We start from the raw sequence: 72,089 nt of genomic DNA on the forward strand, positions 1-72,089 counted from the left end.
TACCAGAAACACACTGTAACACTGAACACCACATTATACTCACCAAACACTGTACCAGAAACACACTGTAACACTGAACACCACATTATACTCACCAAACACTGTACCAGAAACACACTGTAACACTGAACACCACATTATCCTCACTACTGGGGTCTGATAAAACACCCTCCGTGGCCTCTACTCTGTAATCCTTATTCTCCTACTGCTCACAGGATGAATAACGGGTGTACAATAAACTAGCTGGTGTCTGAGGCATAATTTAAAATACAAAATATTAATACATAAACCACACATACATATACATGCAGAAATACACATGCATACGTAGCACAATACAACGTGGGAGTATAATAATAATAATAATAATAATAATAATAATAATAATAATAATAATAATAATAATAATAATGAAGACGACGACGACGACGAAAAACGACGACGACGACGACGACGACAACAACAACAACAACAACAACAACAACAACAATAACAACAACAACAACAGCAACAACAACAATAATAATAATAATAAGTATGTTGCTCTGAGTGACTGTGTGTGTAGTTTCATCAATAAAATTTATCCACCAATTTTCGCCATATACAGTAAATCAATATAGTAAAAACGTTAAGGGTCTTTGCCAGTTAATAAAAAATATATATTAATTATGAAAATACTGTAGAACTTATATATATAAACCTCATTCTAGGGCTATTTTTTTTTAGTACTGTACATAGGCAGGAAGTACAGTACTGTACAGTATACATCTCAATATCATCTTTAATTCATATCTTAGCAACAGGAAGGATATTATTGTTGGTAATATGCCGTGTCATCACCTACACCAATAGCCTAAGGAGTTCCACAAGGGATTATCATAGGAGCTTTACTTTCTTCCTGTGTTATGTGAACTTTTGCTGTATGTCGATGATATAGCTCACGAGTTATCATGCAAACAGTGGCTCATAGTTCTTATAATATCCGAGCAGGATAAGACTCGGAGCAACGGATTAAAGTTGGATAAGTTTAGGTTTAGGAGGGAGATAGGAAGGAACTGGTTCACAAATAGGGTGGTGGACGAGTGGAACAAGCTTAGCAACTTTGTAGTAAGTGCTGGAATGCTGGAAAGTTTCAAAAGGAGGCTAGATAGATTCATGGATGATAGAGAGTGGTAGTAACTCTCGACAGGAGCTGCCATACACGGGCCAACCAGCCTATTGCAGACTCCTTATTTTCTTATGTTCTTATAAATGATTCATTGTATTATGTGGGAATGACCCGTCTCTCGTTTGTCCAGTGAATTAATCGTCATAAAAAGTAATGCCATAATAAAATTTCTCTATATAAATGCTAACTGCCTCTCAGCTGATGCCCATAGGAACCTGCTTGTCATTCACACAATCTCTCTTGGACTATTCCTGTTCATCACGGTACTCTGGCCTAACACTGAAGCTAATATCCAAGCTCAAAACTGTTCAAAAGAAGGCAGTGAATTTCATTTTTGAGATGAAAGCAAGAAATAACATTGGTCAAGAAGTTACAAATAGTGCAGTAACTGAGTCTTAATCACACTTACAGGATTTTCAATGGACTGTATGGGACTGTAGCCCAGATTATCTAACAAGAAACTTTAACAAGAATTAAGCATATACAAAACCAGCAGAGCACTAGAGGCAGTGAACATAAATTGATGGTACGGTCTCTGCTTACAGTCAAGCTACTCGACCACATCAAAACCTTCAATAGTATCAAAAAACTCAAAGCTAAAACAAAATAAATACATAATAGATGAAACTACAGCAAGAGAAGAGACTGAGTTTCTATATTATTAAACCAGAGAATATTGTACCAGCCTCCGATAGTCCACCACAATGACCAGGTTAGGTTAGGTTAGTTGGTAACTTGACCTGACCTAATTTAACCTAACCTGTCATAACCTTACCTAACTTTCTAACTGAAATACTGTAACATCATAACTAAGCATTTACCTCCCCCACCCCCCCAAAAAAAAACACCTGACCTAGCCTAGCCTAACCTAACCTGCCCTAACCTAACTGAACCAAATTTATCCTAACCTTACCTAACTTTATAATTGAAATAACACCCAATCAAAGCATTTACCCCCCAAAAACACCATATAATAAATTTCTTTCGTTTTAAATATGAAATACGAAAAAATAAAATACAAATTATTAAATCATGGGCGGTCATAAAACGAATATTAACCATTTATTTCAAACTTAATGAAATAATGTATTAACTAGAATAAAATAAATACTATAAATTCGATTCCTTAATACTAATACACCTCCCTGGCTGATTAAATTCAATGGTTAATGATTCCAAGAAGGCATAGACCCTAATCAGAGCAAACTTGACCAACACTAAAGCAGGTACAGATGCATTCAGGAACCAGTACATGCCTAGTACTTGCCAACAGTGCATAACAGAGACGAGACCAACTACCCAATTAACAAACAGACCAATCAGTAACCAAGAGGATAAAATACAGTAACATTAAGCCATTGGTGGATGTGTAACAAGCTATCACGTGAACAACCCTCACCCTTCCTCCCTTATCATATCTAACATTTATACTCAATTGATCTACGTTACTTACTCTGTCACGTGGAGATTATCGGTTCTATCATCAGGTTATATGGAGTAGTAGTCCGGGAGTAGCACACAGAAGAGATAATTTACGGATATTCACAGATATTCCTACAATGAATCATCTTTTGTTTACCTTTATCCGAGATGGTGTCCGGATCCTTCCTCTTGATTGAGACTTCATCTTAAATTAACCATCATTTAACCTTATTACTCTTATATTAATCATATTCTTTTATCCATAATATATCATATATAATCATATTTATTTTATATATTATTTTATAACTTAATAGTGTTGATATATAGTTAAATTAATTATATTAAGTAAATAGTAAACTCCTACTTAAACCGAACACATTATTTCTCGCACGTCATAACAGAAAACTTTATTATGGTAAACTATAATAAAACTTAAAATAAACTAATTTATGTAGAGAACTAGTACAAATATCATCTATTTTCATAATCAGAATTTCTAAGTACTGGTTCTGTTACGGGGAGATATGATAGAAGTATTTAAGTGGGTGAAAGGAATCAATAAAGAGGATATAGATTAAGTTCTTATAATATCCGAGCAGGATAGGACTCGAAGCAACGGATTTAAGTTGGATAAGTTTAGGTTTAGGAGGGAGATAGGAAGAAACTGGTTCACAAATAGGGTGGTGGACGAGTGGAACAAGCTTAGCAACTTTGTAGTAAGTGCGGGAACGCTGGAAAGTTATAAAAGGAGGCTAGATAGATTCATGGATGATAGAGAGTGGTAGTAACTCTCGACAGGAGCTGCCATGCACAGGCCAACCAGCCTATTGCAGACTCCTTATTTTCTTATGTTGGCAAGTACTGGCTCTATGTTACACTGTTGGCAAGTACTGGCTCTGTTACACTGTTGACAAGTACTGGCTCTGTTACACTGTTGACAAGTACTGGCTCTGTTACACACTGTTGGCAAGTACTGGCTCTATGTTACACTGTTGGCAAGTACTGGCTCTGTTACACACTGTTGACAAGTACTGGCTCTGTTACACACTGTTGGCAAGTACTGGCTCTGTTACACACTGTTGGCAAGTACTGGCTCTATGTTACACTGTTGGCAAGTACTGGCTCTGCTACACACTGTTGGCAAGTACTGGCTCTGTTACACACTGTTGACAAGTACTGGCTCTGTTACACACTGTTGACAAGTACTGGCTCTGCTACACACTGTTGGCAAGTACTGGCTCTGCTAGACACTGTTGGCAAGTACTGGCTCTGTTACACACTGTTGGCAAGAAGTACTGGGTCTGTTACACACTGTTGGCAGAGTACTGGGTCTGCACTACACTGTTGACAAGTACTGGCTCTGTTACACACTGTTGACAAGTACTGGCTCTGTTACACACTGTTGGCAAGTACTGGCTCTGTTACACACTGTTGGCAAGTACTGGCTCTGCTACACACTGTTGGCAAGTACTGGCTCTGTTACACACTGTTGGCAAGTACTGGCTCTGTTACACACTGTTGACAAGTACTGGCTCTGTTACACACTGTTGACAAGTACTGGCTCTGTTACACACTGTTGGCAAGTACTGGCTCTGTTACACACTGTTGGCAAGTACTGGCTCTGCTACACACTGTTGGCAAGTACTGGCTCTGTTACACACTGTTGGCAAGTACTGGGTCTATATTACACTGTTGACAAGTACTGATCTCTTACACACTGTTGGCAAGTACTGGCTCTATGTTACACTGTTGGCAAGTACTGGCTCTATATTTACCTGTTATACTGGCTCTATGTTACCTGTTGGCAAGTACTGGCTCTGTTACACACTGTTAGTACTGGCTCTATTTTACACTGTTGTCATACTGGCTCTGTTACACTGTTGGCAAGTACTGGCTCTATATTTACACTGTTGACAAGTACTGGCTCTGTACACACTGTTGGCAAGTCAACTCTATATTATACTGTTTGACAAGTACTGGCTCTTTACACACTGTTGCATACTGCTCTTATTTACTGTGACTATTTACACTATTGGCAATTACTGGCTCTGTACACGACAAGTACTGCTCCGTTACACATTATTGACAAGTACTGGCTCTCTATTTCACTGTTGGCATCTGGCTCTGTTACACTGTTGGCAAGTACTGGCTCTCTGACACACTGTTGACAAGTACGGCTCTGTTACCACTGTTGACAAGTACTGGCTCTTTTACACTGTTTGACAAGTACTTACTGCTCTTACACCACAATTACTGGCTATACTCTTACTACTAAACCAGTACTGGCTCTATTTACAACAAGTACTGACTCTCTGTTTTATACACTGTTGACAAGTACTGGCTCTGTTACACACTGTTGACAAGTATGGCTCTGTTACACTGTTGGCAAGTACTGGCTCTCTGTTACACACTGTTGACAAGTACTGGCTCTGTTACACACTGTTGACAAGTACTGGCTCTGTTACACACTATTATGGCATGTTACCTGTTGGCAAGTACTGGCTCTGTTACCTGTTGACAAGTACTGGCTCTCTGTTACACACTGTTGACAAGTACTGCTCTGTTACACACTGTTGACAAGTACTGGCTCTGTTACATAATTATGGTACTCTCTATTTTACTGTTCTTGAAATACTGGCTCTCTTTACACACTGTTGAAAGTACTGTCTTACATATTGACAAGTACTGGCTCTGTTCTGTTGGCAAGTACTGGCTCTATTACACCTGTTACTGAAAACTGGCTCTGTTACACAATGTTGGCAATACTGGCTCTGTATACACTGTTGACAAGTACTGGCTCTATTACCTGTTGACAATACTCTCTATTTACCTTTAAAAGTCACTAGCTCTGTTCACTGTTGGCAAGTACTGGCTCTGTTACACAAAATGCAAACATACCTGTTGCAAGACCGGCTCTCTGTTACACACTGTTGACAAGTACTGGCTCTGTTACACTGTTGGCAAGTACTGGCTCTATGTTACACTGTTGGCAAGTACTGGCTCTGTTACACACATTGGTACTGGCTCTTTTACCTTTGCGCAAGTACTGGCTTCCCTGTTACCTGTTGACAAGTACTGACTCTGTACACTATTGGCAAGTACTGGCTCTCTGTTACACACTGTTGACAGTACTGGCTCTGTTACACACTGTTGAAAAGTACTGGCTCTCACACTGTTGGCAAGTACTGCCTGTTACACACTGTTGCAAGTACTGGCTCTTTTACACACTGTTGACATACTGGCTCTGTTGCACTATTACGACAAGCACGCCTCTGTTACACACTGTTGACAAGTACTGGCTCTCTGTTACACACTGTTGACATACTGGCTCTCTGTTACACACTGTTGACAAGTACTGTGTACGTTGATAAGCTCTGTTTCCTGTTGACAAAGTACTGGCTCTCGTTACCACTGTTGACAAATGCCTGGCTCTTGTTACACACCATTGAAATGGCTCCTGTAACCTTAGCATCACACTCACCAACACATAAAAATTAAACAGATATGTCATGAAAATAAAACAAACTCAGTATTCACACTTTATTATAAAAATTGTACAGTTACGAGATACTAACATCAGTATCCCCATAAAAACTAATTCTCGGGTATTATTAGGTCAAGATGCTGTTGACATATTCGGCATAAGCTCGATAATTTGTGATGTTTGTTTACGTTTTTCAAGATGATACAAAGTTAAAAGAAATATTTGAAGAATAGAAAGTGAGAGAGTATGTATGTGTGTCCTCTTGAAAACATCACATTGAACTTCTTCCCGGGTTGACTGAAGTGTAGGTAGCCATCGCCTAAAACGAGACGAACAGAGACTTACGCAGCTAGTAAGGTCTTCCACCAGGAGGGCCTAAAATAGAAGAGAGACATGAAGATTAGTCACCCCAGCTTATTTCTCCATACATTTTTGACCAAAGATTCCAAGTAGAATGTAATATCTGTACAATTTATAATTTCATTGCTAAAATATACAATACATTTATTCTGTTTGGCATCTTTCCAGTATAAGCTTATTGAAAGGACTTATTTATGTTTAATTTACTTTTCTAAATTAAATTTGGTCATTGGAGGTTTATATAGTTCACATCAAGGGACATAGCACATCCTAGTCTGATACTCACATATATTTCAACTATTTTACTCTCTGTGCTGCCCTGCCCACCCTATACACTTGTAATAGCCCTCCCACACCTTTCTCTTCACCTTATTATACACCTTTACAAAATCAACTATAAACCATTAAAACCTTCTGTAAGTAATAAAAAAACAGCATAAAACTTATTAAAACATAACAAAGAAGGAAAAAAGATAAAACAGATTTATTTTGGGGGGGTTTAAATCAGCCAACATTGCCAAGAGGTGCACGAGTTTATAGAATGTCTCTCCCTGTAACTCAGTGTCTCAAGAAACAGGGAGAGAGAGAGGGACATTTTCCTGGGACAGCCTATATATGTGGAGGGGAGGAGAGTCAAGGGGTAAGAACATAGGGAAAAGATTATAAGAAATAACATTATTCACCTGAGGAGACAGAGCAGCCATCAGGTAACTGGTTAACTTGAGGAAGTGTGCCAACTGGCTGTAAAACACTTGATGGTGATGTACTCGTCATCTATACTGTGAAGGTTAGACTGGAATATTTCCGGGTCGTCCTTAGTCATGGTAACAGAATTGAACGATAGTCGAGAAAGCCGATATAATTAACCTCGGGTAATAGAACGTGGCAAGAGCGTCTCGGTGTAACCTTTACCTGGTGGTGGAGACGGAGCAGTGAAATATAATAGTGTAGTGACTTATTGGTGTGAACATTATAATAAACCATTATTACCTCCTCTCATGATGGAGCCAGTAGGAGGTGCCATGGGTCCTCCTCTACCCATGTGAGGGGGCATACCACCCATCATATGGGGCGGCATACCCCCCGGTGGACCTCCCCTGGGAGACACGTTCAACTGAGGGCCGCAGGCGGCAGGCTGCATCATCTGCTGGGAGGGGCCGCCCACCCACGTACTGGACCCTGCAGACCGCTTCCACCGGTCCCGGGCATGCCACGTCCGGCGGGGCGTCCCACGCCTGGTCCGGGTGAAGATCCTGGCAGGTTGACGCGTGGGCCGTCCTGCTGATGGCAAAGACAATATTTTATTATCTAAAGCCCTAAGGAGAGAGTAATGTAACATAGAGTACACAACATTGAGGTGATCACAGCCACAATAGATAAAGTCAATACCTCTGTTGGTGGTGGCCTCAGGGTCATGGTGACGATGGTCTCTCCTCTCAGCAGCAACAGACCCATCGTTCTCTTCTCCTGCTTCTCCTCCTTGGTCTTCTTCCCCCGCACACACCGGAACTCCTCGCAGTCTGACAGGATCACGTTCATGTGTTTGTCGACAGCTGGAATAACAAGCGGTGTTAAGACTGGCCAGGACTTGTGTGTTCACATGGCTCACAGATGTATGAGAGTTGTCATGAAACAAATGGTAAACTACAGGAAACTAAGAGATGAAATATTGCACCACACCACCCACCCACAACCAACTTCCTCTATCCATGGCAGGAATGACGAGAACTAACACAAAAATAAGCCGCTTCGTTTTGCCTCGTGTTAGGTCCCACAAGACATTACACATGACCAAAGATACACCAACCCTCCCTGGCTCTCGTGTTGACAATACCTGGTGAACTAAGACTGTGTGTAATGGTGATTGGTGGATATCACGGCTGTATCACTGTCAGGATTAATATTAAACAATCCAAAGGGAGAAATTGAGTAAAATCGCCAGCACGAGAGCCATGGTTGATGCGTCTTTAGCTGACCGCACCTACACCACACCTCACCTTTGAATATCCCAATAAAGGTGCGGCTATCCTGCATGGTGATCTTCATGCGATAGCCAATGTGACTGAGCATCTTGTTGTTTTTGGAGAAAGTCTGAAAACAGATGAGATATTAGCTAGTGAAATTCATCATAAGTTTACATTAAATAATTATATACCCAAGGCAGTTTAGGGTACAGTAAGTATTATTGTAGTTTAAGTTAGGTTAGGTAAAACTAGACTGGTTAACGTTATTGGGTATTATTGCAGATTGGTACGACTTGACCTGTTCTGATGGGTAGGAGTTGTCCAGCACCTGAGGCCAGTCAATGGACCAATATTTACCAATCTTGCTTTTACTATATTTTTTTACGGTCAATCTACAGTCTTCTCGATCTTTCTTTGGATATTAGAAATATGTTTTTCTTGTAGTATTTGATGAGTTTCAAACCAATTTTAAATTAATTTCCGCCGGAAATCACTGTGTTTTTTTAAATACTCCGCCCCCACCCCCCCCCAGCCAACACCCCTAAGATCAAATTTGGAATTTTTTTTAGTAAATCACAAAAATAAAATACAACCAACCAACCTAACCTAACCCCCTTTGTTCATGCCCCCACATCTTGGACAAAGAACGTTGTTCAGTAATACACAGTGTTTTATAAAAAAAAAAGTAAATATTCTCATGGCCTCGCCAATTATCTGATGAAACTAGGCAATTGACGTAAAATAATCTTTATCACAATATCGGCTGCAGCGTGAGAGGAGGGGTGTCAGACCTTCTCCACCAGATGTAAGCACATGACACTTGTGACCAACCAAAACTAATAATATTGAAAAATTAATATCTCGGTTATCCTTAATTTCCGGCGGAAAATGTCTCAGAATTGCATTAACATTATGAAATACATATTAATAACAGCGAGAGAAACACTGGTGTGTGACTATAGCTTCACCTTGTTATTATTACTTTACTGTAGTACACACCGCCCCAAACTACTGAACATTACACCTCCTATTGTGAGCATTTTGAACCCCATACACCGGGAGGAAATGGATAATAGCGACAATTGAATTTAATTGATTTTACATACTTTTCAGTCTTTGTCTGTGTGAGGAGACGTTATCTGCGTGAGAGCGAGCCCGTGAGCGTGTTTACATCACACATGCGTGACGTCTTCCAGTCGTGACCAATGATGTATTTATCTCATCGTGCAAATTTTTTTTCGACCAATCAAAAATTTTATTTTTGTCAACGACCAGTGTGACAATGACCGTGGTCGAGGTCGGTCGTCATTCGTGCTCCTAAAATTATTTTAAATTTATTGCCGAGTTTTACGAGAAGGCTGACCATGCCGCCCAATTCCTCCATAATCACGGTGTTCTCCCCACGTGTGTTGAGCGGCCGCGCTGTTAATTGTCTTCTAAACTCAAACGAGGAGGAGGTCAACGACCCTGAACCTATCTCTGGTCCCTCCTCTTCTAACTCAGATAGTATTGTACCGAGCGACCCAAAGATTTAAACTACCGAATTTATACTAGTTGGAAATGGTTAGGTTAGGTTAAGCTTGACCTACCGGGGCTCCTAGTTGGGTTATAGGACTCGTTTTCATGTTCCCCTCCATCCATAACCCCTGATTTACCACCTAACCATGAACCTAACCTAACCCCTGATTTACCACCTAACCATGAACCTAACCTAATCCCTGATTTACCACCTAACCATGAACCTAACCTAATCCCTGATTTACCACCTAACCATGAACCTAATCTAACCCCTGATTTACCACCTAACCATGAACCTAACCTAACCTAACCCCTGATTTACCACCTAACCATGAACCTAACCTAACCTAACCGAACCGAACCTAACCTAACCTAACCACTTGGGGCTGAAACACTAATACCTTCAATAATTTCTTAAAGTGAAAAAAAAAATATACGATACTTTAGTCATATAATTTTAGTATTTTGTTATTGTTCTGTAAGATTTCCTTTTATGTTATTGATTGTTTGTGTCATTGTCCTTAAGTTGGATAAATAACTTTGTGGTTATTAATGCCAGCTCTGTCGTTAATGAGGTAATTACGTCTATATTGAAGTAATTATGTGTTAATTAGAAACAAAATCACTAAAATACAATATATTGAATCGATAGTAAGTGAATAAATCATAATATTAATAAACATTGGAAAGATATTAATGAAAATAATTAATCACATTTTTCTGTATTTAAAATGACAACAAACCACCAAGCCAAGACGCCGCTCATCATTATTAACCAAATATCTGGAGAAATATGTCATTATACTAGTTAATATGTCTACTATAATGATGTTGAAGGAGGTATAGATTATTTGGGTGATAATACTCACCATGATGGCTGCTATATGTGGAGGATTACCACGATACAAAAATGTGTAGATCCAGATGTTGACTGGACCTTAAAACGTTTTATTGTGACCCAAACAAGACGCATCTGATAGAGAACTAAATAATTTTTATTTTACTAATAATAATTTATTTTTGTATGAATAAATAAAAATTTCTACTGTTAAATATCTTATATTTTTATTATTTAAGAAAATATATATATATACAGTTTTCCTTAATTGTAGTATAACATATAAAACTGATAATTGTTATAACTTTGATCTGTGTAGTTATATTGAGATATAATTTATTTTTTCATTTCAGTTTTTTTCATTATTCTACTAAATGTATTTAATATTTTATGGTTTATAATTAATATAAATTTTATTTAATATATATCAGTTGCTCTAAGAAAAGTTGCTAACTATTATTTTTATTTTTTTATAAATTTATTAACGCAAAAACAACAATAGGCCTATTATTTCTAGTTCCAGTTAACACCTAACTATTTTTATTATACACATGAGGTGTTATTTCCATCTTACTGAATTTACATTACATAAAAAGAACAAAATATATTAAAACACGCGGAGGTTAATTGGCATCTACCCCAGTGTTGTGGTTGGGGTCCGCGAAGCACATGGTCATGACGTCAGTATAGCAGGTGACACCATAGAGTTAGCACCTGTGGAGAGAAGGGATGGACAGGTATCTATGACAATGAGGGGTGATTTATCTAATGAAGCCTGACATTTATACCCCATTTGAAATATTCCCTCCTGTCTGTGATATCTAGTTCATTTTTAGTACTTTAGCAAGACAACTTTTACTAGTATCTATGTGCTAGTTGACTTAAAGTGTTACAATACCATATATGTGTAATTCTTGATACATATTTCACTAACTAATTCTTGATGTATTTGACTGGTTTAACTGTAATTCTTGATATATTTGACTGGTTTAACTGTAATTCTTGATATATTTGACTGGTATTAACTGTAATTCTTGATGTATTTGACTGGTTTAACTGTAATTCTTGATATATTTGACTGGTTTAACTGTAATTCTTGATATATTTGACTGGTTAAACTGTAATTCTTGATATATTTGACTGTTAACTGTAATTCTTGATATATTTGACTGTTAACTGTAATTCTTGATATATTTGACTGGTTAACTGTAATTCTTGATGTATTTGACTCGCTTAACTGTAATTCTTGATATATTTGACTGGTTTAACAAATTCTTGATATATTTGACTGGTTTAACTGTAATTCTTGATATATTTGACTGGTTAAACTGTAATTCTTGATATATTTGACTGGTTAACTGTAATTCTTGATGTATTTGACTGGTTAACTGTAATTCTTGATATATTTGACTGTTTAACTGTAATTCTTGATATATTTGACTGGTTAAACTGTAATTCTTGATATATTTGACTGGTTAACTGTAATTCTTGATGTATTTGACTGGTTAACTGTAATTCTTGATATATTTGACTGGTTAACTGTAATCCTTGATATATTTGACTGGTTAACTGTAATTCTTGATGTATTTGACTGGCTAACTGTAATTCTTGATATATTTGACTGGTTTAACTGTAATTCTTGATATATTTGACTGGTTTAACTGTAATTTGATGTATTTGACTGGTTAAACTGTAATTTGATGTATTTCCAATCGTTAAACCAAATTACGTATTTGACCGGTTAACTGTAATCTTTTTGATATATTTGACTGGTCAACCTGTAATTCTTGATGTATTTGGACTGGTTAAACCAAAATTCTGGATGTATTTGACTGGTTTTAACTCGTAATTCTTGGATATATTTGACTGTCAACTGTACTCTGATATATTTGATCATTAACCAAAATTCTGATGCATTTGGATCAATAACTGTAATTCTGACATATTTGACCGGTTTAACTGCAATTCTTTTGATATATTTGACTGGTTTAACTGTAATTTGATATATTTGACTGGTTTAACCAAAAATTTGATGTATTTGGACTGAAGGAACCGCAGTAATTCTTGATGTATTTGACTGGTTAAACTGTAATTCTTGATGTATTTGACTGGTTAACTGTAATTCTTGATATATTTGACTGGTTTAACTGTAATTCTTGATGTATTTGACTGGTTAAACTGTAATTCTTGATGTATTTGACTGGTTTAACTGTAATTCTTGATATATTTGACTGGTTTAACTGTAATTCTTGATATATTTGACTGGCTAACTGTAATTCTTGATGTATTTGACTGGCTAACTGTAATTCTTGATATATTTGACTGGTTTAACTGTAATTCTTGATATATTTGTCTGGTTTAACTGTAATTCTTGATATATTTGACTGGCTAACTGTAATTCTTGATGTATTTGAATGTCTAACTGTAATTCTTGATATATTTGACTAGTTTAACTGTAATTCTTGATATATTTGACTGGTTTAACTGTAATTCTTGATGTATTTGACTGGTTAACTGTAATTCTTGATATATTTGACTGGTTAACTGTAATTCTTGATGTATTTGACTGGTAAACTGTAATTCTTGATTTATTTGTCTGGTTAACTGTAATTCTTGATGTATTTGACTGGTTAACTGTAATTCTTGATGTATTTGACTGGTTTAACTGTAATTCTTGATATATTTGACTGGTTAACTGTAATTCTTGATATATTTGACTGGGTAACTGTAATTCTTGATGTATTTGACTGGTTTAACTGTAATTCTTGATATATTTGACTGGTTTAACTGTAATTCTTGATATATTTGACTGGTTAACTAATTCTTGATATATTTGATTGGTTAACAGTTATTCTTGATATATTTGACTGGTTAACTGTAATTCTTGATATATTTGACTGGTTAAACTGTAATTCTTGATGTATTTGACTGGTTAACTGTAATTCTTGATGTATTTGACTGTTAACTGTAATTCTTGATATATTTGACTGATTAAACTGTAATTCTTGATATATTTGACTGGTTAAACTGTAATTCTTGACATATCTGACTGATTAAACTGTAATTCTTGATATAATTGACTGTTTAACTGTAATTCTTGATATATTTGACTGGATAAACTGTAATTCTTGATATATTTGACTGGATAAACTGTAATTCTTGATATATTTGACTGGTTAACTGTAATTCTTAATGTATTTGACTGGATAAACTGTAATTCTTGATATATTTGACTGGATAAACTGTAATTCTTGACATATTTGACTGGATAAACTGTAATTCTTGATATATTTGACTGGTTAACTGTAATTCTTGATGTATTTGACTGGATAAACTGTAATTCTTGATATATTTGACTGGTTAACTGTAATTCTTGATATATTTGACTGGTTAACTGTAATTCTTAATGTATTTGACTGGATACTGTAATTCTTGATATATTTGACTGGTTAACTGTAATTCTTGATATATTTGACTGGATAAACTGTAATTCTTGATATATTTGACTGGATAAACTGTAATTCTTGACATATTTGACTGGTTAACTGTAATTCTTAATGTATTTGACTGGCTAACTGTAATTCTTGATGCATTTGACTGGATAAACTGTAATTCTTGATATATTTGACTGGTTAACTGTATTCTTGATATATTTGACTGGTTAACTGTAATTCTTGATATATTTGACTGGTTAACTGTAATTCTTGATATATTTGACTGGTTAACTGTAATTCTTAATGTATTTGACTGGATACTGTAATTCTTGATATATTTGACTGGTTAACTGTAATTCTTGATATATTTGACTGGATAAACTGTAATTCTTGATATATTTGACTGGATAAACTGTAATTCTTGACATATTTGACTGGTTAACTGTAATTCTTAATGTATTTGACTGGCTAACTGTAATTCTTGATGCATTTGACTGGATAAACTGTAATTCTTGATATATTTGACTGGTTAACTGTACTTCTTGATATATTTGACTGGTTAACTGTAATTCTTGATATATTTGACTGGCTAACTGGTTAACCTACTGTCTAAGCTGTAGAAATGACTGGAGATTAAAATTTCAGGTCTGTGCAGTGAAACCATGAAGCTACCATCAAAACACACTATGAGGAACTGAATTTAAAGAGTCTACCACTGAAAAAACTAAAATATCAAACAAATTTAATAATACAATGAAAATAAAAATGGTAATATGTTCCAAATGTTATACAATTATAGAAAAGTATCTTATTTTGTATGGTGAAATTAACGATTTATTTGTTAATTTTGTAATTGGTTTTTTTTTCGATATTTGTATTATAGTTGGAATTTTTTTTTGTATTTATAGTTTATATTTAAGCAACAGTTGATTTCATTTATTAATTTAGAAGGTAATATAACACGTTGGTATCAGATATCAGTCCATTTATTGATTTTGAAGTTAGATAACACACATTAGCATCAGTTATCATTTATACAGAAATCTAAGATATACAAAATGTCGTAAAAGTTTAAAAAAAAATGAAAAATGATAAACAGCTGTGGGGACGGAAGCTGCCATGTTTAGGTTTAGAGTGCGTTACTACACACACCAAACATACTGCTGGCCATGTTAGAGTGCGTTACTACACACACACCAAACATACTGCCGGCCATGTTAGAGTGCGTTACTACACACACCAAACACACTGCCGGCCATGTTAGAGTGCGTTACTACACACACCAAACATACTGCTGGCCATGTTAGAGTGCGTTACTACACACACACCAAACATACTGCCGGCCATGTTAGAGTGCGTTACTACACACACACCAAACATACTATCATTCTGACGGACATTTTTGATCAGTTAGTGTCGAGTGAATAATTTATGGTTTCTAACAGGTGTAAACAGAGCCAACGTTGTGCTATATAAACAAAATGATTCTGCAAACAAATTGATTCTATGTAAACAATAATGGCTATATTTAAACAAGTGAATATCTATAAATACAGTAAAGTCTTTTTATTTATTTATTTAAAATATAAATACAAATATTGTCATTTTCCCAATTTAAAAATAAATTCAACTAAATTTATGTGAATATGTGGAAGTAAAAGTCGATAAAGAGAAAAGAAACTATCAAAATAAGCGGATATCCAAGTCCAAATAAGCGGATATCCAAGACCAAATAAGCGGATATCCAAGACCAAATAAGCGGATATGCAGTTGCCAGGTTATCTTGTTGTTGGTGAAAGTCGTCCATCAGGTACTACACGCCACTTGGAGTTTACAGGTGTTGCCATAAAGTAATTGTGACGCCTTTAGTGTGTGTGTGTGTGTGTGTGTGTGTGTGTGTGTGTGTGTGTGTGACAGTGATGAGTTTACTTCTTCATATGGGACCATTTATAATGTTAGTCTTATAGATCACCTAGAGATTAGTTCCCCCAAGTGCTCACCTATAGATTAACCCCCAAGTGCTCACCTGAAGATTAACCCCCAAGTGCTCACCTGTAGATTAACCCCCAAGTGCTCACCTGTAGATTAACCCCCAAGTGCTCACCTGTAGATTAACCCCAAGTGCTCACCTATAGATTAACCCCCAAGTGCTCACCTGAAGATTAACCCCCAAGTGCTCACCTGTAGATTAACCCCCAAGTGCTCACCTGTAGATTAACCCCCAAGTGCTCACCTGTAGATTAACCCCCCTGAAACTATCTAGGGGGGGGTTAATGTTCAGTTAAACCGTGAAATCTAAAAAAAATAAATAAATAAATGGTGTAGTTTGTGGTTTCGACAACAACAAAAGTGGCGAAGCAATATTTACAAACAAATAAACAATACACGTGCACTCCAGCTCCGATTCATTTCCCTCCATGTCGGTAAATACAAAAGACAAATAATACAGTAACTGGCAACCTTAACACCATACAGTAACCTTAGTCTCGCAGAATATCTAGGACGCAAAGCATAAACACACATACCCCATAACAGGATAAATATCTAAATTCAACATAAAATTAATAAAATACACGCAAACCTCTCCTCAACTTACGGATTTTCAGACGTGCGAGCGAATCCGTCCGTGCAATTAACTATCCGCACTGTATATTAAAATAGTGTTTGTGGATAGTATGCCTAGTGTGGCGTAGAATATGAGATATAGTCCAGATTATCATTCAGTACAGCTCTTGTGAAGCCATCCACAATGAACAGTCACAGAATCTGGAGTTAGCGTCTCCGGATTTCTTGGTCCAGTGTGACTTAACCCCATTGAAGTGCATGTTAATCTTTTTGTGAGGGTATAAGAGGATGGACTTATGAACACATTGACTTAGGAATATATCGACTCGCGAATAAATTGACTTACGAATAATTTGACTCATGAACAGATGGACGTACGAACACATAGACTTAGGAATATATCGACTCGCGAATAAATTGACTTACGAATAATTTGACTCATGAACAGATGGACGTACGAACACATACTCACGAATAAATTGACTTAGAAACCAATGGACTCACAAAAACATACACTCGCAAATTAATTGACTCACGAACAAACACTTACAAAAAAAAAAAGGACTTACGACCAAACACTTACAAAAAATACTCAAGAACCAATGGACTCTCATAATTAAAACTAACTTACAAACAAGATTCAGGAACATAAGTTATTCGTAAGTAGAGAAGCAGCTTTATAAGTGTGGTTTAAGTCTGTCACCTTATAACCCCAAAGGAAGAAACAATTTTAAGTAACTACCGCTTATTGTGATACCTTCCACCACCCGTTCCGGATTTTGTGCACGGACGACCACCATAAACATCTACTAGTCATAATTTAATAGGAATTATTTATTACATTAAGTACATGTTAATTTGCATATGAGGACTTTAGCTGCAGTTAGTTAGTAATTTGTTATCTTACGGACATCAGATCAGACGCCTCGGTTTATTTTATCTACATGTTGTTCTCATTATTATTACTTGGGGGGGGGAGGGTTAGGTTAGGTTATTTTATGGTGAAGTCAGGTTATGGTGAAGGCAGGTTATGGTGAAGTCAGGTTATGGTGAAGTTAGGTTAGATTAAGTTAGGTCAGGTCAATTTTGAGGTGACACCAATTACTTATCCTATGCTAGGCTTTACATTAGCTGCTCAATAGATTAATAAATTTCTTATAATAAACACTCTAATATTATTTAAAATAGCACCAGATAATAACAATAACCTAACCCAACCAAACCCAACCTAACCTAACCTAACCTAACCTAACCTAACCTAACCTAACCTAACCCAACCCAACCCAACCTAACCCACAGTCTCCAGTAGAGCATTCATAAGACACTCAAAGGATATTTCCGCACTAATACTAGATTCAGATTAACCGCTCCATGATCTAATCTACAGTTAAACCTCCATCTAATGAACTATATAGAGATGAAAGTCCATTATATCGAGGGTCTGTTAGATGTGAAACCTCCATCTAATGAACTATATAGAGATGAAAGTCCATTATATCGAGGGTCCGTTAGATGTGAAACCTCCATCTAATGAACTATATAGAGATGAAAGTCCATTATATCGAGGGTCTGTTAGATGTGAAACCTCCATCTAATGAACTATATAGAGATGAAAGTCCATTATATCGAGGGTCCGTTAGATGTGAAACCTCCATCTAATGAACTATATAGAGATGAAAGTCCATTATATCGAGGGTCCGTTAGATGTGAAACCTCCATCTAATGAACTATATAGAGATGAAAGTCCATTATATCGAGGGTCCGTTAGATGTGAAACCCCTAACTAACGGATTATATGGAGCAAGAAGTCCGTTCGAGAGGTTTTACCGTAAATAAACCCTAATGAAACTCCATTAATATCTACTCTTGTAACACATCACCGACTAGATTAATTTGGGGGGTTGTTCACGTCGATGTTCCTAGCCAACGTAAATAGTGTGTTCGATAATAATGCAATCGCTCTAAGATTAGTCACCATCGATTATTTTCCCGGAAGGTGTTTTATCCTAGGGCTATCTCAGGGTAGGGTAGAGTAGGGTTAGGTTAGGTTAGGATAGGCTAGGGAAGGGTAGGGTTAGGTTAGGTTCCAGTAACTGTCACTAGTACACATTCCTTACTCTTACAGTCTCTGGCTTTTAAGTCATAATAAGGCACATAATTTTAACAAATACTTATCAGCACTTAAGGTTAGGGTAGGTTAGACTAGGGTAGGTTAGGGTAGGGTAGGTAAGGTTAGGTTAGGGTAGGCTAGGCTAGGTTAGGTTTTGTGAGGTTAGGTTAGATCAGGGGTTACCAAACTTTTTTCACAGTGGGCCGGATAACTGAAAGAATGACGAGCGCGGGCCGCATAATCATTCTGTTCAATACTTGCAAGCCAGAACGAAAGCTCTGGGAAAAAAGACGAAAAACTAAGTTTAGCATTCCATGTTAATCATGGGTGAGTGGCGTGCAATGCACAAAAAACAAAGACAACCAACATATTTATTTACTAAAAAGTTATCAAAGAAGGCGACGTTAGCAAAAAGATAGTTACATCAGACCTAGTGTGCACATATCCAAATCTCAAACAAAGCAAATTCAAGCACCGTCGGCGGGCCTGATGAACTGACGTCGCGGGCCAGATCCGGCCCGCGGGCCATAGTTTGATGACCCCTGGGTAGGATTAATGGTTCTGGGTTAAGTGCCAGGGTGAAGGATTAAATGCTGAGGCTAATCATACGCATAAATCTAGACCGCTTTGTATATCACGATGGCTAAGAAAATTGTGCTTCTTTGTGTTCTTTCTTGGTTAGGTTAGGTTAGGTTTGGTTAGGTTTAGGTTAGGTGTAGGTTATGGTTAGATTTAGGTTAGGTTAAATTAGGTTAGGTTTCTCGAGGCTCCTTGAATTATCTGTCATCATGAGACACAACATCAAGATTCTCGTTCTCTTACAGTTCCCATAAAAATATCAACTCACGTCCTTGTCAACAGCCTCACCTTCCACCGTAGAAAATAATAAATATCCTCGATTAACAACAAAATCATAACTCGGTAAATAAAAAGGAATTAGGAAACAACGAACAGAACTTGACTCTTGCGATGAATAATACTTGAAAACAATAATGACTTGTGTTTGCCGTCACCTCTAGTCGTGGATGATTAAGTCGGATGCAATGAGACCGGATTAAAGAATGGTCGGTTCCCTCCGGCTCTCGATATTACTGGATTACTCGGTCACACGTACGGGGAAATTATCCGTCGTGAATGCTTTATCCTAACCAATAGCTAAGGAGCCTCTACCTGCCTCGCATCCCACCCTCCCTGCTTCCATTGACCACCGTTCCTACAGCTAACTACCACTGATGATGACCACCGTCCCTACAGCTAACTACCACTGATAATGACCACCGTCCCTACAGCTAACTACCACTGATGATGACCACCGTCCCTACAGCTAACTACCACTGATGATGACCACCGTCCCTACAGCTAACTACCACTGATGATGACCACCGTCCCTACAGCTAACTACCACTGATGATGACCACCGTCATTACATTCCGCCTTCCTACCTCCCATTTTTGGCCTATACTGTTTATATAAATACTAAACCCATGTGAGTTTTTGGGTGAAAATATTTCTTATGTATCTATCTAATTTATGCTTCCGTTTCCCTCCCTATATTAAGTCCTTGGTGATTCAGACACTCATTGGTGGTAGTACAGTGCCTCCCTTCACGCTCACACACTTTAGTTACCCTTTAATCTAATCATTTACACAGTGTTTCAGCTCTTCATTTCACTCTACACATAATACAAGACAGCAGTAATGTAGTCCACACTATGAAGAGAAACATTCATAATTTTAGCCATTATGCTCACCTGAAGATTAGTTCCCCCAAGTGCTCACCTGAAGATTAGTTCCCCCAAGTGCTCACCTGAAGATTACCCCCAAGTGCTCACCTGAAGATTAGTTCCCCCAAGTGCTCACCTGAAGATTAACCCCCAAGTGCTCACCTGAAGATTAACCCCCAAGTGCTCACCTGAAGATTAACCCCCAAGTGCTCACCTGAAGATTAACCCCCAAGTGCTCACCTGCAGACACCCCCAGCTTTACCACCATCAAATGATCTGGGAGGTGCCAATACTCAGGTGCCCCATGAATTATAGTACTGTCAATGGTATCACTCTGTCTGGACTCCATCACAGCTCAATACAGATGATCTCGACGCTGCATCAAAAAAATTACGTGATTTCCAAAAATATTTAAAATTTGTGTGATTAATATTTCACTTAATTGTACTCTATAGAAACTATTAATCTTAATGGTATCTTAAAACATCACAAAGCCTTAATATTAAAGTAAGCATTTGCATATTGGAAGCCATGACAAAAAGGACAGTAAGCAATATTGCACAACTCAAAACCTCTTGAACTGTTTGTGGGACAGTGACAAAACAACATATTGCACTGATAAAGTCTCCTCCTGACACAAAACCTACATATAAATCTCAACGTTCATTAACTAGAGAACGACTACAAAAGTATACACATCACTAAAGAACCAAGAAGTTAATATAGTTTGAAAGTATTAACAGTTTTACAAATATTATAAACTTTTACACTTACTTTGCACAAGGGATGTCAGACCCTATACTCTATCTTCCCCACTAAGTAAAGGCTTAGATTTTATTTACAGTAGTGAAGTAATTGAGGAACAAAATCAATCATAATTCTAGTCTTTATCAATCAACTAACTTAACCCCCCTCCCCCCTCCCTCTCTTTCTCCCCCTGGCTTAAGCACCCCCCATGCTATCTGGTGGGGGTGGAGGGGGAGGAGGAGGCCTAAGGTTCAGGGTAATCCATATAGGCTGGAACTACGAATGATTAGTTCTCGTGTCGATCGCCTCACGTAATCTAACTACTACTCATGTAACATGAATAAAACTGCATTACTAAATATAATTATAAAATACAAAGGCCTGTAGTGTACAGTATAATACAACACATCACAAAAGCAGCACAAATGCATCACAAACGCATCACGTGCTTCTTCCTTACATTCTGACAGTCAACCAACATTTTGTACCACACACACACTGTACACTAACCACACCGTGTACAGTAACCACACCATGCATGATAGCCACACCATACACGATAACACACCACTTACGATGGCCACTTAAGTGTAAATTTAGCATCATAACTCAAGACACACATTACCTTGTGGTTCATGACTGTACTCAGAGATCCAATGTAGGAACTTATGTCGTTAAACATGAAACTACCATAATGATCGTTACACAGGTAGTCCCCGGGTTACGAACGACCGACTTGCAAACAGCCGCCGATACGAACAATTCTATTACACTTACGGTATTTTATCTACAAGATGACTAATTTTTTACTTAATTTTTCTGTATCTTGTTATTCTATTCTTAAACATTGGGATTTTTAATCATTGTTCTGTAAGTACGTTATGTGTTTTGACTTAGATACTCACTCGTTCGTAAAACAAGAGCTGCCTGTAATCAAGTAGTTACGTCTCTAGAGTTTAATTAGCGCTATAGTTAAGTATGAAGTGTCTAATTAAGTAAATTTGCCTCAATCACATTTATATATTATTATTATTTTCTTTATTAGTTTGAATGAGCAAAACCGAGTGTGTTAATGGGTGAAGTCAAAGTTATGGGTGAAGTCAAAGTCATGGGTGAAGTCAAAGTTAATGGGTGAAGTCAAAGTTATGGGTGAAGTCAAAGTTATGGGTGAAGTCAGTTTATGTTTGTTAGATCATGTTAGTCACTACGGGTTACTTCCCCGATTAAAATTATAGCCACACACAAAAATATCCATTCACATACACAGACATCCACATACACAGACATCCACACTCATACCCACACACACGCACACACTTTACCAATATAAAAAGTAAGTCAGATATGGTAGCTGTCTTGTGATTGGTAGAACAGTTTCCATTCCTAACAAGGCAATTACAGTCAAACAATCACTAGAGTTTGATTTAACTGACCAATCTTGTAGAAATATCTTGTTACCATTATTAACCAATCTTATCCACTTGTGACCAAACATATCCACTTGTGACCAAACATATCCACTTGTGACCAATCATATCCACTTGTGACCAAACATCCACTTGTGACCAAACATATCCACTTGTGACCAAACATATCCACTTGTGACCAATCATATCCACTTGTGACCAAACATATCCACTTGTGACCAAACATATCCACTTGTGACCAAACATATCCACTTGTGACCAAACATATCCACTTGTGACCAAACATATCCACTTGTGACCAATCATATCCACTTGTGACCAAACATATCCACTTGTGACCAAACATATCCACTTGTGACCAAACATATCCACTTGTGACCAAACATATCCACTTGTGACCAATCATATCCACTTGTGACCAATCATATCCACTTGTGACCAGAGCAAAAATTAACATAAACAGAGTGAATATCATTTTTCTCCATTATGTACAAGATATTTCAATTATCTCTTAAAAAACCTACAATATAATAATACAAAAAAAAATCACTAACTTAAAAACTATTCCATTAAAAGTTATAAAATAAGTATATTAAAAATTTCCGGTTGATCGTAATACCAACTGTTTTGTGTCGATGGAATCTCATTTGATCTCTTAGTGGGTTGGTGTAGCCGTGGTTAAGACCATGAACGATGCGAGTTGTTATCTTTATCTTTTATGAATCACCTGAAGATTATCCCCGCCCCTCCCAAGTGCTCAACTGTAGATTAACCCCCAAGTGCTCACCCGTACATTAACCCCCAAGTGCTCACCTGTAGATTAACCCCCAAGTGCTCACCTGTACATTAACCCCCAGTGCTCACCTGAAGATTAACCCCCAAGTGCTCACCTGTACATTAACCCCCAAGAGCTCACCTGTAGATTAACCCCCAAGGCTCACCTGTGATTAACCCCCAAGTGCTCACCTGTAGATTAACCCCCAAGTGCTCACCTGTAGATTAACCCCAAGTGCTCACCTGTACATTAACCCCCAAGTGCTCACCTGCTCCCAAGTGCTCACCTGTAGATTAACCCCCAAGTGCTCACCTGTAGAGTCCCCCTCCCATGCTAGTTTAACCACCCTGAACTATCTGGGTGGGTAGGGTGGGTGAGGTGGGGTGGGTGGGTGGGTGCTAATGTTCAGGCGATCCGTACAAGGCTATAATTAACAAGTATTATCGTAGTCCACGGTCTGGGCTACACCCCCCTGCCCCCCACTACACCACATGGGCTTTGTTTCAACCTTCAGGCACTTGTGATCTCGGCCCTCACACTCAGACACTAGTGGGGAATTCTTCGTTGTCGCCATTTATACGGAATCTGACGTCGTGGCCGTTCTTCGATCTCGCCGGCTCCGAGTACATCCGACGTAGTGGCGACCGCACGGGAGAGGAACTGGAGGTATTTTCCGTGTCTCCTCGAGCCCGACGTAACTCTTGTTCCACGATCAGTTCATTGGTGACGTACGCTTCTCTGCGGATTTGTTCCTGTAAATAAAAACACCGTTAGTGACGTACGCTTCTCTGTGTTTCTGCCGTTCATATACACAGTTCCTCCCCGACTTACGCCGGGGTTAGGGACCCAAATCCAGGTCCTAAGTCGAAAATGCTTAAATAATACACAGAAAATCTAAAATGGGTGTCTCTTTTTCTTCTCAGCACCACAAAACTCTCACTTTTAAGCTTGCCAGCTATTTTAAAGTGAATTACAAACAAAAATTTTGTCTGTGTACTGACGTTGGGACTCGGAAATACGTAATTTGACAAAATTTTGGTACGGCTGAGGCAAGTCGTAGGTCGGGGAGGAGCTGTATAGAACTGTACATTGTTGTGGTCGAAGGTTAAACAGAGTAAAGGTGTATAGGGTCACCTGAACTTTAGCCCCCCTCCCCCCAAAGCTTATTTCACCTGTCTATTTCTCCTAAAGATTACTCTCCAAGCTTATCTTACCTGAATATTAGCCCCCCAGCTTATTTCATCTTAAGATTACCTCTCAAGCTTATCTCATTTTAAGATTAGCCCCAGCTTATTTCACCTTAAGAACTAGACCTAAGCTTATCTCACCTTAATATTAGCCCCCCCAGCTTATTCCACCTTAAGCTTTATCTAATTAGTTACAGCATAAACTCCCATCATAACAGTGTGGTATAATCTGTAACATTATCTACAAAATTCTCCGTTACTCTACATTTTTCTTAATTTTTTCCGTATTTCTGCCGTTAGTTGACCTTTTCCCTGGGTCATGTCACGTAAACAAAGAACTCGGATAACTTACCTGTAGTCGGAAAGGCATATCGGGGATTATCCATTTGATGAACATTATAATCACGCACACCACATTCTGTAAAGTAAACAACAGTATTACTAATGGGGTCAGGTTAGGTCAGGTCAGGTTAGGTTGGGTTAGGTTGGATTAGCCGAGAAGAAAATGCCAAAAACATTGTGGTTAGGAATCATATGAGCGAATATTAATTTCACGCACGCACGCACGCACGCACACACACACACACACACACGCACACACACGCACACACACGCACACACACACACACACACACACACACCATAAATATTTACTTTATTTCTTATTACATATCAGTTTAAACGGTTGGTCTGTTGTTTAATTTATCATTACCATCGTCCCTTGTCACTGTAGGAGGTCACCAGGTAACATGAGGCAGCAGGTCACCAGGTAACATGAGGCAGGAGGTCACCAGGTAACATGAGGTTGGTGTAGGTAGGATAGTGATGATGTGAGATATCTCTTATCACTGTGTCTTGGGTTCTAGTCCTGACCTGTGACCCTTACTACCAAACAGGGCACGTTTTATCCAGGGACTATGACCCTTACTATCAAACAGGGCACGTTTTATCCAGGGATTATGACCCTTACTACCAAACAGGGCACGTTTTATCCAGGGACTATGACCCTTACTACCAAACAGGGCACGTTTTATCCAGGGACTATGGACCTTACTACCAAACAGGGCACGTTTTATCCAGGGACTATGGACCTTACTACCAAACAGGGCACGTTTTATCCAGGGACTATGGACCTTACTACCAAACAGGGCACGTTTTATCCAGGGACTCTGATTTCCTCCATTACTGCACTAACACCAAGCAACATCAGTGGTGTAATTATGACTAAAAAAAACATTATTAAAATATCGGGTCAATAAACACAATAACAAACAGTCCGTACCTCGAATACAACAACGAATGCCAGCCTTGCCGCGAGAATATGCCAGAATATTGGTGCATATTTGTATTCTTCAAGAGTCCCCGGTGGGTTACGATAATCTGGGTACCTGGAAAAGATGATGTTGTGAAGTTAAAACCGTATTGTTGATGTAGTCGAGACCTCAAATAACACCGTTAATAATTCTAGTGTTTATGAATCACTTGAAGATTAACCCCCAAGTGCTCACCTGAAGATTAACCCCCAAGTGCTCACCTGAAGATTAACCCCCAAGTCCTCACCTGAAGATTAACCCCCAAGTCCTCACCTGAAGATTAACCCCCAAGTGCTCACCTGTAGATTAACCCCCAAGTGCTCACCTGTAGATTAACCCCCAAGTGCTCACCTGTAGATTAACCCCTAAGTGCTCACCTGAAGATTAACTCCCCTGCGTCACCTGAAGATTAACCCCAAGTGCTCACTCAGACAACTCCTATGCTCACCTGAAGATAACCCCAAGTGCTCACTCTGAAGATTAACCCCAAGTGCTCATCTGAAGATTAACCCCCCAAGTGCTCACCTGAAGATTAACCCCCAAGTGGTTACCTGAAGATTAACCCCCAAGTGCTCACCTGAAGATTAACCCCCAAGTGCTCACCTGAAGATTAACCCCCAAGTGCTCACCTGAAGATTAACCCCCAAGTGCTCACCTGAAGATTAACCCCAAGTGCTCACCTGAAGACAACTCCCCAAGTGCTCACCTGAAGATTAACCTCAAGTGCTCACCTGTAGATTAACCCCCAACACCTGAAGATTAACCCCAAGTGCTCACCTGTAGATTAACCCCAAGTGCTCACACCAGATTAACCTCAAGTGCTCACCTGAAGATTAACCCCAAGTGCTCACCTGTAGATTAACCCCAAGTGCTCACCCAGATTAACCCCAAGTGCTCACTCAGGATTAACCCCAAGTACTCACCTGTAGATTAACCCCAAGCACTCTCACCTGTAGACAACCCCCAAGTACTCACCTGTAGATTAACCCCCAAGTACTCATCTGTAGTCACCCCCAGTTTAACCACCCTGAAACTATCTTAGGGGGGTGAGGGGGGGGGGAGGTAAAGGAAGGCGATGGACGTACCTGCAAGACATTGTGCCGTTAATAAAGCTTGGCCGATATTTTTCTGGGTAGTCGTTGACGTCGAAGTACGCCAGAGAGTGGTTCAGGAACCCCTCTAGGGAGTTGTTGTCGGACACCACGTGACGGTAGACGAGTTCTGGGATGAAGTTGGAGGTGAACGCGATGATGAATGCCTGGTATGGGGGGGGGTGGTAGAGAGATAAGTTCCTACTGAGAGATATTATTTCCCACTGAGGGATTATTTAAGAGAGACAGATTATTTCCCACTAAAAAGAGAGAGAGAGAGAGAGAGAGAGAGAGAGAGAGAGAGAGAGAGACAGACAGATTAATTTCCCACTTAAGATCAATTAAAAAGAGTGAGTTAGAGAAATTAAATATGGCTCCCTAAAGTAATTCTAAATAGAGTCAAATATATATATTCATGGGATGGAGGGGTGGCTAAGGGAGGTATTATACGTAGATGAACAATGATGTATGACGTAGGGGCTAAGAGTGTTATGCCATCAAGATTATTCATGATTTTAGCCCTTGTGGATCACCTGAAGATTAACTCCCTCAAGTGCTCACCCGAAGTCACCCCTAATTTAACCACTAACTATCTGGGTGGGAGGGATGAGGGTGGGGGGGGGCTAATACTCAGGTGAACCATAAAGATTTAAAATAAGAATAATGTCATTTATTTATTTTTTACATCAATGGTTCAAAAGATAGAAGCCCAAACTCACATTGGTGATGACGGCGAATTTTCCGATGGAGTCGAGGATCTTGAACCAAATGCCGATGTCTTTAACCCGCTGGGGTATCGGCCGCCGGAAATGCGTCAGGAGCTTCTTGGCATCGAGGCGCATCTCGAACACATTGTTGAGGAAGGCGAAGAAAGGAGCCAGCGGGAACGATGACACGAAGATCGTTACGAAGCCGTACTGTAACACTGTAAACAAACAAGGATCACAATAAACACCCGATGAAAGTCCGTTATATCGAGGTTCCGGGAAGAGAAGTCCGCTATATGGAGGTTCCACAATAAAGAATCGTAATTACTAGTCATATAAACACAGAAACAATTTGCCTTAACTTATTTATTAATTATCAAAGTCCAGTTATTAATACCAACAAACTAATTCCATTTTAAAGATAAACTAAATAATTGAAATAATTTTAATGAGGCTTAACTTCAAGAGGAAAAAGTAAAAAAATAATCACATATTCCAGGTAGAGAAACGCTCAGGGCCAATGTTATAAAGTAATCCCGTGTTTTTGGCTGGAATTACGTTCCTGAAACCCCCGTGAAAAGCCAAAAGCTCGGATACTCTTTTAGGAATGACTGTGGCCACCAAACAGCTCAAGTAGGTCATGCACTTAACCACGCCATGCTCGCCACTCATGGCCCACTGGTCACTGATGCACTGTACCGGCATTTACTAACATCATTATTTGAAACTAATCATATTGTAGTATAATAATGGAAAAACGTAATCACAGTGATATACAAAAAATGTCCAATAAAACTGTTTTTCCGTTAAGGTCGTCACTATTCTTGATCTCTTGGTCACTTTAGAGTCTTTGCTAGTAATATTTGCCTTTGATGAGGCTGGCTTACGTCCCGGAGCCATGTGGAATGCACGTGGAAGGACAAACAGAAGAGGCAATCACAGTACGGTAGGCAGGTGTGGACTGAGGCTTCTCGGAGCAGCGGGTGTCTGAGGCGGGAAAGGGTGGCATCTGTTTGCCGCACCTCACAGGGGGAATATCGAAAATGGCGCAAAATTTAAATTTTTGTTTTTAAAGGATATATATATATATATATATATATATATATATATATATATATATATATATATATATATATATATATATATATATATATATATATATATATATATATATATATATATATATATATATATATATATATATATATATATATATATATATATATATATATATATATATATATATATATATATATATATATAATTTTTTAGTAAAATAAACAGCGAATGATCAAATCTGCGATAAAAAAACCATGCGAAAAACACGGGATTACTGTTTACAAAAGTTAGAGATACTGTACTGAGATGCTTAGAGTTTCATGACGTTATAACAATCCAATACTGTACTAAGAGGTAAAGCCATACATAGAGTTTGGCCAACCAGGCACCATCTTGTTATTCTGCAGGTACAGGGAGTCTTCTGAGGCTGTCTCCAACATAGTTTATAAATATGCGTGACCCTTGTATATATGATGATAACAACACACAAGTTCCTCGAGCGCTTTCGTGTAATTCGCATCTTGAGGTTACTGTATCAGAGTATGTATAGTTATGTCAAAGTTCCGACTCTGCGACAGTGTTTGTTTTCGTGTGGATTTGGTGGTACTGTACGTCTGTCAGCATGTTGGATACTGGTGTAAGTCCTGTCTTGCTTGATCTGAACCAGAGGTAGACGCGTTTTGTTTAAGTACGGCACAATGAACTCTCTAAAGGCCTATGACACACCCTGTACAGAAGGGACCTATGACACACCCTGTACAGAAGGAACCTATGACACACCCTGTACAGAAGGGACCTATGACACACCCTGTACAGAAGGGACCTGTGACACACCCTGTACAGAAGGGACCTGTGACACACCCTGTACAGAAGGGACCTATGACACACCCTGTACAGAAGGAACCTATGACACACCCTGTACAGAAGGGACCTTTGACACACCCAGTACAAAAGGGACCTATGACACCCCTGTACAGAAGGGACGGTGACACACCCTGTACAAGAAGGGACCTATGACACACCCTGTACAGAAGGGACTTGATGACACACCCCTGTACAGAAGGGACCTATGACACACCCTGTACAGAAGGGACCTGTGACACACCCTATACAGGAGGGACCTATGACACACCCTGTACAGAAGGGACCTATGACACACCCTGTACAGAAGGGACCTATGATGGCTGACCAATCAAAATGCAGCTTAAAAAACCCTGGGTCAATCATATTTCTGCAATGACTAAATTTTTCCAGATTTTTTATGGTAAAGTAATAATTTATTTCTTATCCATGAGATGTTGAGCAAATCCCAAGAGCTTTTAACACTAATTACCCCCCCCAAAAAAAAAACACAATCACCTTACTTCACCTAACATAACATAACCTAACCTTAATCTAACCTAATAAATAATAAAAATAAATGTTGCAGGTATGGCATTAATAGATTGTAATGCTTGTAAGAGTTCAGAAATGGTCACTGCTTAGCTGCCTCTGAAGAGTTGGGTGTCTGCCGTACGGACGTTAATCACCTCGGGCTAACAACAATCGTTATAAACCCAGCTTTTATATTTACAATAATTATTTTTTCGTTAAATAAAACTAATAATAACATTTAAGTAAGCAATAACAAATTTATTATTCTAGAGTTGTGTTAGGTAGAATTAATCCTACTGGAGACACCAACTGGAGGATTCATCAGCTTACAGGAGACCACAGCTTAACATATAGGAGACAGGAGGATTTTTGAGCCATTTATCAGGAGAAATGTGTCTTATATGCTGTAAAATATGGTATTGTAGCCCCATATTGTGAACTGACAGGTATAATGGATTAACAAAGGGGAAAATAACTTGAAGCTATTATTTGGTTTGAGAATTTTGAGTGTAAGGGTTTACGAGATCCTCAGACATATATATACATCTGCCTTTTTAATTTTGGAAAAGTTTTTGATAAGGTAAAAGTTGTTAAACACAATAAACTTATAATGATCTTGGAAAATAGGCATTAATGAAAAAAATATTAGAATTTTACAGACAATAGGAGGCTGCAGTGTTAGTAAATAATAAACTTACTAATTGGTTCACAGTTAGACAGGGAGTAAGACGAGGCTGTGTTCTGTCTCCCACATTGTATAATATACAGTATATTCAGAATTCTTAATGAAGGAAGTTATAAGTGATAATGAAGGACTCTTTAAAGTTAATGGTAAAGTAATATCATATATACGCTAAGTAGAAGATACTGCTCTTATTACAGATAGTGAAGAGGCATTACAATAACTGGTTAACAGATTAGTGGGAAAAGGTGAAAAATATGGTTTAAGAAGTAATGCTGTAAAGACAAAGGTAATGGTTGTTACTAAATTGGAAATAAATCCTAAGATATACATTATGGTAGACAACAGGGAACAAGTGGACAAATTTTGTGTATTTGGGAAGCAACGTTACCTGTGATGATCGATGTACTGAAGAAATCAAAACAAAGTAAGTCGAGGAAAACAGCATTTAATAATCTAAAAGACCTAATGAGAGGGGACATGAACCTCAATTTGAGAAAATGGGCTTCTGAGAGATTTTATATGACCATGACTGATGTATGTGTCAGAAACATGGACACTTTGAGCAGACACCAGAAAGATGTTGGTAGCCTTTGGAAAAATTGTGTTATAGGTGAATATTAATAAACTACACTGACAGGAAAACAAATGAAGAAGTAGTAAGGTTAGCAAAAACTTCAAGAGAAATACTTGAGACGTAAAGAAAAAGAAAATTGAGGGGTAACAGAAATATTAATGGGAAAATCTGAAGGCCAGGATAGGACAAAGACTAGGATGGATGAATGAAATTAAAAACTGGACTGCGAGAGAGATCCCCAAACTTAAGAGGCTTGGTAGAAACAGCCCCAGAACGATTAGAGTGGAGGACTGTGGTCAAAAACCCTCACATATAGGGACGGTAATCTGATTTATTTTGAACAGAGGGATTTTTTTAGCTCCTTTGTAAACAGAGAGATTTACATATAGTTCCATTGTAAACAGAGGGATGTTTTTAGCTCCTTTGTAAACAGAGATTTATATAGTTCCACTGTAAACAGAGGGATGATTTTAGCTCCTTTGTAAACATAGGGATTGTTTTAAGCTCCTTTGTAAACAGAGGGATTTATATATAGTTCCATTGTAAACTGAAGGATGATTATATAAACTAAGGGACAATTAATATAGCTCCTTTATAAACTGAGGTATGACTATATAGCTCAAATATCAACACAGGGAAAGGTTAAAGGCAAGCGGTCATATCACTCTAGTACCACGACTAGCTTACCCCTGTCTAGGTAACTTGGTCTACAGCCCATAGGTAGTAACGGGTGCCCCATACCTGTCGTAGAAACCCGGAGTTAAGTTTGTGTTATGGTACGTCGGACCAGTGATTGGCCAGGGCTGTTGTCGAGGACTTACAAACGAGATCTTTTGTATTTTTAGCCCACAAGTGCTCACCTGTAGATTAACCCCCAAGTGCTCACCTGAAGATTAACCCCCAAGTGCTCACCTGTAGATTAACCCCTGTGAAGATTAACCCCCAAGTGCTCACCTGTAGATTAACCCCAAGTGCTCACCTGTAGATTAACCCCAAGTGCTCACCTGAAGATTAACCCCCAAGTGCTTACCTGTAGATTAACCCCCAAGTGCTCACCTGAAGATTAACCCCCAAGTGCTCACCTGAAGATTAACCCCCAAGTGCTCACCTGAAGATTAACCCCCAAGTGCTCACCTGAAGATTAACCCCCAAGTGCTTACCTGAAGTATAACTACCCTGAAACTCTCTGGGGGGCGGGCGGGGTGGGGGGGGGCTAATGTTCAGGTGACACATAAAGTCTAACATCGACAAATGATCTTACTCAAGGCTCACAACAGCAACACTGTACCAGTAATGTTCATACACAAAAATCATGAACCAAAAATAAATCTAAAATGTCTATTACACCGAGTTTTATAATTTCATCAGCTAGTTTTATTTACACAACATAATAAACAAAATTATATAACAAATAAGCATGGATAGAGCTTGAATGAGTCTACGATACAAGGGTGAGGGACCATAACAAACAGTAACTAAGCCTCGGTATAAACTATGTGTCTGCCTCCAGTAGGGAACACCAACACGTGGTCAAACGGTACTGCTTTTTCCACGGCTCATTGATACTCTAGACAGGTGGCTGCTCACTCAAGCCGCAGATCATTCACGATATTATTACCTGAATTTACGCCCTAAACAAGGCCGCGTTTGGAGCTAAATGTATCGTTGAGGCGACTAGGTTCCCGAAAATGACCATTGAATGTTAGTTTAATTGGTGCCAGGAGATGATTGACGACACCACATCAAATCGTCTGCCAAAATCTGAACGACCAACGAAATACAATAGTTATCTTTATTGCGCCGTACGTGAAGTAAAGCTTATTGCCTCGCTACAAACACGGGTCATCGGATAAACAAATGGTAGTTTTACTGGGCCACGTGTCCTTGCTGGCCACGTGTCCTTGTGCTGTACTTGATGGCCACGTGTCCTTGTGCTGTACTTGATGGCCACGTGTCCTTGTGCTGTACTTGATGGCCACGTGTCCTTGTGCTGTACTTGATGGCCACGTGTCCTTGTGCTGTACTTGATGGCCACGTGTCCTTGTGCTGTACTTGTTTCAGGATCTTGGGTTGTGGGCGAGAACAGCGATGATGAAAACTCTCGACAACTACAGTACAAATAAAGGCAAACAAAGAACCACCGTGACTGACCTTAATTAATAAATATCACCGTCGTCACTACTGTGCATCCCAGCAATGAATTAAACCAAGAATTGTCTTTATGTAAATTGATATCTTGAAGTGTGGACAGACAGATTGGTGGATAAACAGACAGACAGATGGGTGGATGAACAGACAGACAGATGGGTGGATGAACAGACAGACAGACAGATGGGTGGATGAAGAGACAGACAAGATCAACTAATAAATCCCCCTGAACATTCGGTCGAGGGGTAAAAACAAGAGCTGGCATAGACAGAGTAGCAGTTCGTGTACTGGCTGGTGTTAAAGACCTCCTCCCACCACCGAGTGAGCTGTGTACTCTGGTGACAGGATAAGCACAACTTTCCTCCGGTATTCACACCATGAATGTGTCTTTGATAACCCTGACAAGTCTTCTATAGTGTATGTGATTAACTGTGGTGCAAGTGGAAGGTTCTGACAAGTTATCTGTGATACAAGTGGAAGGTTCTGAGAAGTCATCTATGGTACAAGTGGAAGGTTCTGACAAGTTATATATGGTACAAGTGGAAGGTTCTGACAAGTCATCTATGGTACAAGTGGAAGGTTCTGACAAGTCATCTATGGTACAAGTGGAAGGTTCTGACTTATCCATCAACAAGTGAAAAGTTTATCGAGTCTTAGTGTGAGTAGGACCCCCCAACCTAACCTAATGTAACCCAACTAAACCCAACCCATGAGGACAGAGGGCTATTAGATCAACCACCAATTAAGACTAGGTGGTTGGGGCTATCATATAAGTAAGAAATAAATTAACTCACCCATCTCCAGGTATTCGGGGAAGAGGCCGCGGGGATCGAAGTTGACCAGACGGAAATCCTTCGCCCAACGCGGCCAGCGGTTGTGAGCCTCGCGCTGATGTTCCGGCACGGTCAGCATATTGTACCACTTCCACAGCAGAGGGATAAACATCTCCATACAGGTGTTCATGGCCTGTTTGCCCACCATGATGATAGCCAGCTGAACGGACAACTCCAGGAGACATCCACCGGGCGAACACTGTCGATTAGGGTGTCAGTTAATGGTATGGGGTAGTGTGTGTAGCTATCAATTAGTCTTGGGGTATCGACTTGAATCATTGGAATAAGTTAATAGTGTGCGTTAAACTCTCCACCTACCGAGTATAGTTCATTATATGGAGGTTTCACATCTAACAAACCTTGATATAATGATGTAACTATCCCGTGTAATTCGTTAAATACAGGTTCCGCTGTAGTTGAAATAAAAAACCACAAATTACACCATTATGTAGTTTAGCCATTAGAGATCACCTGAACATTAACCCATCCATTAAAAAATAGTGTTTCAGGGTGGTTAAATATGAGGCTCGTTAAACTTGGGGGTTAATCTTCAAGTGAGCACTTGCAGGGCTACATATTCATCTGAAGATCAACCCCACAGAAATATATCTACCCCCTACCTAACCTAACTACCTAACCTGACCCCCGTACCCTACCTAACCATGACCTAACCTACCCTACACTTAACCTGACCCCCGTACCCTAACCTGACCCCCCGTACCCTAACCTAACCTACCCTAACCTAACCTGACCCCATTACCCCTACCCTAACCTGACCCCCATTACCTAACCTACCCTAACCTTACCTGACCCTACCTACCTAACCTGACCCCCTACCCCCTCCCACCCCATACCCTACCCCCTACCCTAACCTGCCCCCATACCCTACCCTACCCTACCTAACCCCCCCCATACCTACCCTACCCTAACACAACCCCCCACCCCTACCCCACCCTAACCCCCCATACCCACCCTACCTACCTAACCTCCCCATACCCACCCTACCCTACCTAACACCCCCATACCCTACCCTACCCTACCCCACCCACCCTACCCCTACCCCCACCCACCCTACACTAACCTAACCTGACCCCCCGTACCCTACCCTACCCTAACCTCCCGTACCCTACCCTAATCAAACCACAAACCCCCAGTACAACTCACTTCCTCTTGACGCGAGCCGAGGACCCTGTTATAATCGCCGGGGTAGCCCACCATCTTGCCCTTAAAGAATGCTATGTAGAATATCGAGGAATAGTAATTAATAAACTGCAACAAGTAGATCTTGAGGGTGAGAGAATCGTCGAATTCCGTCTGCGTTCTCTGTAGTTCCAACTCTGTCAGGTACTCGGCTACTCTCGCATATATCTGAAGGAGAGAAATATGAATACATTTTAACGTGTTACAGATGGAAATATAAACTAATAACAATAATAATAACAAAAACAACAATAATAATAACAAAAACAACAATAATAATAAAAATAACAACAACAATAACAACAACAATAACATAAACAACAACAGCAACAAAAGCACGAACCTGGTTAAAGATCATGATGCAGATGAGGTTAATGAACGCAGCGGTGGTGGAGGTGAAGATTATCGCGTACGACGTGATCACCGAGTCTCCGTGGATGCTTAGGGCGGCCAAGATGGACATGCGGTACAGAATCACCCCCATGACTGCTACGAGGGCCATTGTCACCTACGGGAGGAGGTGAGAGAAATACCATGCTGATTATTTTGGTGTGCGCGGGTAGCCTAGTCTAACTATATGTTGCTTGAGAGAGAGAGAGAGAGAGAGAGAGAGAGAGAGAGAGAGAGAGAGAGAGAGAGAGAGAGAGAGAGAGAGACACTTGTGAATTTGTGAAACTTTATCTTACCAATAGGAACATTAACCTAACCTAACCCTACCCAAACACTCACCAATAGGAACACAGACGATAAACTAATCATAACTCCGGGAACTCTCATCCTCCAGAACGGGGGCCTGGGTTCGAGGGTCTTCGTGACGATGTTGACTGTTTTCTTCTTGATGTGTGAGAGCCGGGCCAGGTACTGAGGCCTGGGGTGCTCCTCCTGTATGTCGAAGCCCGTCAGGTCCCACCGATGAGTGATCTCGGCAGAGTAACGCTTCCACATCTCCAGGAACAACGCCGCTGAGAGTTAGGGATAAGATGAAGGCAAATTATGACTTGATGGTCACACGCAAAGGATTATATCACATGGAGTGATTACCCTAAACCTAACCTAACTTAATCTAACCTAACCTAAAACTAACGTAACACTAATCTAACCTAACTTAATCTAAACTAACCTTAAGCTATAATCATTAATACTAAATTACTTATGTTAACCAAATCTAACCTAAAACTAACCTAACACTAAACTAACCTAACACTAATCTAAAACTAACCTAACACTAAACTAACCTAACACTAATCTAACCTAACACTAATCTAACCTAACCTAAAACTAACCTAACACTAAACTAACCTAACACTAATCTAACCTAACCTAAAACTAAACTAACCTAACCTAACCTGACCTCAAGCTGATCATCATCTATATTAATGCGTATCAAATATAACTTGTCACTAAACTAACCTCATCCTATCATCATCTATACAAAAAGATCTAAAAAAATTTCGAATGGTCTGAAAAATGGAAGATGAAATTCAATGTGGACAAATGTAGAGTACTTAGTCTGGGAGATGTAAACAGAGAAACCAGATTCCAGATGAACAACGATGTTATAGAGAAATCCGACTGTGAGAAAGATTTAGGAGTAATGATAAGTAGGAATCTTAAGCCAAGTAAACAATGTGTTTTTGCTCGTAACAAGGCTAATAAAGTATTTGGGTTCATACAAAGGAGTGTTAGTTACAAGACTAGCGAGGTCATCCTAAAACTGTATCTTGTGCTTGTGAGACCACACCAGGATTATACAGTTCAGTTCTGGTCACCGTATTACAGAATGGATATAGAATCATTGGAAAGAATTCAGAGGAGAATGACAAGACTAATCCCAGGCATTAGGAACCTTGAATACAGAGACAGGTTAAAGCATCTTAATTTGCACTCCCTCAACAGATGTAGAGTGAGGGGCGATATGATCGAGGTGTATAAATGGAAGTCAGGGTTAAACAAAGGTGACATAACAAAGGTACTCAAACTATCCAATCAGGAGCGAACTCGTAACAATGGTTTTAAAATAGACAAATTTAGATGTAGACGCCAAATAGGTAAACATTGGGTAGTGGATGAGTGGAACAAGTTACCAAACATCATCATTAACTCGGCTACACTCGTTAGCTTCAAACACAGGCTGGATGGATATATGAGTGATAGGGGTTGGGTGTAGATGGGGCCTCCTGCCTAGTATGGACCATAGGGGTTGGGTGTAGATGGGGCCTCCTGCCTAGTATGGACCATAGGGGTTGGGTGTAGATGGGGCCCCCTGCCTAGTATGGACCATAGGGGTTGGGTGTAGATGGGGCCCCCTGCCTAGTATGGACCATAGGGGTTGGGTGTAGATGGGGCCCCCTGCCTATTATGGACCATAGGGGTTGGGTGTAGATGGAGCCTCCTGCCTAGTATGGGCCAATAGTTACTGTTTCATCCATTCTTACGTTCTTATGTATACTAAAGCTAAACTAAACTAACCTTATCTAGGCCAGGTTAGGTCAGGTCAGGTCATGTTAGGTCAGGTCAGGTCATACTCACCCCACAGAGACATAAAGGCCGTGAAGAAGATGGTGGCCGGGTTATGTCAGGTCAGGTCAGATTATGTCAGGTCAGGTCATACTCACCCCACAGAGACATAAAGGCCGTGAAGAAGATGGTGGCCGGGTTATCCACCAAGTAGGTAAACCGAGCATGAAAGCAAGTCTCCTGTAGGCTCCAGTAGTTACAGAAGTGATCACACAGAGGGCACATGGTGATGTTCTTTGAGCAGATGTCGTGACTGGAATGAGACGGAGGTTAGGTTAGGTTAGTGTATGGTTAGGTTATGGTTAGGTTATGGTTAAAGTTAGGTTAGGTTATGGTTAGGTTATGGTTAAAGTTAGGTTAGGTTAAGTTATGGTTAGGTTAGGGTTAGGTTAGGTTATGGTTAGGTTAGGGTTAGGTTAGGTTAGGTTATGGTTAGGTTAGGGTTAGGTTATGGTTAGGTTATGGTTAAAGTTAGGTTAGGTTAAGTTATGGTTAGGTTAAAGTTAGGTTAGGCTATAGTTAGGTTAGGTTAAAGTTAGTAAGTTGGGAATAACACTAAACTTCACACCCCTCCCCCCCCCCGACCCCCCAAAAAATAGATAATGCTAATAAAACTAAAAATACTAAACCTAATAAAAATAACAACAACAAAAATAAACACATCGGGACAAAACAAACCTCGGAGGATGATTATTGATCGTTGCCACGGCGTAAAAAAAACAAAGCAGACCCACGATTGACGCAGGTATCAACATGTACGTATAGAACCCCAGCCAGGCGAAATAGAGCCCGATCTTGACCCCAAAGTAGTCCTTGACGTAATCGAGCGGCTGGTATTTGTAGAAGTTCCTCACCGCTGCCCATTGGCTGAAGAGTAGCGAGCGTTCGTTTCCCTCCGTTCGTAGATCGCCCTGTGGGGTGACGAACGGCGGTTAGGTTAGATCGGAAATGCAGTCGCAGGGTTTGTTTTCGAGTTACTTTGGTCGTTGAGGTAGTTACAGGCTGAGAAAGTAGTTATAGATCATCGAAACAGGCTACAGGATTGTCTTCAAGATTTACAGGTTAACAAGACAGCTACAGGTTACAGGTCATCAAGAACCACAGATCAACAAAACAACTACAGGTCAACAAGACAGCTACAGGTTACACGTCATCAAGAACCACAGATCAACAAAACAACTACAGGTCAACAAGACAGCTACAGGTTACAGGTCATCAAGAACCACAGATCAACAAAACAACTACAGGTCAACAAGACAGCTACAGGTTACAGGTCATCAAGAACCACAGATCAACAAAACAACTACAGGTCAACAAGACAGCTACAGGTTACAGGTCATCAAGAACCACAGATCAACAAAACAACTACAGGTCAACAAGACAGCTACAGGTTACAGGTCATCAAGAACCACAGATCAACAAAACAACTACAGGTCAACAAGACAGCTACAGGTTACAGGTCATCAAGAACCACAGATCAACAAAACAACTACAGGTCAACAAGACAGTTACAGGTTACAGGTCATCCACACTCACCTCATGTATAGGGTAGGCAGCTGCATACACCCCTTCGTTCAGTAGTTTCTCGATGCCAAAAGCAAAGTCGTCTGTGTCGTTGCTCTTGAATCTCTTTCGCCTCAGGATGAAGTCAACGATGCGAGCACGAATAGCTGAAGTGAAGAATTCCTCGCATATTTCGAATCTACGGAATGCGGGGAAAATTATTCTCAATTATCGGGTTTAAATAATTCAGGTTTATTAATTTTTGTGACTAAATAATTTGTCTGTTTATAATTGTTTAAATAATTCGTCTGTTTATTATCATGTTTAACTAATTCAGGTTTATCAAATATTGTGTTTAAATAATTTGTCTATCTATTTATCAATTATCAGCAGGCAGAAATAATACATATTTTCAAAACCTAACCTAACCTACCCTAACATAACCCAACTTAACCTAACCCAACCCTACCAAACTAACAAATACTCACAACAAACTCACAAATTATTAAAAGAAACAACAAGAAACTCGCAAATACTCACAACAAACTCGCAAATACTCACAACAAGCTCACAAATACTCGCAAATACTCACAACAAACTCACAAATAACCACAACTCACAACACTCACAAATACTCACAACAAACTCACAAATACTCACTACACTCACAAATACTCACAACAAACTCACAAATACTCACAACAAACTCACAAATACCCACAACTCACAAATACTCACAACAAACTCACAAATACTCACAACAAACTCACAAATACCCACAGCTCACAAATACTCACAACAAACTCACAAATACCCACAACTCACAAATAATCTTTATCCCTGGAATAGACGGCGGTAAAATGGCGGTTCTTGGGCGGGAAGATGTCATCGTCGAGCCGCACAAAGTTAAACAAACGGCTCACACAGTCTGTCATGTCTTGAAACACCGCCGGGGGTGTGAACTCTAAGGCCGGCAAACCTGGGAACTGTATGGCAGCATGGAAGGTTAGGTCAATCACGTGTCCTGCTGTAATTATCATCCTACTGCAATTATCATCCTACTGCTATGATCATCCTGCTATAATTATCATCCTAGTGCTATAATCATCCTGCTATAATTATCATCCTACTGCAATTATCATCCTACTGCTATGATCATCCTGCTATAATTATCATCCTTCTATAATTATCATCCTAGTGCAATTATCATCCTAGTGCTATGATCATCCTGCTATAATAATCATCCTTCTATAATTATCATCCTAGTGCAATTATCATCCTAGTGCTATGATCATCCTGCTATAATTATCATCCTGCTGTTATCATACTACTGTAATTATCATCCTACTGTAATTATCATCCTACTGCAATTATCATCCTACTGCTATGATCATCCTGCTATAATTATCATCCTTCTATAATTATCATCCTAGTGCTATAATCATCCTGCTATAATTATCATCCTGCTGTAATTATCATCCTAGTGCTATGATCATCCTGCTATAATTATCATCCTTCTGTAATTTCATCCTACTGCTATGATCATCCTGCTATAATTATCATCCTTCTGTAATTATCATCCTAGTGCTATAATCATCCTGCTATAATTATCATCCTTCTGTAATTATCATCCTGCTATAATTATCATCCTGCTATAATTATCATCCTACTGCTATGATCATCCTGCTATAATTATCATCCTTCTGTAATTATCATCCTAGTGCTATAATCATCCTGCTATAATTATCATCCTGCTATAATTATCATCCTTCTGTAATTTCATCCTACTGCTATGATCATCCTGCTATAATTATCATCCTTCTGTAATTATCATCCTAGTGCTATAATCATCCTGCTATAATTATCATCCTGCTATAATTATCATCCTGCTATAATTATCATCCTACTGCTATGATCATCCTGCTATAATTATCATCCTTCTGTAATTATCATCCTAGTGCTATAATCATCCTGCTATAATTATCATCCTTCTGTAATTATCATCCTACTGCTATGATCATCCTGCTATAATTATCATCCTTCTGTAATTTCATCCTACTGCTATGATCATCCTGCTATAATTATCATCCTGCTGTAATTATCATCCTAGTGCTATAATCATCCTGCTATAATTATCATCCTTCTGTAATTATCATCCTACTGCTATGATCATCCTGCTATAATTATCATCCAAGTGCTATAATCATCCTGCTATAATTATCATCCTGCTATAATTATCATCCTTCTGTAATTATCATCCTACTGCTATGATCATCCTGCTATAATTATCATCCAAGTGCTATAATCATCCTGCTATAATTATCATCCTGCTGTAATTATCATCCTGCTATAATTATCATCCTGCTATAATTATCATCCTTCTGTAATTATCATCCTACTGCTATGATCATCCTGCTATAATTATCATCCTAGTGCTATAATCATCCTGCTATAATTATCATCCTACTGTAATTATCATCCTACTGTAATTATCATCCTGCTATAATTATCATCATACTGTAATTATCATCCTGCTGTAATTATCATCCTGCTATAATTATCATCCAGCTATAATTATCACCCTACTATAATTATCACCATGCTGTAATTATCATCCTGCTATAATTATCACCCTGCTGTAATTATCATCCTACTGTAATTATCATCCTGCTATAATTATCACCCTACTATAATTATAATCCTACTGTAATTATTATCCTACTGTAATTATCATCCTATTATAATTATCACCCTACTATAATTATCACCCTACTATAATTATCACCCTACTATAATTATAATCCTACTGTAATTATTACCCTGCTGTAATTATCATCCTATTATAATTATCACCCTACTATAATTATCACCCTACTATAATTATAATCCTACTGTAATTATCATCCTACTGTAATTATCATCCTACTATAATTATAATCCTACTGTAATTATAATCCTACTGTAATTATCATCCTACTGTAATTATAATCCTACTGTAATTATCATCCTACTGTAATTATCATCCTACTATAATTATAATCCTACTGTAATTATAATCCTACTGTAATTATCATCCTACTGTAATTATAATCCTACTATAATTATAACTGTAATTATAATCCTACTGTAATTATCATCCTACTGTAATTATCATCCTACTATAATTATAATCCTACTGTAATTATCATCCTACTGTAATTATAATCCTACTGTAATTATCATCCTACTGTAATTATCATCCTACTATAATTATAATCCTACTGTAATTATCATCCTACTGTAATTATCATCCTACTATAATTATAATCCTACTGTAATTATAATCCTACTGTAATTATCATCCTACTGTAATTATAATCCTACTGTAATTATCATCCTACTGTAATTATCATCCTACTATAATTATAATCCTACTGTAATTATAATCCTACTGTAATTATCATCCTACTGTAATTATAATCCTACTATAATTATAATCCTACTGTAATTATAATCCTACTGTAATTATCATCCTACTGTAATTATCATCCTACTATAATTATAATCCTACTGTAATTATAATCCTACTGTAATTATCATCCTACTGTAATTATAATCCTACTGTAATTATCATCCTACTGTAATTATCATCCTACTATAATTATAATCCTACTGTAATTATAATCCTACTGTAATTATCACCCTACTATAATTATCACCCTACTATAATTATAATCCTACTGTAATTATTATCCTACTGTAATTATCACCCTACTATAATTATCACCCTACTATAATTATAATCCTACTGTAATTATCATCCTACTGTAATTATCATCCTACTATAATTATAATCCTACTGTAATTATAATCCTACTGTAATTATCATCCTACTGTAATTATAATCCTACTATAATTATCACCCTACTATACAGTAATTATAATCCTACTGTAATTATAATCCTACTGTAATTATCATCGTACTGTAATTATCATCCTCCTCATTGAGAATATTGTCTAAATAAAACCTAGCTTAACCCAACAGCCTAACCTTAACAGCATAAACCACATACCTTGATTAAACTACACTCTAGGATTAAATTAACCTCGGTGTTTAATTTGGGAGGAAGGGCAGGGGGGGTAGTGGGGTCGGGGGGAGATGGGGGCGAGTGTGGGGGGTAATGGGGTCGAGTAAGAGGGGTCCGAATCTGGGGATGGGGTTGATCTGGGGGATGGGTCGGATCTGAAGGAATGGGTCGATCTGGGGGATATTGGATCTGGGGGGATGGGTCGGATCTGGGGAATGTCGGATCTGGGGGGAATGGGGTCGAATCTGGGGAATGGGTCGAATCTGGGGGAATAGTCGAATCTGGGGGAATGGAGTCGGATCTGGGGGAATGGGGTCGGATCTGGGGGACAATGGATCTGAAAACAGTCGATCTAAGGGGATGTAATGGATCTGAAGGATGGGGTCGGATCTGAAGGGATGGGTCGAATTCGAAGGATGGGCCGAATCTGAAGGGATGGGTCGAATTCCGAAGGATGGGGCTCGAATCTGAAGGTGATGGGGTCGGATCTGGGGGAATGGGGTCGAATCTGGGGAATGGGGCCGAATCTGGGGGGATGGGGTCGAATCTGAAGGAAATGGGGTCGAATCTGGCAGGAACTGAGTCATATATTCGAATGCTAAGCCTGAAATTCCTTATGATTTGTGATTTTTTTTCTTTATAGGTGGACGATGGTGATGCAGTCACGATCAAGAGCTTTTGTTATTTTAGCCCACATAGAGCACCTGAAGAATAGTACCCCCAAGTGCTTACCTGGAGATTAACCCCCAAGTGCTCACCTGTAGATTAACCCCCAAGTGCTCACCTGAAGATTAACCCCCAAGTGCTCACCTGAAGATTAACCCCAAGTGCTCATCCTGAAGAGCTAACCCCCAAGTGCTCACCTGAAGATTAAATTCCCTGGGTGCTCACCTGTAGATAACCCCAAGTGCTCACCTGTAGATTAACCCCCAAGTGCTCACCTGAAGATTAACCCCAAGTGCTCACACTCAGATTAACCCCCAAGTGCTCACCTGAAGATTAACCCCTGCGCTCAATACCAGATTAACCTATGCTCACCAGATTAACCCCTGCGCTCACCTGTAGATTAACCCCAAGTGCTTACCTGAAGATTAACCCGCCAAGTTGCTCACCAAGATTAACCCCCAAGTGCTCACCTGAAGATTAACCCCAAGTGCTCACCTGAAGATTAACCCCAAGCTCACCTGAAGATTAACCCCAAGTGCTCTCACCTGAAGATACTAACTCCCCAAGTGCTCACTCAGATAACCCCGCGTCACCTGAAGATTAACCCCAAGTGCTCACCTGAAGATTAACCCCAAGCTCACCTGTAGATTAACCCCTGCGCTCACACATGAAGATTAACCCCAAGTGCTCACCTGAGATTAACCCCAAGTGCTCACCTGAAGATTAACCCCCGCGCTCTCACCCAGATTAACCCCTGCGTTCACCTGAAGATTAACCCCAAGTGCTCTCACCTGAAGATTAACCCCAAGTGCTCACCTGAAGATTAACCCTATGCTTACCTGTAGATTAACCCCCTGCGTCACCTGAAAGATAACCCCAAGTGCTCACCGTAGATTAACCTCAAGTGCTCACCTGTAGATTAACCCCTGCGCTCACTCTGTAGATTAACCCCAAGTGCTCACCTGTAGATTAACCTCAAGTGCTTACCTGAAGATTAACTCCTGCGCTCTAACACTCTGTAGATTAACCTCACTATACCTGGAGAATAACCCCCAAGTGTCTCACCTGAAGATTAACCCCTGGGTGCTCACCTGTAGATTAACCCCAAGTGCTCACCCGTAGATTAACCCCAAGTGCTCACATGAAGAGCTAACCCCAAGTGCTCACCTGAAGATTAACCCCAAGTGCTCACACCACCTGAAGATTAACCCCTGCGCCACCTGAAGATTAACCCCGCGCTCACCTGAAGATAACCCCCAAGTGCTCACCTGAAGATTAACTCCTGCGTCACCTGTAGATTAACCCCTGCGCTCACCTGAAGATTAACCCCAAGTGCTCACCTGTAGATTAACCCAAGTGCTCACCTGTAGATTAACCCCGTGCTCACCTGAGATAACCCCCGCGTCACCTGAAGATTAACCCCAAAGTGCTCACCTGAAGATTAACCCTGCGTTTCACATGAAGATAACCCCCAAGTGCTCACCTGAAGATTAACCCCCAAGTGCTCACCTGAAGATTAACCCCCAAGTGCTCACCTGTGGATTAACCCCAAGTGCTCAACACTCAGATTAACCCCTGCGCTCACCTTCCGTATTAACCCTGCGCCACTCAGATTAAATCCCCAAGTGCTCACCTGAAGATTAAACTCACCATGCTCACCTGTAGATAACCCCAGGTGCTCACTCAGATAACCCCCAAGTGCTCACCTGAAGATTAACCCCTGCGTTCACCTGTGATTAACCCCCTGGGTGCTTACTCTGTAATTAACCCTGCGTTCTCACCTGTAGATTAACCCCGCGTTCACCTGAAGATTAACCCCCAAGTACCACCTGCAGATTATCTCCAAGTTCACTTTGTAGATTAACCCCAAGTGCTCACCTGCAGATTAACCCCAAGTGCTCACCTGAAGATTAACCCCAAGTGCTCCACCCAGATTAACCCCAAGTGCTCACCTGTAGATTAACCCCTGCGTTCACCTGAAGATTAACCCCAAGTGCTCACCTGTAGATTAACCCCCGCGTTCACCTGAAGATTAACTCCTGGGTGCTCACCTGAAGATTAACCCCAGTGCTCACCTGAAGATTGCCAACCCCGCGCTCACCTGAACATTAACCCTCAAGTGCTCACTCAGATTAACCCTGCGTCACCTGAAGATTAACCACCAAGTGCTCACTCAGATAATTCCCCAGGTGCCGTTCCGTAGATTAACCCCTGCGCTCACCTGAAGATTAACTCCTGGGTGTCACCCTGTAGATTAACCCCGCGCTTACCCAGATTAACCCCCAAGTGCTCACCTGTAGATTAACCCCGCGCTCACCTGAAGATTAAACCCCAAGTGCTCACCTGTAGATTATCCTCAAGTGCCACCTGTAGATTAACTCCCAAGTACTCACTCAGATTAACCCCAAGTGCTCACCTGAAGATAACCCCCAAGTGCTCACCTGAAGATTAACCCCTGCGTTCACTCTGAAGATTAACCCTGCTGCTCACCTGAAGATTAACTTCCAAGTGCCTGAAGATTAACCCCCAAGAGCTCACCTGAAGATTAACCCCCAAGTGCTCACCTGTAGATTAACCCCCAAGTGCTCATCTGTAGATTAACCCCCAAGTGCTCACCTGAAGATTAACCCCCAAGTGCTCACCTGAAGATTAACCCCCAAGTGCTCACCTGTAGATTAACCCCCAAGTGCTCACCTGTAGATTAACCCCCAAGTGCTCACCTGAAGATTAACCCCCAAGTGCTCACCTGAAGATTAACCCCAAGCTAAACATAACCTCAAATTAACTTCCCTGAATCTATCTGGGAGGGAGGCTTATGTTCAGGTGACCCACGCAGGCTAAAATAACATATGTTCACGTTCTCTACCTTAATAACATCACCGGGGTTATTGATATGTTGTTATTTATCTATTAATGTCCTTTACACGTTGATTGGTATGAGTGGAAAGCAGAAACATACCCGACGCCTTGTTCCTTCTAGAGTCAATAGCCTTTGGGTGGACAGCCTAGCCTCTGAGCCATCGTTGTATCTATGCATCGATGACCACACACACACACACAATTACCTGTTTATTGGTCCACACTAATGAATAAATCACAATCAATAACCCTGAATTCAATTATCTGTAAATGACTCAGTTTCTGTCTTAGATTAGGTTACATTAGGTTAGGTTAGTTAAGATTAAAGTTAGGATCATGTTAGGTTAGGTTAGGTTAGGTTAGGATCATGTTAGGTTAGGTTAGGTTAGGATCACGTTGGGTTAGGTTAAGTAAATAATGAAAACCTGAGAAATTAATGTATAAAATTCCTCCAAACCTGAGGTCTTCCTAAGAACTCTTCTGTACAGGGTGTGTCAAAGGTCCCTTCTGTACAGGGTGTGTCATAGGTCCCTTCTGTACAGGGTGTGTCATAGGTCCCTTCTGTACAGGGTGTGTCATAGGTCCCTTCTGTACAGGGTGTCATAGGTCCCTTCTGTACAGGGTGTGTCACAGGTCCCTTCTGTACAGGGTGTGTCACAGGTCCCTTCTGTACAGGGTGTGTCATAGGTTCCTTCTGTACAGGGTGTGTCATAGGTCCCTTCTGTACAGGGTGTGTCATAGGTCCCTTCTGTACAGGGGTGTGTCATAGGTCCCTTCTGTACAGGGTGTCATAGGTCCCTTCTGTACAGGGTGTGTACAGGTCCCTTCTGTACAGGGTGTGTCATAGGTCCCTTCTGTACAGGGTGTGTCACAGGTCCCTTCTGTACAGGGTGTGTCACAGGTCCCTTCTGTACAGGGTGTGTCATAGGTCCCTTCTGTACAGGGTGTGTCATAGGTTCCTTCTGTACAGGGTGTGTCATAGGTCCCTTCTGTACAGGGTGTGTCATAGGTCCCTTCTGTGGGGTGTGTCATGGGGTCCCTTCTGTACAGGGTGTCATAGGTCCCTTCTGTACAGGGTGTGTCATAGGTCCCTTCTGTACAGGGTGTGTCATAGGTCCCTTCTGTACAGGGTGTGTCATAGGTCCCTTCTGCACAGGGTGTGTCATAGGTCCCTTCTGTACAGGGTGTGTCATAGGTCCCTTCTGTACAGGGTGTCATAGGTCCCTTCTGTACAGGGTGTGTCATAGGTCCCTTCTGTACAGGGTGTGTCATAGGTCAGTCGTAGCGTCTTGTTACAATAATGAGACAAATATTACCCGACCTAACCTAACCAAACACTGACCTCAAACGATGCCAGTACAGTAAAGGTCAGTTTAGTTGGTCAGGTTCCTTAACTACCTTAGACAACTAATTACAACACTAACTACCTGAAACATCTCTAAACATGGATGATATAAGATAGTAATATAACTCAAATAAGTAATATATTAAGAACAAGTATTTATATTTTAAGTTAAATGTTAGTCTCAACACTACAGGAAGAGTTAGTAGTAAAAATTAAATGCATTCTAGAATATTATCCAACAGTCAAATATTCATCTTTATGGCATCAGATATAATTTTTACAATAGGCATCCCGTCATTTTTGGTTTGGGCTCCATTCCAGTCAAGCGTTCGTAAATGAACGCTTCGTAAATCGAGGAACGTGTTTACGACTCGGGAGATAATGAGCGAACGGCGAAGAGTTTCTCATGAAAATCCCGGGTTAATGTACCACAAGCAATATTTACAGTGGGTGTCACTTACCGGCGTCCGTCAATTTACGAAGGGTCGATTTACGGCGCTGGAACGGAACCTAAATGAAGGACGCTGATCTACTTTCCAGCTGTACAATAACACGCTAAAGAGAGGCATAAGAACACTAAGAATTAGGTTAAGTTATAGTTACAATTACCTGATGTTATTTGACTGTTGCCGTGGTGAGTCAATTAACTATGGAGAGAGAGAGAGAGACAGAGAGAGAGAGAGAGAGAGAGAGAGAGAGAGAGAGAGAGAGAGAGAGAGAGAGAGAGAGAGAGAGAGAGTCAGAGAGAGAGAGAGAGAGAGTGAGAGACCTTGACTACACACCAGCCAGAGCTTATTACGCATGCAGCAACACCAAGGAACGAACGGCAGAAGCAGGCAGTGTGTGAGGCAGCGTTCAGGGCCTAACACACCCCATGCATAACTATGTAACAAGGAAGCCGGCTTACATGGACGACAATGCGTTGGTTCATAAACACCTCATCCAATTTCTGTAAGGGGGGGAGAAAAAAAAACAAAACAAAGCCATCATAATTAAAGCAGCCGCAGCGATTTGTCATCTATAATCTCCGAACAAACATATTAATCGGTCAAAGAAATATGATTCGCTACCTGGCATGAGAGAGAGAGAGAGAGAAGCTCAAAGTCAGGTGTCACTCTATAGTTACACGACCTCGTTATTGACCCAAGACACTGTTACATTTCGCTGCTCAACGACTTACCAAATCACCGCTTACCATCCTATCGTAGTGTTTGAAGGCGCCGTAGATGCTTGCAATTGCCGTGCACTATAAACTATGTGAAGATATGTTGCATAAACTTTCAATACAAAGGTTAGACGTTTGTAAAATGCTAGAATCATATCTCCTAAAGGCACACACTGGACTGATCTACTCTGCCATAACAGATCTCACCAGAATCCAGATCAGAATTTATTTCAATATTGATTTTTTTTTGGGGGGGTCACTGTTCATTTTACTCGTAAGCTCAAGCTTGTACTGTGATTTTCAAGCTTGTACTGTGATGTTCAAGCTTGTACTATTTTGCTCAACCTTGTACTGTGATGTTCAAGATTGTAATGTGATGTTCAAGCTTGTACTCTTATGCTCAAGCTTGTAATGTGATGTTCAAGCTTGTACTCTTATGCTCAAGCTTGTACTGTGATGTTCAAGCTTGTACTGTTATGCTCAAGCTCATATACCAATCTAGCAAACACCCCTAAAGGTGATTGGGTCAGGGTGGAGGCATCATGCAGAGGCTGGTTTCATGTCTAGCTTAGGGTATAGAGGTATCGACCAATAGCCCCAGTTCCCCCTAAACCTGTATCGGTGAACTGACTCTGTGTTTATTTACTGTATCGGTGAACTGACTCTGTGTTTATTAACTGTATCGGTGAACTGACTCTGTGTTTATTTACTGTATCGGTGAACTGACTCTGTTTATGTTTCGACAACGTTTAGTGAGCCGGGTCGTGTTTTTCAACGATTGCACAGTTAACCCCTTAAACCCCCCCCCCTAGTCTGTTTCAAGGTACAGTACATAATTTCTCACCTCTTAGGGTAATGCGGGCAGTTCTAGGGTACATCATCGACCCTGGGGTACATTGTCGACCCTGGGGTACATTATCGACCCTGGGGTACATTATCGACCCTGGGTACGTTATCGACCCTGGGGTACGTTATCGACCCTGGGGTACGTTATCGACCCTGGGGTACGTTATCGACCCTGGGGTACGTTATCGACCCTGGGGTACGTTATCGACCCTGGGGTACGTTATCGACCCTGAATGCGTTATGGAAGCCCTGGGATGCGATTATACGTTACAAAGATGCGTTATAAACCCACAGGAGTACATTATCGAGAATTACCGTGTTGTTGGCCTTTACTATCTTAACTTAACCCCTACAGTACAATAACACATTTGAGTACGATAACTTAACCCCTAGAGTACGATAACACTTTTGAGTACGATAACCCTCTGCATACCATACCATCCACAAGGGAATATGTCATCGTACTCAAAGGGGTCAAGTTATCGTACTCAGAGGGTCTTGGAATCTGTGGATCAGTTGATAGTACACTAGCCATCAACCAATATGACCAAGGATCCATCTCAAGGCTTCGAAGGGGTGATGGATGGAGGAGCATTATTCCGTGAGGAGGAAGGGAGCATTATTCTGTGGGGGAGGGGGGGGAGAGTTGGTGGAGCATTACCCAGATACCCCTCTTAGTTACGTTCAGTACCCCAGCCTTACGTCAAACATTTGCACCCCCCAGTCGGACCTCTAGTACCGAGCTCGTAAGGTATTTAATACTGTGCAGCGTCGATAAACTGACTAGAGCATCGTGGATTTCACCTACGGGGCATATAATAAAGTGTGTCGTCGATGTTACGATTAAACGCATTTGCAACGCCCTGTATAATCAAAAGGACATCGTGGATCACAACTATGGGGGTATAGAGTGAAGTTAGTCGTCGATATAAACAAACGAAAACAGCATCGAGGAATAAAGCCCATGCATCAATATCACCACACTGCAAACAGCTCGGTCCCGGGTATGTTAATGTAAACAGCTCGGTCCCGGGTATGTTAATGTAAACAGCTCGGTCCCGGGTATGTTAATGTAAACAACTCGACTATGTTAGGTTGTTAGGGGAAACTGGTGCCGTGGGTGATCAAACCATTACCATTTCTCTTACCAACTCTTGAAACAGTTCACCTGCCCTTCTTACAAATGTCTTCCTTAGTTCATCATCGCACTTGAAGGAGTGATAAAAGTATTGCGTCAGTTATTATCTCACTATGGGGGCCAAGGTGTGTAGTTAAGATCACGAACGAGGTCTTTTGTAGCCGGGGATTAACTCCCAAGTGCTCACCTGAATATTAACCCCCAAGTGCTCACCTGAAAGATTAACCCCCAGGAGAGTGCTCACCTGAATTAACCCCCAGTACTCACCTGATTAACCCCCAAGTGCTCACCTGAAAGATTAACCCCAAGTGCTCACCTGAAGATTAACCCCCAAGGTACTCACCTGAAAATTAACCCCAAGTGCTCACCTGTGCAGATTAACCCCCAAGTGCTCACCTGTAGATTAACCCCAGTGCTCACCTGTGGAGATTAACCCCCAAGTGCTCACCTGAAGATTAACCCCCAAGTGCTCACCTGAAGATTAACCCCCAAGTGCTCACCTGAAGATTAACCCCCAAGTGCTCACCTGTAGATTAACCCCCAAGTGCTCACCTGTAGATTAACCCCAGTTTAACGACCCTGAAACTATCTGGGGGGGGGCTAATGTTTCGGTGATCCATAATGACTAATAATTACAAATGACGCCGTTCACTGTCTCAACTACGTCATTGCAAGGGAGGCCACCTGGTCTTTTAGATCCTTGTCCAAATAGGCCCCAATCTAACCTAATCAACAGGACCAGGGTGATTTAAGTTAGGTTAGGTTAGGCTGCACAAGTCAGATTTGCTTGGGTTAGGTCAGGTCAGGTCAGTTCAGGTCATGTCAGATTAGGTTATATTAAGCTTGAATAGACAGTTATAATGCATTTGGTTTGAGCAAGCCAGGTCAGGTCATAGTCATGTCAGGTCAGATTTGGTTAGGTCAGGTCAGGACAAGTTAAGTCAGGTCAGATTGAGCTTGTTAAGACAAAGTTATAATAAATTTGGTTAAAGCAAGACAAGTCAGGTCAGGCAAAGTTAGGTTAGTTCAGACCAGGAATTAGCTTAGGTCAGGCCAGATTAGGTTAGGTCAGGTTAGGTTAGGTCACGTCAGGCCAGGTTAAGTTAGGCCTGGTTAGGTTAGTTCAGCCCAGGTCAGGGTAAGTCAGGTCAGGCCAGGTTAAGTTAGACCTGGGGTTAGTTCAGCCCAAGTCAGGTCAGGGTAAGTCAGGTCAGGGTATGTCAGGTCAGGTCAGGGGTATATTTGAACAAGGATTCACATGACCCATTATTTCCCATTATTTTAATCTAAACACCAACTTCTCTAATTTACCTGCAACAAAGTTTGATGGCGGTAAATACATGTAGAAAAAAAATATATATATATATATTGAAACCTATTTTGGTGGTTTATATAGAGTTGTGAAACCTCCATCTAATGAACTACAGAAAAGCCATTACATCCAAGTTTCCATTAATGTGAAATCCCTCATAACTTTCTGAAACACACTGTATATTCTGACCGCACATCGATTGACCCCAGACAAGAGACCAAAATAGAAAATGCTCATTAAACCACAGTTCTACACAACATAACAGCCTTCATTAAACCACAGTTCTACACAACATAACAGCCTTCATTAAACCACAGTTCTACACAACATAACAGCCTTCATTAAACCACAGTTCTACACAACATAACAGCCTTCATTAAACCACAGTTCTACACAACATAACAGCCTTCATTAAACCACAGTTCTACACAACATAACAGCCTTCATTAAACCACAGTTCTACACAACATAACAGCCTTCATTAAACCACAGTTCTACACAACATAACAGCCTTCATTAAACCACAGTTCTACCCAACATAACAGCCTTCATTAAACCACAGTTCTACACAACATAACAGCCTTCATTAAACCACAGTTCTACACAACATAACAGCCTTCATTAAACCACAGTTCTACACAACATAACAGCCTTCATTAAACCACAGTTCTACACAACATAACAGCCTTCATTAAACCACAGTTCTACACAACATAACAGCCTTCATTAAACCACAGTTATACACAACATAACAGCCTTCATTAAACCACAGTTATACACAACATAACAGCCTTCATTAAAACCATGCCCTACACAACATAACAGCCTTCATTAAACCACAGTTCTACACAACATAACAGCCTTCATTAAACCACAGTTCTACACAACATAACAGCCTTCATTAAACCACAGTTCTACACAACATAACAGCCTTCATTAAACCACAGTTCTACACAACATAACAGCCATCATTAAACCACAGTTCTACACAACATAACAGCCTTCATTAAACCACAGTTCAGTTCATAAGTTGTGTTTCATTACTGGGCCTATCAGAGGAGATCCAATGGGAAGTGGACCCACATGCCTCCCTTCCCATCAGATAATTCCAATACTTTTTCTTTAATGCAATATTGTATTCAGGTGTTTTAGTATAGTACAAAATAATAACTATTGACCTCCAGAATATCTCCTAGTATCAAGTGCACATGGCTTCAAAATGGTGGGATCACTGAGTTTGCCATGTTTCCCACCCCCACAAGTTCCTGGATCAATCACTGGTTCCGTATATAATGCAAACACAGCAGCCAAGCTTAAAGAAATACACATATTATACCTCAAACATGACAAGATAACGAGGGCATATTGGATATACTGGACAAATATACCATGACATATTTGGACATCTCATGCTGAACAGTGGAGAAAAATAAGAGCATCAATTCTCAAGGTATATCATATATAAAATAAGTATATAATAATTCTTAAGGTAAATGGCATGAGATTTTTATTATTATTTTCTGCCAAGACTGTTTGTATGTCAGTGATGCTCACCTGAAGATTAACCCCCAAGTGCTCACCTGAAGATTAACCCCCAAGTGCTCACCTGTAGATTAACCCCCAAGTGCTCACCTGTAGATTAACCCCCAAGTGCTCATCTGTAGATTAACCCCCAAGTGCTCACTGTAGATTAATCCCCAAGTGCTCACTCTGAAGATTAACCTCAAGTGCTCACCTGTAGATTAACCCCAAGTGATCACCTGAAGATTAACCCCAAGTGCCTGGCCTAGTAGGATTAACCCCCGCGCTCACTCAGATTATCTCCCCGCGCTCACTCAGATTAACCCCCAAGTGCTCATTTTAAAGATTAACCCCAAGTGCTCACTCTGTAGATTAACACCCAAGTGCTCACCTGTAGATTAACACCCACGTGCTCACTCAGTAGATTAGCCCCTAAGTGCTCACCTGAAGATAACCCCTGCGTTCACCTGGAAGATTAACTCCCCAAGTGCTCACCTGAAGATAACCTCCAAGTGTTCTCACTTGAAGATTAACCCCCAAGTGCTCATCTGTAGATTAACCCACAAGTGCTCACCTGTAGATATCCTGCACCAACACTGTAGATTAAATCCCCAAGTGCTCACCTGAAGATTAACCCCAAGTGCTCACCTGAAGATTAACCCCAAGTGCTCACTCTGAAGATTAACTTCCAAGTGCTCACCTGGAAGATTAACCCCCAAGTGCTCACTCAGGTAGATTAACCCCAAGTGCTCACTCCAGACGTAAACTCCCTGCGCTCACTTGAAGATTAACCCCCAAGTGCTCACCTGTAGATTAACTCCTGGTGCTCACCTGAAGATTAACCCCGCGCTCACTCTGAAGATTAACCCCAAGTGCTCACCTGAAGATAACCCCAAGTGCTCACTCAGGGTGATTAACCCCAAGTGCTCACCTGAAGATTAACCCCAAGTGCTCACCTGAAGATTAACCCCAAGTGCTCACCTGTAGATTAACCTCCCCAAGTGCTCACTCTGTAGATTAATCCCAAGTGCTCACCTGAAGATTAACCAAATGCCAACAAATTTTCCTTCAACAATAATTTATAATAAAAATAAATAAATCACCAATCCACTTTTTAATATACAAGAGAAACAACGACAAACACAAAGTACATGACCAATTTGTAAACATTCTGACGCATTTTGTATTCATTCTCGACTTTACATAAAACGTGTACTGGCACTCACCTCTTTCTATTACATACGGATGGAGGATCTCAGATCTTGTGCAGACCTCGAACGCGCTATGGGATCTTACGACCTGTGATAATGAAGCGATGGTGTTGGTGTGTGTGGGGTGTGGGGGTGTGGGGTGTGGGGGTGGGGGGGGTGGGGGTGGGGGGTGTGGGGGTGGGGGTGGGGTTGGGGGTGTGTGGGGGGGTGTGTGTGTGTGTGTGTGTGTGTGTGTGTGTGTGTGGTGGTGTGTGTGTGTGGGGTGTGTGTGGGGGTGGGGTGGTGGGTGTGTGTGTGTGTGTGTGGTGTGGTAGAGTGTAATTCTAGCCTGTAAGAGTCACCCATAGATTCACTCTAACCTAACCCTCCCTAACCCAATCCAAACTCCCTAACCCACCCTAAGACTCACCTAAGGGGGACTTCACTGTTCTACCTCAAGGACGAGACCTCCTTCTCCAGTTAGTCTCAAACACCTCGCTCTGGTCCTCGTGTTCAGGTTAGTCTCAGCCTCCAGATCCTTCGACGAGGATCTAGTCGATACTACGTCCACTTCATTCCATGTACAGCTCAGGGTTCTTCTTGGGCTGGAGGGAATTAGGTAGAGACACACAGGCCAGTAATAATAATAATAATAATAATAATAATAATAATAATAACAACAACAACAACAATACAGGTAATAATAACAACAATAACAATAATAATAACAATAATAACAACAACGATAATAATAACAATAAGCGTTTTACTACATAAAATCCAACATTGACATAAATAATATCAATATCACTCATCATAAACTAAATACTCTATAACAAACTTCAACATCCTTAATAAACCGGTATCCATCTACCTACTGGGGCAGATCCACGGCGTGTACTGGGTAGTCCGGACCGCACCCATTTTCATCAGATAATTCCAATACTCTAATGCAGTTTTGTATCGTAAAAAGTAATTAATATTGACCTCAGAATATCTCCTAATATTAAGACCACATGGCTTCAAATGGCCCCCAAAATGCCCATGATATTGGTCAGAATTCCAAAAAATTTCTGGGGGGGGGGACTTCCAACACCAGCCCCTTCCCCAGTCTCACTGTGCTCCCCCCCTACCCACAACTTTTTGGACCCCTGTTTTGATATTCCTGGATCTGCCTCATCTATCTTTGTCAGTCTGTCTGTCTCTCTTGATCTCATTCTGTCTGTCTGTGTGTCAATTGGTAATCAGATAAATCACCAAGGGCCCTAATGCCTGTACAGTGGTGACAAACAGCTCGTTGACGGACCGACAAACATAAACACGTACTGTACCCCAATCCAACCCAACACAAAACTAACCCACCCCTAACTAAGCCAACATAACCTAACCCAACCAAAAGTACCCCGAGCTAAGCCAACACAACGTAACCCAAACCAAATCATAACATAACCACAACGTAGCCTTACCTTATGTGTGTTCTTAGGAGGCTGGCCATTAACATCCTCCAGCACTATCTCATTGTGGTCGGCTATGAGTTCAGCGTCCATATCTGAAGTGTCCCCTGGGTCATGCAGCTCAGTGGTAGAGTAATACACCTGTTATACACAGAGTATTAATAACGTGACATAAACTAAGTCGTAACCTGTATTTAAAGGGTTGAACAGAGAGGAGAGTCCGTTATATCGAGGGTCTGTTAGATGTTAAAACCTCCATCTAATGAACTATATAGAGATGAAAGTCCATTATATCGAGGGTCTGTTAGATGTGAAACCTCCATCTAATGAATTATATAGAGATGAAAGTCCATTATATTGAGGTTTCACTATAGACCATAAAACCCTAAACCAACTTTCATAAAACACTTAATTGGCAGTTACTGTTCGCCAGTACACCACCACATGCTAAAACATGGATAAAATCTGCAATGCGGTTTTGCTAAGAGTAACAAGAGTTACCATTGTTCAATAAAATAACAAGCTCTAAAAATAAAATAACAAATTAAAACATTTTCAAATATAAATCAGTTTTAATTGCTGATTGAAATTGGGTTGGGTGGGTCAGGTCAAGGTTGGGTCAGGTCGATGTGGCCATATAATCCATACAGTCAGTCAAACAACAAGAATATCACTGAACTAGTTACAAATATACAATAAAATTACCCTTAAATAATATATAACAACGCATTATAAATAAATATAATCAAAGGAAAGGGTCTAGCCAAAGACTAATTGATAAAAAACTAGTAGCTAAAAACAGTGTAGAAACACATCTAACCACAGAAAATGAATAAAAAAAGAAAATAGAAATAGCCAAAAATCTCATCATACAGTAGGAATAGCCAAAACATTACAGAAAACGCTAACCAAAAAACATCTAACCACAGAAAACGAGAATACCAAAACGAAAATAACCAAAACATCTAACCACAGAAAACGGAATAGCCCCAAAAACGAAAAAATAACAAAACATCTAACCACAGAAAATGAATAGCCCCCAAAAAAACGAAAATAACAAAAACATCTAACCACAGAAAACGGAATAGCCCAAAAACGAAAATAACCAAAACATCTAACCACAGAAAACGGAATACCCCAAAAAACGAAAATAACCAAAAACACCACAAAAACGACTACAACACCCAAAAAAATCAAACCAAAGAAAGTGGGTATCATCCTACAAAAAAAAACACATCTAATCATAGAAAACGATTGACCAATAAACATCGAGGGAGACTTATACAAAACTTATGCCCTCACACTTTCAATGGAAGCGGTCGGATGACGACGCAGGCTTCTGATTATGTCCCGCTACTCGTACTGCAGAGGGAAGGACACCCATTGGTCCGGAGAACGCGAGGTAAATTATCTCAATAAACGGACGGTAGAGAATGAGGGACGGGAGGAAAGAGAGGAAGATAAGGAAGAGGAGGAGTAAGAGGGCAGATACAGCAATACAGTATAAGAACATAGGTATTACAGACTACAGTTAGTAGATGTATTTATACAAAATAATAACCAATTATCCTCGCCACACTGCAATATAAGATTTTATGATTATTCAATACTACACTGTCAAATATTACTAAGTATTAATAAAGAACATAGTTAAGCTTCCATCTAATGAACTATCAGATATCACGGTTTATAAGGCGCGGTGCATAAGACGCCTCCAAATTTCCATTTAAAAGTAGCTTGCTCTATTTGCTGTATAAGACCAGTACCCCAAATGTGACACTTTCACTGACCAGTAGTCCTTACCAACCATCCTTGATTTTTAAAATAAGGCCAATTCACTTCAAGTAATGTCATCAAATTATACCCGCTGGTGAATAAACACTAGTGACGTCACTGAACGTGTTGGGAGTGTTCCCTGCCTCGGTGTGACTATTTATACAACATGTGGTTCAACAGCAACCACCATATTCTAATTGTGGTGTTTCATTAGGATTTGAGTGAAAAGGTCAATTAGTATATATTTTACCATATATATATATATATATATATATATATATATATATATATATATATATATATATATATATATATATATATATATATATATATATATACTATGTACAAAAATGAATGTTCAATGAATTATTATATATTAGGTATTAGTTTCATCTGATGGAATATAAATAGCCTTCTTTATTTCACATCTCAACCTGAGCCAGACGAAGGTCTTAGGTAAATAACATGTTTGCTTATTTACTACTTAAATAGATTTACCGAATTATTTGTTTTATTTATTTATTTATAATATACTGTAATATATTAAACACACTGTAATTATTTTTTAATTTATAAACTGTTTTACACAAAGGAATGTTCTCCAGTAGTGTTTCATTAGGATTTGAGTGAAAAATACGCATTTACACAATTGTTCCTCTTACTTTACGACAACACAAATACATACAGTATATATTTCGCCATTTTTTTAATTTTGTATTTATTTATAGTTAGTTACTAAAATAAGGCCAATTCATCAAGTAATAACAATAGTAGTGTAAACACTAGTGACGTCACTCTGGAGCGCCTGTACAAATCAGCTTAGAAGTCAAGAATTAATGCACTCATTTACTGAATATTCTTTAAAATAAAATTTAAATCAATTATTTATAGGAGATAAATATTATATAATATACCGACATCAAATTCCATCGCCCCACTGGCAAATGGGGGGAGGGTGATGATAGCTGTGTTTATTATAGGGGTATAAATCTCTTTTACGGTATGTTAGACAGGTTTATAATACATTTTTATTATTTTAATATACCGGTAATCTTAATTTGAATCCAGCTTGCCAAACGTAAGTTTCAGTATAAAATAATTAGTGGTAAGACCTTGTGAGTGGCTTATGATGTTTTCATCACCACTCTTGACACACTAAACCACAATATTTAAGAGGTAAGAATTTTAAACTTGGTGGTTTAGACGACCCCCTAACTTTGGGCAGATTTTTTTAATGTTCAAATTTCGTCTTATAGGCCGTGATATAATGGTATATAGAGATGAAAGTCCATTATATCGAGGTATCATAGAATACACAACCAGAAAAATCATTCGGCTACAAATGCAATACTGGATGTATGTATGTGTGTGTGTGTGCATCAAAACTGAGATTACATATGAAAACAATTGTAATCTTGCCCTTTAATGCTCACCTGTAGATTAATCCCCAAGTGCTCACCTGAAGATTAACCCCCAAGTGCTCACCTGTAGATCAACCCCCAAGTGCTCACCTGAAGATTAACCCCCAAGTGCTCACCTGTAGATCAACCCCCAAGTGCTCACCTGTAGATTAACCACCAAGTGCTCACCTGTAGATTAACCCCCAAGTGCTCACTTGAAGATTAAACCCCCAAGTGCTCATCTGTAGATTAACCCCCAAGTGCTCACCTGTAGATTAACCCCCAAGTGCTCACCTGTAGATTAACCCCAAGTGCTCACTTGAAGATAACCCCAAGTGTCACCTGAAGATTAACCACCGCGCTCACCTGTAGATTAACCCCAAGTGCTCACCTGTAGATTAACCACTGGGTGTCACCTGTAGATTAACCCCCAAGTGTTCACCTGAAGATTAACCCCTAAGTGCTCACCTGAAGATTAACCCCCAAGTGCTCACCTGTAGATTAACCCCCAAGTGCTCACCTGTAGATTAACCACCAAGTGCTCACCTGTAGATTAACCCCCAAGTGCTCACCTGTAGATTAACCCCCAAGTGCTCACCTGTAGATTAACCCCCAAGTGCTCACTTGAAGATTAAACCCCCAAGTGCTCATCTGTAGATTAACCCCCAAGTGCTCACCTGTAGATTAACCCCCAAGTGCTCACCTGTAGATTAACCCCCAAGTTAGCCTTAAGGTTAAAAAGCGTTGACTGTTAACGACGTGGTTAGGGACACCGCCAAACCATCGGAAGGTAAGGGATCATATGTCGATCTTTATAATTCCAGGAGACAAAAATAGGTTCCATTAAAGACTCCCAGAAGATTCAAATTAAATTTTACATCCTGCTGCTATAGTTAAATAATGTCTAAATAACTCAAATAATTTATAAACACAAACCATTTACTTCACATGACTGTTGTTGAAAGGAAACATTATGAAGTGAGTGGTGATCCCCGGCTGACAATAACAAGAGGTATGGCAGCCGGGGATCACCAAGGTAGACCACTTCATCGTACCAGAGACAATTTAATGGATGTGGGGGTCAGAGAATGTGATTATGTGACTGTGTGTGTGGAGGGGGGGTGGGGTAGGTGGTTCAAACTCCATCCCAAGCAACACAGTCGTTCTACGCAGTTAACGAGCTGCATGACCCAGTGTTTAAGGTGTAGCAGCTGTCACCAACACAACAACCACATCCTGAGTTAACGAGCTGCATGACCCAGTGTTTAAGGTGTAGAAGCTGTCACCAACACAACAACCACATCCTGAGTTAACGAGCTGCATGACCCAGTGTTTAAGGTGTAGAAGCTGTCACCAACACAACAACCACACCCTGAGTTAACGAGCTGCATGACCCAGTGTTTAAGGTGTAGAAGCTGTCGCCAACACAACAACCACACCCTGAGTTAACGAGCTGCATGACCCAGTGTCAAGGAATAGTCCGAGAAGACCGGACAACTCACCAACTGCACTGGCTAACCATTACCCCGGAACACGATCCGTAAATTGATTAACATCCAGGTTCCCAATTACTGCTGGGTAGACAGAGGCAAATGGCGTAAAGAAACTTGCCCATAGTTTCACCCTGCCCGGGGATCGAACCCTGGACCACTTGCTTGTGAGGCGAGCATGCTAACCATTACACTACACTAGCAGGCATCAGTACATAGACTGCATGTATACTCTAGTGCCATTCTGCCCAACGACTTGTACACAGTGATTTTAGAAGACCTTTCTGGGTAACTTCCACAATGTTTTCTTCATCAATCACACACTACAACAGCAGAGACAGTATTTAAAGCTGATGATGAATATTCCTGTTTTATAATAACCTGTAACAGCCAACCTTAGTCTCACAGTCTCTACTCCGTCATACCACTGAACTAGTCCCTCCTTCACCCACACCTCTAACACACTACCTCAGACAGACAGTTAGTTGTTCCTGTCTTGAAACATCACAGCAGAAATATGAAGTGTTAAGTGTTTTTATGACTGTTTTCTTTATAACATCATCTACATATTTCAGAAGATTATATTGTGTAATATTTCCATCACTGTACTTGAAACATCTTGGTTGTGTTCGTCACCATCATCTGCGAGGGAAGGTAAACGTGGTCGGCTGCTGATCTCTGTTACCGCTGACAATAGTTAATCCACCACCTCTATGGCCCCTCACAGGAAGGTTTAACTCTTCACACACAATCAATATTTCTACAATAGGGTCGAGTTTACTTGTTACCACCAGTCTATGAACACTGTCAGTTTCTAGTGAAGTGTTCGTCTTCCTCTATGAACACTGTCAGTTTCTAGTGAAGTGTTCGTCTTCCTCTATGAACACTGTCAGTTTCTAGTGAAGTGTTCGTCTTCCTCTATGAACACTGTCAGTTTCTAGTGAAGTGTTCGTCTTTCTTACTGTCAAACCCATAAACTGCAGAGCTCTTGTCCCTGCAGTCTTGTAGTGAAGCCTTTCTTTGTGTTCACTGAGAAGACCATCTTTTCCAAACAGTTTGTCTAAATCTAAAATGTTAATAATATCCTCGCAAGAATAACAGTGTGTCCCATACTGGCTGTTAGGGGCAGTGTAGATACAGTATACTAAGCCTTCAGTACACAAGGAGGCAGCATGGCCGGTACTGCTCTCGACTTTCTTCACTTCACTAAATTGTAAACTCAGGTACACATTTACAGCTGGGTGAACTGGGAGTGCCTGGGGGGGTCAAACACCTGACCCCTGGAACAAGAGGGTGGGCCACATCACTAACTACTGAGGGTGAGCCCAACCACCGTACACAATTCTCTGTCATCTTCACATAATGATGGTCTTACCCGAGTCAACCAGCCAGGCACTAGTCGTCAAAGTTAACTACACCTCAGTGGTGACCCAAGAGGAGGTCCTCGGGTCAACAAGTAACAGTTAACCTCAGGTGACTGTCAGGTAAGTAACAAACTGTTGTGTGGACATAAAGGAACAAAATGTTACATAACTGTTACTGATTATACAGGTGTTATATATCACACTTAACCAGCCACAAAAAACACAATTAGACAAATAAAACACCATCCTACCTTGGACTAAATACACCCGTGAACTAGACTACAGAGAGAGAGAGTCATGTCGGTGTTTCCTGCCACAGTATCAGCTTGACCAAAATGGGAGTCGTCACTAATTACTACATTACATTATCACCTCTTTTATCTTTCATTTCTATTATTAACTCTTCCAGTCTTCTACTACGCTGTCAACTCTCCCTCTCTGTTTATTTATCGCCGAAGAAAGCACGATTATGACGGAATAATCCGGCTAATTTTGGTGAAGGATAATCTCGATCTAGTTCAGTTCTCGTGACCATTAGGGAAATAATGTCTCATCCTTCAGGATTTGGGGGAACTCGGGTTAAATTAAATTGGGGGAACTCAAGAACTTTAAATTGGGGGAACTCGGGTTAAATTGGGGGAACTCGGGTTAAATTGGTTAAATTGGGGGGAACTCGGGTTAAATTGGGGGGGAACTCGGGTTAAATTGGGGGAACTCGGGTTAAATTGGGGGGGAACTCGGGTTAAATTATTATCATATACGTTAAGAAGAGTTGAGGGGGAAGAGTTAATTTATTTTATATGAAACAATAAATTTAATATTTTATTTTAACATCTCGTAGTGATGTTTACCGAGAGGCATGACAATCTTGTGTATTCTGGGTAAAAGACAGAGATTAACACCGACCAATAGGAAGCCTCCATTGTCGACCAATAGGAAGCATCCGTTGTCTTCGCCTCTTGCACCACCACCACCCACCCTAAACCGAGTTCATTTTTAAAGGATGTTTACTGGCAACTCAGAGGGAATGTAAGAATGGATGAAACAGTAACTATTGGTCCATACTAGGCAGTCCCGTTTACACCCAACCCCTATTGCTCATATATCCATCCAACACGTGTTTGAAGCTATCCAGCGTATTCGAGTTAGCTTGCCGGTGTTTGACGGTATTGGTCCAATCTTTTCTCGTGTTTTAGTTTGATGCATTTGATAGAATCCCTTGGGGTTTGACTTCGCCTCCCTTGCTACCTTCAGTTCATTATTCCTCTTTGTTTTTCCTATCTCGGTCTTAACCCTACCGGCCAATACCTTGTAATAATCTCGGAGGTAAACTTCACCACGATTTATTCTCCTACTATAGCCTTCCTTTGTCCAATAATATTCTTTAAATAATTATTTATCCATTTAGGGTCATTGTTGTTTGATCTGAGTTTTCTGTATGGTATGTTCTGCCTTTGTGCATTAAGTAACTCATTATTTAAATTGTTGTTGTGGAACTCGTCAACCTCAGATCTCGTGATCAGGTCATCCTCAACCGTCATATTTTGTGAGGGTGTCGCTGTCAGGTCTCCGGGTAAAGTGAGCTCGGTGTTAGGTCAATTAGTCGCCAGGTCAGTTAGTCACCGGTCAATTAGTCGCCAGGTCAGTTAGACGCCAGGTCAATTAGTCGCCAGGTCAATTAGTCGCCAGGTCAAATAGTCGCCGGTCAATTTGATATGAATGGTTTACAATTTGAACCTAACCTAACATTCACAGAGCGCGATATAGGATTGTGCATTGCCTTGTGTTATCTATTTCTGGCTATATTTTGTTGAGTAGTGACCGTGTTATCTTGTGATATCCTCTCTTCCGGTTGTTTGTCACCCTTGGAAATCCCTGGCTTTTGAGTCTCCTGTTTTAAAGATCCTGATTAGGTTGGCCAGGACTAGCTTGACCGGCGACAAATTGACCGGCGACGAATTGACCGGACGCCAGTGAGGTCGCCCTCTATGGGTACATTGTGTGAGGTCCATCCCCAAGTGTGATACCCCTTCTCTTAGCTGCCTTTTCAACCTATCAAAGTTTGTCCTTCTGAAAACAGGGACTTTAATGGAATTTTCCTTGTGACTGACATTGTTTACTTTGAGTCTCACTTCTTTGTGATCGCTGTTGGCAAGTTCGTTCCCGACCATGACATTAGTAATGAGGTTTTCTCTGTTTTACCCCGGGTGGGTTTGGTTATATGTTGACTTAGGAAACAGTCCTGAACTGTTCAAGAAAATCCTCTGATTCTGAGTTACCTGTAAGGTCAATCCAATCTATTTGGCTCAAGCTAAAGTCGCCTACTATACAGACTTTGTTGTGTATGGAAGACCTGCGCATTTCTTCCCAAATAAGTCGTTCATTAACTCTATCAAGATTAGGAGGTCTATATATTACTGCTGTGATTAATTTTTCCCTGCCATCTATTAATTCTATTAAATTATTTCTGTATTCAGTTCAGATTTTATTACCTTATTTATTTCACACTTCAGATTATCCCTGACATAGATTGCTACTCCGTCTCCTTTCCTAATCTGCCTATCGGTATGGAATAATTTGTAACCTGCAATTTGGTATTCGACAGGTAACTCTCGTGAGTCTAGGTTGATCCATGTTTCGGTGAATGCCATAACTGTATATCAATTTTTTCGGTACATACCAACGCCCTGATTTCATCCATTTTGTTTCTCATACTTCTACTGTTCGCGTAGTAGACATTTAAGTTAGTCGTGTTCTGAGTCCTCTCTTTGACACGTTTAGGTTTTAACTCGCTGTCTAATTTAGTTTTGTCGTCAACCCTAACACTACTTCCCTGTAACCTTTCACTTTGTTTACCCGCTCCCACTGCAGTCTCCTCCACCCCCGTGCCCATATGTTCCCCCAAGCAGTTTAAAGACCATTACCCAATCACGTGTTTTCTCCGAGTCCTTGGTAAAATTACTGTCTTCTGATTGGTTACAAAATATACTCAGGCCCTCACAGTTAGATGGGGTTAGGTTAGGGTGGTGTTTTATTGGTCTAGTTGTGTTTTTTGTGGCTGGTTAGGTTAAGATGGTGTTTCATAGTTGTTTTATTGCTAAAGTTAATCTAAGAAGAACGTGGGTCAATAATCTTACACGGTTCTTAAATAAACAAATATTTATATACGCGCTGTACTGCGTCACATACCAACACACAACTCTCCTTGAGGGTTAAACTTGTCCATGATTTTACTGAAGACTGATTCCTTTGAGCGGTATATCTACAACAGACCCGCAGCTGTGAGCATCTACCCTGACATCCATCCTCTCACTCCCCCTATAGGCTGGTAACCCTGTCATGTGAGGTCATAACACCTGTCATGCCTTATATTTACAGCCTCTTAGCTTGACGGTTCGTTTGGAATGATGACGACTTGAACGACTTGACACCGACAGACAAGAGACAGCCGGGTCTTATGTTACTGGACCCACCACTGAGACAAGCCTCTACTGGGAGTCTAAGTCTCAGCATCTCAGTGTACTACCCCTAGACTCATGGTGTGTCTCAGTGTGTTGTCTGATGACACACACAAACTCACACCCATGGTGGTGGAAAATGTCCCGAGGCCAAGAGTGTTGTATTCTATGGATATTGTTCCCGTGACCCGGCGAGGAAACAAAAAGGTCTGGTTCACCCGGGAAATGTGACCCGGCGAGGCAACAAAAAGGTCTGGTTCACTCGGGAAATGTGACCCGGCGAGGCAACAAAAAGGTCTGGTTCACCCGGGAAATGTGACCCGGCGAGGCAACAAAAAGGTCTGGTTCACCCGGGAAATGTGACCCGGCGAGGCAACAAAAAGGTCTGGTTCACTCGGGAAATGTGACCCGGCGAGGCAACAAAAAGGTCTGGTTCACTCGGGAAATGTGACCCGGCGAGGAATCAAAAAGGTCTGGTTCACTCGGGAAATGTATGAAGGCTAGGTCCACTATGCCTTTGTCCATGATGGCAGACACTTCCAGATAACTGTCCATGGCTTCCCCAAGCAAGGGGTCAAGGTCTCACCAAGGAGGAAATAACCGCTGGTGTCATGACCTAAGAAAGACTTAAGAAGGACTAGAGAGAGAGAAAGAAGTGAAGGGAGTTACCATCACCACCGGTCTCACAGGCGACACAACTCACCTGGTTGACCTCAACTTAACGGCCGCCAGTGACATCCTCAACCTCCTCCACTTTAACCAGAACCTCCGAGAGACGAGAGCAGTCACTTGTGATGAACTGCAGAGGACGACCCACCGTAACACCGAGAACTACTGCCCCCAGGTCCCTGTACCCGGGTGTCCTAGTGCTGTGTCCTATGGCAGGTCACCTAGTACCAATAGGGACTCTGACCCCAGTCCACAACACCATACATTCCACACCTACCGTCACCACGGCCCCTCGTCAGTGATGGAAACCGTTCGTGTGTCACTCCTGAGTTACCACCACCTACCTCCTGGATCATAGCATCACCACATGGTCTGCCTACATCACAAACTCAAGACAAGAGCATCTACTGGCGAGTACAGTATTAGTATAGTGAACAGTATACAGTTGTATATTTTGTGTATGTACAATATACTGTAAGTGTAAAGTGATGTATGTATAAATAATACAGCTATGTGTCTGCCTGAGCGAGATGCATAGCTTAAACTTTCCCGAGCAACGAGAAAAACCCCGGGATGAGAATAATTGTCTCTCTACACGGGAATCTCTCAAACCCGGAACTGGTCTGAACCAATAATTTAAAATATTATGTAAAGTAGAGATAAACAATTTAACTTATATGTAAGAGTATAATTAATATTGATAAAACAAGAGAGAATTTGGCTCACTCTTCAATATCAGGTCAAGTCCAGAGAAATTATTTAATGTAGTTCCTCACCACAGTCTAGAAAAATTAATTGAAATCCCTGTGCAGTAGATCACTCGTTTGGTCGAAACCACGAACGACACCACTCCCGACCTTAGCCTGTATGGATCACCTGCAAATTAGCCCCTCCCCCCAGAAGATAATTTTAGGGTGGTTAGGTTAGGGGTTAATCTACAGGTGAGCACTTGGGGGTTAATCTACAGGTGAGCACTTGGGGGTTAATCTTCAGGTGAGCACTTGGGGTTTAATCTTCAGGTGAGCACTTTGGGGTTAATCTACAGGTGAGCACTTGGGGGTTAATCTTCAGATGAGCACTTGGGGGTTAATCTTCAGGTGACCACTTGGGGTTAATCTTCAGGTGAGCACTTGGGGGTTAATCTTCAGGTGAGCACTTGGTGAGCACTTGGGGGTTAATCTACAGGTGAGCACTTGGGGGTTAATCTTCAGGTGAGCACTTGGGGGTTAATCTTCAGGTGAGCACTTGGGGGTTAATCTACAGATGAGCACTTGGGGGTTAATCTACAGGTGAGCACTTGGGGGTTAATCTTCAGGGGGGTGGTGAGCACTTGGGGGTTAATCTTCAGGTGAGCACTTGGGGGTTAATCTTCAGGTGAGCACTTGGGGGTTAATCTTCAGGTGAGCATTTGGGGGTTAATCTTCAGGTGAGCACTTGGGGTTAATCTTCAGGTGAGCACTTGGGGGTTAATCTACAGGTGAGCACTTGGGGGTTAATCTTCAGGTGAGCACTTGGGGGTTAATCTACAGGTGAGCACTTGGGGGTTAATCTTCAGGTGAGCACTTGGGGGTTAATCTTCAGGTGAGCACTTGGGGGTTAATCTTCAGGTGAGCACTTGGGGGTTAATCTTCAGGTGAGCACTTGGGGGTTAATCTTCAGGTAACCACTTGGGGGTTAATCTTCAGGTGAGCACTTGGGGGGTTAATCTTCAGATGAGCACTTGGGGGAGCTAATCTACAGGTGATTCATAAAGGCTAAAGTCATTAACGGCCTCATTCCTGGTCTAAACTACACCGAATAACTTGAATTAAGAGGAATTAATTACTCTGTATATGGAACACTTTACGTATACACTAAAACTCACACATGCAACAAGACCTGAGGAATAAACAGATTAATTGTGACATAACAACATACAGAATACAGTGCCAAAATATATGCAGTGCCAATATATGCAGTGCCAATATATACAGTGCCAATACATTCAGTGCCAACACATGCCAAATGGAGATGTGCATAAAATAGTAAGATGGAAAATAAAGAACAATTAAACCTCGAGATGCGATGTTCCGAGATGCGATGGTCATAAATTAAGATCATAACTACCCAACGATATCCATTGGTTGGAATTATGGCTTGTTTATACTCAAATTACCCGCTATCTTACAAGGATTCCAGTAATGTAAGTTATATTTCTCTATATCAAGTCTATGATGTTTTATAAGGAAACAATATTTAACCCCATGCAAAACGTCTTTTAACCTTCACTCGTTAGTCTGCCCACGCTCCGGTTTTGGTTCTCTGCCGATTGTAAGCTCACCATCGAATGACTCTACTATGATTGGTGATATCTATCTTATAGTGAGACGACAGCAGTGATACTTAGATTGAACTGTGTAATGGTGACTGAGGTGATATTTACTATGTCATGGTGACTGTGAGGTGCGTAGACTCTGTTGTTTTGAAAATGTGAACAGTGTCGGCAGCTATCATTGTTTTAATCATCATCGTTCGCTCTGTTTTTGTCACAAGTACTTTAGCTCTGTTTGTCACAAGTACTTTAGCTCTGTTTTTGTCACAAGTACTTTAGCTCTGGTTGTCACAAGTACTTTAGCTCTGTTTTTGTCACAAGTACTTTAGCTCTGTTTGTCACAAGTACTTTAGCTCTGTTTGTCACAAGTACTTTAGCTCTGGTTGTCACAAGTACTTTAGCTCTGGTTGTCACAAGTACTTTAGCTCTGTTTGTCACAAGTACTTTAGCTCTGTTTTTGTCACAAGTACTTTAGCTCTGTTTTTGTGACTGAAGTGAGCAGTGTAGGTACGTAAATATCTGGGAGGACCAAGACAACTGTGTCTCTGAGGTGATGCTTGATACTCCAAAGGGACAGAGACTCCCCAGAGGCTGTGTGAGACTCAGAGTAACAACTCCATCTACGAGACTCCCCTAATCCTCGAGGGAGAGATGTGTAATAATGACCTGGCTTCTTGTTAATGAGGCAGTTAGTGTCGTACCGAGAGTAATATTGTAGGGATTGTTTCGTCGGTGATGCATGTGTGTTTGGGGACTGACTGGGAATATATGCAAATTGAACACTATATCATAATGTTCCCTATATGCAATAATTCACTTAGTAATGGGTTTTTCAGGAACCTAACCTAACCATACCTAACCTAACCAAACCGAAGTTAACCAAAGCTAACCTAACCAAACCGAAGTTAACCAAAGCTAACCAAACCAATCCTAACCTAACCTAACCTAACCCCATCGTATCTTGAGGCTTACCTGTAATGAATAAGTAAATTTAACTGGAACACTAAGAGAGAATAAGGACGCCAATAATAATAATATATATAGGCAGCGAAACCTCCATTTAACGGACTATATGGAGATGAAAGTCCATTATATCGAGGTTCCGTTTGATGTGAAACCTCCATCTAATGAACTATATAGAGATGAAAGTCCATTATATCGAGGTTCCGTTAGATGTGAAACCTCCATTTAACGGACTATATGGAGATGAAAGTCCATTATATCAAGGGTCCGTTAGATGTGAAACCTCCATCTAATGAACTATATAGGGATGAAAGTCCATTATACCGAGGGTCCGTTAGATGTGAAACCTCCATCTAATGAACTATATAGAGATGAAAGTCCATTATATCAAGGTTCAGTTAGATGTGAAACCTCCATCTAATGAACTATATAGAGATGAAAGTCCATTATACCGAGGGTCTGTTAGATGTGAAACCTCCATCTAATGAACTATATAGAGATGAAAGTCCATTATATCAAGGTTCAGTTAGATGTGAAACCTCCATCTAATGAACTATATAGAGATGAAAGTCCATTATATCAAGGTTCCGTTAGATGTGAAACCTCCATCTAATGAACTATATAGAGATGAAAGTCCATTATATCAAGGGTTCCGTAGATGTAAACCTCCATTTAATGAACTATATAGAGATGAAAGTCCATTATATCAAGGGTCAGTTAGATGTGAAACCTCCATCCTATTAGAACTATATAGAGATGAAAGTCCATTATATCAAGGGTCCGTTAGATGTGAAACCTCCATCTAATGAACTATATAGAGATGAAAGTCCATTATATCAAGGGTCCGTTAGATGTGAAACCTCCATCTAATGAACTATATAGAGATGAAAGTCCATTATATAAAGGGTCCGTTAGATGTGAAACCTCCATCTAATGAACTATATAGAGATGAAAGTCCATTATATCAAGGGTCCGTTAGATGTGAAACCTCCATCTAATGAACTATATAGAGATGAAAGTCCATTATATCAAGGGTCCGTTAGATGTAAAACCTCCATCTAATGAACTATATAGAGATGAAAGTCCATTATATCAAGGGTCCGTTAGATGTGAAACCTCCATCTAATGAACTATATAGAGATGAAAGTCCATTATATCAAGGGTCCGTTAGATGTGAAACCTCCATCTAATGAACTATATAGAGATGAAAGTCCATTATATCAAGGGTCCGTTAGATGTGAAACCTCCATCTAATGAACTATATAGAGATAAGTCCATTATATCGAGGGTCTGTTAGATGTGAAACCTCCATCTAATGAACTATATAGAGATGAAAGTCCATTATATCAAGGGTCCGTTAGATGT

The 72,089-nt window shown here is 40.3% G+C and overlaps 2 protein-coding genes and 2 long non-coding RNA genes across 5 annotated transcripts; all 4 read right to left on the reverse strand.

Annotated features, from left to right (window-relative positions):
* Positions 1-6,315: 6,315 nt before the first annotated feature.
* On the reverse strand, positions 6,316-10,895 carry LOC121873732 (small nuclear ribonucleoprotein-associated protein B-like). The gene is given in 6 exon segments (XM_042377438.1): positions 6,316-6,452; positions 7,428-7,601; positions 7,604-7,718; positions 7,827-7,990; positions 8,435-8,528; positions 10,789-10,895. Coding segments are annotated over 6 exon segments (576 nt in total). The 5' UTR covers positions 10,792-10,895; the 3' UTR covers positions 6,316-6,426.
* A 6,228-nt stretch (positions 10,896-17,123) lies between these two features.
* LOC121873733 lies at positions 17,124-18,257 on the reverse strand. The gene is made up of 2 exons (XR_006090299.1): positions 18,010-18,257; positions 17,124-17,964 (listed from the first exon to the last, which is right to left on the reverse strand). It is a non-coding gene; the product is annotated as an uncharacterized LOC121873733 (long non-coding RNA).
* A 5,562-nt stretch (positions 18,258-23,819) lies between these two features.
* Positions 23,820-52,009, reverse strand: LOC121873734 (anoctamin-1-like). 2 transcript variants are annotated; one of them, XM_042377439.1, is made up of 14 exons: positions 49,575-49,711; positions 40,556-40,716; positions 39,764-39,929; positions 38,906-39,138; positions 38,326-38,480; positions 36,440-36,672; positions 36,054-36,218; positions 35,675-35,878; positions 34,472-34,709; positions 27,850-28,055; positions 27,125-27,297; positions 26,009-26,114; positions 25,079-25,144; positions 23,820-24,291 (listed from the first exon to the last, which is right to left on the reverse strand). In XM_042377439.1, the coding sequence occupies exons 1-14, from the start codon at positions 49,683-49,685 to the stop codon at positions 24,079-24,081; spliced, it is 2,430 nt and encodes an 809-aa protein (XP_042233373.1). In that variant the 5' UTR covers positions 49,686-49,711; the 3' UTR covers positions 23,820-24,078. The 2 variants fall into 2 exon arrangements, with proteins under 2 accessions (XP_042233373.1, XP_042233374.1); XM_042377440.1 differs by lacking the exon at positions 49,575-49,711 and adding an exon at positions 51,827-52,009 and having other exon boundaries at positions 23,821-24,291.
* A 4,383-nt stretch (positions 52,010-56,392) lies between these two features.
* Positions 56,393-58,625, reverse strand: LOC121873736. Its single transcript, XR_006090300.1, has 3 exons — positions 58,596-58,625; positions 57,306-57,434; positions 56,393-56,444 (listed from the first exon to the last, which is right to left on the reverse strand). It is a non-coding gene; the product is annotated as an uncharacterized LOC121873736 (long non-coding RNA).
* Positions 58,626-72,089: the final 13,464 nt, after the last annotated feature.

The sequence above is a fragment of the Homarus americanus genome, unplaced genomic scaffold (genome assembly GCF_018991925.1).
Source record: "Homarus americanus isolate GMGI-L3 unplaced genomic scaffold, GMGI_Hamer_2.0 scaffold25081, whole genome shotgun sequence".
Taxonomy (NCBI): domain Eukaryota; kingdom Metazoa; phylum Arthropoda; class Malacostraca; order Decapoda; family Nephropidae; genus Homarus; species Homarus americanus.

Excerpts from the sequence above, each read along its gene's own strand:
- LOC121873734 (XM_042377439.1), bottom strand. The coding sequence starts at position 49,685 with ATGACAAATCGCTGCGGCTGCTTTAATTATGATGGCTTTGTTTTGTTT. Across the intron at positions 36,219-36,439 it reads TATCGTCTGTGTTCCTATTG|GTGACAATGGCCCTCGTAGC; the intron begins GTGAGTGTTTGG and ends CTCCTCCCGTAG. Across the intron at positions 35,879-36,053 it reads GCATCATGATCTTTAACCAG|ATATATGCGAGAGTAGCCGA; the intron begins GTTCGTGCTTTT and ends TCTCTCCTTCAG.